General features: G+C 36.5%; 2 long non-coding RNA genes across 2 annotated transcripts; one reads left to right on the forward strand and one right to left on the reverse strand.

The window, feature by feature from the left end:
- Nucleotides 1–6,111: 6,111 nt before the first annotated feature.
- LOC113954560 lies at nucleotides 6,112–9,398 on the reverse strand. Its single transcript, XR_003530270.1, has 3 exons — nucleotides 8,650–9,398; nucleotides 7,537–7,648; nucleotides 6,112–6,163 (listed from the first exon to the last, which is right to left on the reverse strand). It is a non-coding gene; the product is annotated as an uncharacterized LOC113954560 (long non-coding RNA).
- Nucleotides 9,399–9,878: 480 nt separating this feature from the next.
- On the forward strand, nucleotides 9,879–60,584 carry LOC113954559. Its single transcript, XR_003530269.1, has 7 exons — nucleotides 9,879–10,289; nucleotides 10,971–11,012; nucleotides 20,895–20,999; nucleotides 34,441–34,471; nucleotides 36,955–37,006; nucleotides 37,169–37,251; nucleotides 60,464–60,584. It is a non-coding gene; the product is annotated as an uncharacterized LOC113954559 (long non-coding RNA).
- The last annotated feature ends 11,505 nt before the right edge of the window (nucleotides 60,585–72,089 follow it).

Consider the following 72,089-nt stretch of genomic DNA (forward strand, 5'->3'; position numbering starts at 1 on the left):
CAAAATTATCAGATGATTTCTACCACTAACTCATACCTAATGACTTCAAACAAGCTTTCTGTCTGTTTGTAAGGAAGGTTTTTTGGGAGCTCAGTTTCTGCAGTTTCACAAAGACTCTGGTTTCTAATGGAGCTCTTCATAGGCAGGTTCCTGCTTACGTACTTCCAGCAGCAGAGCACACAAATATTTTTGCCTTACCTCAACTCTGAAATGCAAGAAAAAAAAAATCCTCCTCCCTTTGATTTTGATTTGACAGATTATAATTGCCTTTACTGTGTCAGATGGTAACAATCACTGTGAGTCATCACCAAAGTCCACGTGACAACTCTTGATAAAGTTAAAATGTGAACATTTTCTTTCTCTGCGTGGCCTCCAGGTAGTGAAAAGGACTCCAGTGATTAGCTGTTAGAAAATAGTTATGTGGAAGGAGCTTTTGTGTTCTGATCTCATTCACTTCCTTGGCATTTGTCAAAGCTTTGCTTATTAATAGGGTCAGAATTTCATTCCAAAAATAACCAGGGAACTTGTGCCTCGGGCTTTGGCAGGGCAAGATTTCACACATTGAATTTTAAAGGAAAAGGCTCATATAATGTTAATCAGAAAAAATATGAATGAGAAAGAAGCTTGAAAATAAGCTTTGCAAAATGTGCAACTTCCCATGAGAGTTTCCTGAGAAAATGATTAATATTTCTCTACTCATATGGAAAAACACTGTTCAAAATCACTTTTCCCTTGCTCAAGCCAAAAACTGTGAACCAAAATCAAAGCATATTAGCAACAATAAAATATTAATGCTCCGGATTTCTTATGCAAACTTTTTCAGCGCTGCATTATTAATGACATCTAATTGTAGTGGAGATTGCTGCAGGACACACTACTTTTACTACAGACTTTATATTTTTACCTATAAAATACTTACTTGGAAAACCCACCAAGATCCTGATAGGATTTCATCATGTCTTCTAAGATTCAGATGTTCATCTTGACTGAAAATTCATCATCAGAAGCAGTAACTTATGAAAACACCAGCAAGCATTAAAATGTTTGTACAAATTTATTTTGTGATATAAGGAATACTTTATTTTAAATTATTCTAGCACAGACTGCACTCAAAGGGTACTACACCCAGTCCCAGTATTTTACAGTATCAAGAACTATCTCATCATTACTACTGCCAATATTTAGGCACACATCTTTAATTTAGGCTCAGGTCTAGGTGGGCAGCATTAAACTACTTCAAGTTGCTGAAGTAGATCCTGAAAGCCAAAGACCACCAGAATGCAGCAGTACTGTTTAAACATGTCACCTTCTTCCTACAAGAGCTCTGTATCAAAAGGGACTGCAAGATCACACAGGAGCTCATTTACCTGATCTGGGAACTGTCAGCTTCTTTCAGAGACACAGCAACACAAAGAACACCTAAAAAGCAATATGATATTTATATTGGGAAAAGGCTGTTTTGTTCAGGAATGGGATCAGCTAGCTACAATTGAGACAGTTTGCAAATCAGAAAAAATTTACTCTTAGATATGGTTTTCATGAGAGCCTCAGAACATACAGCCTCCATCTTCAGCCTAATTTTACTCATATGTGTTCCTTTTTCTGAAGGTCTGCACACTTGGAAACAATAACAGACTTTAAGAGAAGTTGTGGGCACCATCTTTCTCATCACACCATCATTCACTAGGATTACTTTTACTCATACATTGATTACAAGGTCCCTTAATTTTGCATTTAAAATTCTTGCTTTAAATAGTGCCAAACCTCGGATCTCTCAAGCATTTCCCATCCAAGTTATGGCATTGCACACTATTCTCTGGTTTTACCAAACTTGGCATTTTTGACATTATTTTGTCTTAGCACCCCTGTAGCTTCAGTATGTGCTATAATCCTAAATCAAACGAGGCAGTGATCTCTGCTGCCTATTTCCCTCCCTTATCTTTCCAACTTCAATTATGTTGTTTGTATTACTCTATTTACTGAAACTCTGAAATGACTCTTCCCAGTCTACTCTTTGGTAGTGGATAATACCAGACTGCAGTTCAATTTGATATGTTTAGATCCCTAAACATACCCTACTTTCTAATTTTACAAAGTATTTCAATACTTTGCCTATTTCTACAGTCCATTTTTACTGCATTTTTGATAGCCTCCCTTGAATGCATTTTGTTATATGATAGCATGTGCCATGATCCCCTCTTTACTTACAGATCTGGTTTTCTCTTATGATTAATGTTGTAAATGCATGTATTGACAGTGGACATTGAGCTAGACAGACTGAAAACTAGGCAATACAACCCAAAATAAACTAAGAACTTAAGAATACTGTAAAGTGTCATTATGACTGACAAAAAATTGTTTCCATCACTTAAATACACAGAAAAAAAACCTCAAAACTTCCACCTTATTAGTGGTTTTAGACACATATATAAGTATAGCACATCTTCTCTTACCTGGTTTGAAAAAAAATCAAGAGAAAAGGACAATCCTGGAAAAATTCACATCCATGTGTAAGCACTGATGTTGTATTAAGGTTCATTGTTTCCTACAACAGACAGTTATCACCTGTAGTTCATAATATACAACTGAAATGTGTGTTATATTTGATTGTATGTGTACAAGCCACAAGACAAACTAAGTAACATCAGACATGCATATAAAAAACAGATAAGGTGCCCATTTCCCCCCTTTTTTCTTTTATCACATTCAATTTATGGTACCACCAGCTGAAGTTCTAACAGTTGTTCCAGAAGACCATTAAAGAAAATCATATTTCTATTGCTCTTAATTAAAAGAGTGTGAAGTCATTTCTGGACAGATAAAACAAAACAGGAGTTCTGTTTTCAAACATGCTGGGAGATTCAAGGGACAAACATGACAACAAACATGACAAACATGGCACTGAGTTAATTCATGGCACCTGACATTTTATAATGTATACAGAAATGGATAACCTGATCCAAAACACTATAAAGTCAAAAGAAAAGTGCTCATTAATTTTAACCATTTCCAATAATTAGAAAGTATTGGAATTGGAAATATTGCAATATTCCAATATTGGATATTTTAACAATATCCAATAATTTTAACAATATCCAATGCTTCCAATTTAAAGCTTTTTCACCATGACTGGGCCTAAATCTATTGTTAATCAAACTACATGCTTTGAAAGTGTAATTCATGGGGCAAAAATTGGTCTTGCATATTACTTGAGCTCACTTAAATCCTCAGTCCTACATTTAATGCAAGGAGAGATGTGGCAAGGAGGTAATTTCACATTTAGTTAGAAGTGGTGTTCTTCGGATCAGACAGTAAAATGAAATACATCCATTTATTGGGTAAAAATTAAGTCTTCTGTGGTACTTCAACAAAGCTACAGGTCCCTCAGTAAATGTGTCTCTCCTTTCTACAACCTTGCCATGAAAGGTTTGGCTGACTCATCAACAAACAAGTTCAATAGCTTGAGATATCTATGACTGAGATGAACACTCGGGGGAAAAATAATGGCACAAACACCCCTGCAAAACCTGGGAAATGGAGAAAGTACCATATTCTAATGAGTCTTTTTCCTTACAGATCACTCAATTTTTCCTGGCACTTTACCACCTCAGACTCGAGGAATAACTAGAAACAGTTGGAGATGAATGTTCAATATCAGCAGGAATACAAAGTTGTTCAGCAGAATTTGACTCGTTTCATTACACAGATTAATAATGGCTCTTTTCTACAACGTGTACACAGGATTTTTATTAAGCAAGTGCCTATTTATTTCACATTGTTCTACCAAAACTAATAAATTCACTGAAGCTGCTCCTAACCTGGTGGCTTCGTGACACACAACTTCATCTACTGCTGGTTGCCCTTCTCTTTCCTGTGTTGCAGTTCTCATTGCAGTGCATTTAGTTATCAAACAGAAGACTTACTTCTCCTAAGTTCAAAATCTGAGTCATTTTAACAAAATTACATTCTTTGGCTGCTGTAAATGGGAAGAACCATATAATCTGTTGTTACATCAACCACTGTTTTCCTTATTCCTACAGTAGATTTGCTGTCCCCTATGGCAAATATGCAATAAAAAACCTACTTCTAAGTCAACTACTAGATTATATATTATAGCTCTTGTCATTCAAAGCATATAATACACTGAGCACTATAATAACTATCTCTACTAAATAACATGGAACTACAGCAGGCAAACAGAAGTGAAGCAAAAATTACTAGGTCCAAGCTAGAACTGTTTGTTGTACCTCCATTATTCAATGTATTATTCATTCTTAATAGGAAATTCCAAAAGAAAAAGCCTTCTACAAATTACACTTGTAATTAGTTCCTAAATATTCCCATTAAAAATAACAGCCAAATTAATTAGAAGAGAAATCATACATATTTGTCCCATTAAACTCTAGCACATCTGAGCCCAAGGTACAGATATATTCTAGGTTCAGTAATGAGTTGCCATATTAAAAGAGGACAAATAGTACAAAACTGAAAAAAAAGTGTCATTTTTAAAGGGAAAATTAGTGCCAGTCAGATTGAAGCAAAGAATTCATGAGCAATACAAATATTCCTATTTTGCCTATTATTCCTAAAAGAAACTATACATTTTAGACCCCTAGTTCAAAATAGGACTATGACCATGCCAAGTTTTATCCCAACCTTCTTTTAAACCACAAAAAAGTTTTATTATTTAGGCATTCTAGAATTATTAGCTTTGTGGAAGAAAAATACCCAACAGCAGTAAGCAATTATGCAGATGCACTTGTACTGTGGAAGTTAAAGGTTTATTATGCTTTCAGATTAATAAAAGAATGCCCCTGTACAGAGCCAGCCAATTCCTTTAAAAGTTTGCATTTCACATTTAATCTAGTCCTATAATTTAATCGTGATAGTCTTATGCATTATGCTGGGGTTGAAAAACTGGGTAATTATCTGAAAACAAGATTTTTATGCATGAGATAATTACAGTGTGACTGACTAGCCTAGCCCCACAGTATAGACAAGAAGAGATGAACAATATATTTTATTGTTTTTATTTTATGCAACTCTTTCATATTCCTGGGTAAACATAAAAGATGATACAGACTATCACATTTATAGGAATTTAGACCTTGAATACTTGCCATCTGTGAGGAGAGCACACTTTGAATTTGAGAAAAGTCTGTGAACGTTATTTTCATTCTTCAACAAGAAATGTATAAGTCTCTTAAGGAATAAACATTTGAGTCATAAAATTTTTTAAGAAATGAAAACTCAGCATAGTTAAGTTTACAGATCCCAAGATTATATGCATGCTATTGATGAACTATGTGATTTTTCTATCATTTGACCTTCAAAACCTTCCTCCCTGTGTTCTTCCAGTCATGAAACACTAGAACAAAACCGTGTACTAAGAGTAAAGGCAGGACATCAGTTCTGTGTGGAGGAGTGGAAGCAGACTCAAGGCAAGGACACCACTCAGTATTACTGCTGCTTAATCCTTGTAGGTAGGGTTACTGGAAAAACTTAGTAATAAAAAAGGGAATTTCCATCAATCAAAGCCAGTGTTTTTAACTCCTAGTGGAAACAAACACAAAGGCATTGTACCTTCACATTCTCAAGAGGAAGAAAATTGAAGTGATGTATATTCAGAAGAAAGCATGTCAGGAAATTAAATCTAGCTTTTATCTCACGGTTCCTTTCTTTCTCCTCTTGTTTTTCCCCAGACATGGCCTTTGTTCACACAACTTTACCCATCTCTGGCATCTACACAGACCAGCTTTTACTTTGAACTTGTGAGGACAAGAGGATTGAGGCCAAGTTACTCAGGCATGAACACTTCTGTGTGCACACAGCTGCAGGATCTGTACCCATTTTCTCTGTCCAACACAGTGACCTAAGTTGGATAGCAAAGACATTCCCCACTGGAGTTGCATGAGGGAAGTATTAAGAGTCCCTGCTTCCTTTTCCTCCCTGCCTTGCTCAGCCAAAGCAGCTAAACTGGACTGCAGAAAGATGGTTGCAGTAGGGAAAAGGTAATAAAAACAGCACAGCTCAGATAAGGTAATAAAATAACAAGAATAATCTTAATAAATATTTGCTGTGAAAGAAAAGAAATTATTTTTTTTTTTTTTTGCTTTTCAGTCGTGGGCAAGAGAGAATATAGGTCCTGTCAGGCATCCATCAGCTAGGAGAAGAAAAATACAATGAGCTGATTCAGTTTCTGCCATGTAATTTATTCTCTTGGCAAAGAGATTATTTTCTTTTGTATTTGCTCAATATAGATCATATCCACCAAAGCAAGTTTCTTTCCAATATCAATGTGAAAAAGCTTATCTACCTGTTGAAAAGTATGAAATAAACACTACCTTAATGTTCAACTTCTTCTGTCTTCTCTTCTGTCTCAAAAATGGCTAAACAGACAAAATATCTGCATTCTTTTCAATTTGGAGCTTTAATGAATATTTAGCTTTAAAGAATATCAATACAGAACAGAATTGTAAGCATGAAAGATTATATCCTCTTCCTGGCCTACTTCAGACTTAAAAACCAGTCATCACAAATCAGGATGATGTAATGTAGTTCTGCTGAAATGTATTAAACTTAGAAAATGAATTAATTTCCATTACTGACTTATTGGTCTCTATTTCTCTACTAGATCAACTAGAGAGGTCTGGATTTGCCTAAATGCACCTGAACAATTTTAAAATGATTTAGAGTGAGACATAAATGGGTAAATAAAGTATCCACTATTCATTAATAAGATTAGGATTTAGAAAGACTTGCAAGTCTTACAATAGCATATTTTCTTTCTAAGATGCACAATCATGAGGCAAATCTTACCAAGCACAATATGTTGGCTGCATTCAGTCACACAACCAGTACAGGGAAATCTCTCATTCTCCATAAAAGTTTCAGACCCATACTCTGTAGTTAAATACCCAGTTTGGGTACCAAAATCTGGCATATTTATGCAGAGAATACACAATCAAATAACTGCTGAATGAGCTGCAGAAGAGCCTTTAATATGGTGGCCTTGCTGTGATTATCCATGCTTATACTCTGCCATTTCCAGCAAGTTCCAAGTAGCCATAGGCAAGTAAAAACATGGTTATAGGAACTATTTAAGTGTTTACAAACTGTAAGCACATAAAATTTAGAGTATCTTGATTGTCTACCCATATCTCTAGATTTACACCTATATACAAGTTACATTTACCTGTTGGTCATAGAAACACTCCTTGACACATCAGTAACATTGTAACAGTAATGGCAGTAACAGTATCCAACAACAGCAATTTTTTAATTTATTACCAATAGAACTGAGCAATCAAAAAAAAAAAAAACAAATCCACAACAATTCTCTCCTTCCAAGAATTTACCTGAAAATGGTGAAGTTGGTATCCTCTGGAGAAGTTTTGCAGTAGCACTGTGAATTTATTGCTGTTATACACACAAAATCACAACATGAATAAAGCAAGGAAGCAAACACAGGACACACTCTTACTAAAGCACAGGGGTCAAGCCTCAGCTATTCTGAATTTTATGAGACAAACTTACTATTTTGGGTGCTTTTCTGAAAACTGCAGGCCAGCAAAGGTTGGAATAGGTGGTTTGAATATGCACACAGCAGGATTCTCCTCAAAAGCCAACTGAGCTGTTTGACAACACTCTGAAATGAAAAAGTATGTATCACTACTTTTCACATAGATTCATAGTTCCACTAAAACAAAACAAATATTTCTAGCAAGTAACTGAGCATTCTAATTTGCCTCACTTTCATTATCGCTAATTAAACCCATTTGTTAAAATGGCTGCATATGGAAAAGCTGAAAGATACTAGTCTATCATAGGAGCCAAATATCTTGGCAACATTTACTGAGTTTTGTGCTAAAACCTTGATCTAATCATAACAAAATACAAATATTGTCAAATATTGGCAGCTTCCCTATGTTCATAAGGAAACATAATCCTATAATACCAATGTAATACAAGTATTAACATTGAGGGTTTTCTAGTTGATGTCATAAGAACCATTCACAGATGCACATATGGTGTTAGAAGTCATTAATGCTAATAATACTATTTTATTAATTATTAGTTGTGTGAATGAGCATCAATTCACACTTCTAGACCCACTTCAAAACAAACAGGCAAAACCCCCAAACACAACAAGCACACCACGCTTTCCTCTGCCTAATTCTAATTGTCAGAAGGAATAGCGCTGTCCAAAACATTTCAATTTTATCATATTCTCTCAGAAATTTCAAAGAGCTTTCATTTTGTAGCACTTCAGGAGAACAGTCTTGCACACTTGACTGAAACTGAGGAGAAAAACCTGCAACACTGGTTCCTACCTGTAATTCAGGATGTATGTGTGAACATGACTGTATCAACACACACAGGAGACAAGTAAGAGAAAGTAAGAGCTGTGTGAATACCAGGAACTCAGGACAAAGATTTAGGCAGTTTCATCCCAAAACAACTGTTTCAACAGTTTATTAATTAATTTATTAGTTCATTAATTTATTAATGGTGGAAGACACATTAAAATGCATTAAGCCACACCTCCAAGGTCTTCACCTTTCTATGTTAATGGACAGCAAAGATGGTCTTTCTGAGAACACAGATGGCAGCTGGACAAAAAACCCCACAATTACTATATGTATTTACCTTGCTCCCTCACAAATTTCTGCACAAGTGAATCTTAAAACCAGGCATTAAACTCCAGAATTTTCTAAATTGGTGCCTAGTAACACTGAACATCATACATCATCAAGGAACTGGTTGCTGGATAGCCTTGAAGACAGGGGGAAAACCATGACTGTTCCTCAAGTTTCCAGGTAGCACAGAGTGGAGTTAAAAAAAAGAAAAAGTTATAAAAATAACATTGTATTAGTGTGCTACAGAAATAATAAGCATTTACCAATGGGGTAAGCAAATTTTTTATCTTGTAGAGGCCTGTATTTGTTGTTCAAATATCCAATAATAAAAGGTTCGACAGTTTTCCATTTCATATCTGTAATATTTTAAGTAGCTATCTTCAATAAAGCAGCACACAAAGCTCAAATAATGACCTGAAACAGCACTATTTTACTGAAATGCCTTTGTAAAGCAATGGGGCTGCTGCTTTTTAAATCAAATTTCATTTCCAAACCATAATTTTAATAGCTGCTTTAGACCCACCCCACTCCCTTAAGGGGGTGCTGGGTTCTGATAAAACCAAAATCAGAAACTTGTTTTCTTCTAAAAGAAAAACATGCTTTAGTAATAGCTATTTCTTTTATTAACACCCTGCTGGTCGGTTTATTAAGTAGAGTGGGGGGGGATATTTAAGATAAGGGAAATAATTACACCACACGCATGAGAGCAATGAATAGGGTTAACCCCCACTTGCCTGTAAGTGTTCAGCAGCATCTTTTCATCATCTCCAGGGGCTATTTCTGAATTTATATCTATCTATATCTATAAATTCAGATATAAATTCAGATATAAATTCAGATATAAATTCAGATATAAATTCAGATATAAATTCAGATATAAATTCAGATATAAATTCAGATATAAATTCAGATATAAATTCAGATGACATAGAACCACAAACAGAGGGAAAGGAGTGACCTTGCACCTCAGTCAGCGCCAGAGCCGAAAGCGAAGCAGCCTGCAGGGGAGGCGGCACGGACCGGCCGCAACCAGCCCCTCAAGAAGGCTTCCCCCCTTGAAAAACGAAGTTCTTCTTCCCTGAGGCAGAGGTAGGAGGAAACCCTTCCCAACCACGCAGCGTTACCAGGCAGTGTAGACCCACTAACCTGCCGGGAGAGCCCCAAGCAGCCCCGAGGAGCGGCAGCCCCACAGTACCCTCACAGCCAAGGGCAGCTCTGAGGGAGCGGGGTAACGAAGCCTCCAAAAAGGGTGGGAAACTGTGAGGGGCGGGGGCAAAGAAGACTTTAAAAGGGGAGGAAGCGGTGAGGGGCAAAGATGACTCCGAAAGGGAAGGAGACTGCGAGGGAACACGGGGCAAGAAGAGCCTCTAAAAATGGAGGGAAAGTGTGAGCGGCAGAGAAGGTACTGAAAGGGCAGGAAAGTGCGAGGGAGGGGGGCAAAAAAAAAAACCTCAAAAAAGGGCAGGGAGTCATGAGGGGCAAAGAAAGTCCCAAAAGGATGGGAAAGAAGGCTGTGAAAGGGCGAGAAGAGGTGAGGGGGAAAAGAAGGCTCTAAAAGGGTGAGAAAGAAGGCTTCAAAAGGGCAGGAAACTGTGGGGAGGCAGTGGGCAACATTTCTGCCCTCAGACCTGCCTCAGGAACAGCACCCAGGTGAGGAGACACTGGTAAAGCCTCCAGGTGATTGCTTGCTCAGTTGTGTTTGGCAAGTTCATTTTCATTGCTCATGTTCTTTTGTTGTTGTGTGTTGTTTGGTGGGTTTTTTTTTTATTTGGGGTTTCTTTTTAATTTGGGTCTAAAAGCCCCCTCAGAGCCTTGTGGGCAGCCCTGAGGGACCCCAGACCCCCTCTCCCATGAAGTGCCTCCCTCAGTGCCCCACACCTGAGAGAATAAAACACCCTCAGGAAGTCCTGTTTAAGAGAGACACAAAATGTGCACTGCTTGCAAACTATTTAAGGAGACTCTCTTCCCATGCTCTCTTCCCGTGTTCTTGTTAGAAGGTGGATATCAGCACGAGAAGTGGTTTAAAACCAGGTTGCTGGTGAAGGGCTGAGTTAGGAGGGCTGAGCAGCCCCACTGGGCCTGCTCACCCAAACACCACTCCCATCTGAAAGATGTTTGAGCTAAATCACAACTACTGTAAGCTAAACACAGAGCAGGTGAGTAATTAACAATGGTTCGGTGTTGATGACTAGCTGTTCATTAGGCCTGCATGACTAGGTTCTCTCTCCAAGTAAGTTTGGGGGATATTTACACACACCAACAACAGAACTTAGGCTCTGCAAAGTCCAATAGAGAAATTGTGATTGCATTTCTTCTTTTTACTTATTACAGGTGATTGTAGAAACAGAACAGAGAACTATTGCGGCAGCATGGGTATGAAATTTATAAAAGAAATTATTGATTTATGTTATGCGTGTGGCTGTTTGTTCTGAGGATTTTTCTATAAAGCAAGTAATGTTTATGAAATATGAAATGCTATTTTAAAAATGTGAAGAAACAGGGAACAGAGAAAACTGACAACTCACTTCAAATCTGACACAGCCTGTCCAACACTGATTACTAGTTTATGCAGTGTTGACTTTTCTAAGTAATTTAAGCAATACATTTTTAAATACATCATCTATTACCCATCTCCTGCATGTTTAATGGCTGCTGTGTAGTCAAAAGTCTGGAGGATTCTGTAAACTTTCTTTTAAATGGCTTACAAATCTTCTTACTTAAACCACAGTTGTTCCCATTTTCAGTCTGAACCAAGAACAGTCTGTGGAAGCCTAATGGCAGTGTTGCTTTGTTGCAGAATTTCACAATATCTCCACTTTAATAAAAGAAAAGGAATTCTTGTCGCATTTTCCTCTCACAGTGTGGCAAATGCATCATTTTTATTTCAATCTCACTGTTTTTCATGTATTTAAATACTGTTCTTACTTTTGATTACTTCTTAAATCTCTCTGTATTTCACCTATTAAATTCTGCATTTGTGATTTTTGTGGATTCAGGTACATTCAGTTTTACTTTTTGAAAGAATAGTTCCATTTGTGATTATCACTAGCTTGATGTCATATTCTGACTCAAGCAATGATCAGCACCTGTTAGATTTCCTGTTAGATTTATTAATAAAAGTAATATCTCAGTAAATGTAGTTCATACTCCTTTCCAGTAGCTAATGCAGTTATGATATATTGATTAGATCTTCTACCTTAAGATGTTTCTCTAATTCTAAATAAATTTAAGCTGTTCTTCTTTATACCCTCTCTTCACTCTCACACTGAGTTTTTGGTCCAGATTCAAAGGAACAAACTGCAGACTTAAGCTGACAAATCATTGTATATAACAGCAAATACAAGGAAGTATTTAGTAACTCTAAAACTTTCATGTTATCTAGGGTATCATTTTTCCTTATTTATGTCATGAACAGGGGAAGTACAGCTGGAAATCTCGTTGTACAAGCATGGGAAGCTTTTACCTAGTCATTTAAACAGTTTAATCTTACTATGTGCTGATGTAACTGTGAAATGTGTTCTCTTTGCATTCCTAATTACTATAGAACAGATGGCAAGGCTGCTACTTTAAAGCAGCAAGCCTGTTTTAAAACCTCTGTGGTGATTCTTCACTCTTAAAGAAGTTTACTGTGGTCTATGTGTGTGTGTGAGAGGGGGAAAAAGCTCTTTTTTTTTTTTTTTTGTTGGCTTCCATGTTCCTAACCTAACATTCTAAATAATTTCAGCATGTTTTCAAAGGTTCTTGCTAGATTTGAACAGTTCCCAGAGAAGAAGTTACCTGACCAAGAGTATGATTTTCATTTAGTTAAAGGGGAAAAATGTCATGACATTTGTAATACAGAATACCATGAGCATCTTATTGAACATGAACACAAGTTAAACAAATGTGTATTTCAGGTATCATAAGTTGATTGTAGCTATAGCAATAACTCATTTTTTATTTATTTTTTTTAAACAAAAATAAAGAGGAGCATTTATAGAATTCATCATTTGAATATTAGGTATAGAGCTGCTATGTTTGAATCCCAAAGATTGTCTCAAGTTCTGAATAACCATTAGAACAGCCCTATACTGAGAACTGGCTTTAATATTCTGCTTTTTATTCACGAGAACACAATAAAACAGAAAAGAAAAACTTGATCAAAATTAATGCATTGTGAAGTCAGTCTACCTCTGCTTACCTTATTACTTTGTAATATTCTTTCAAAATCCTGTCCATGAATTCCATGTTCTTAGTCATAGTCTGGAAAAGCTTTTTGGAAGTACTAGTGAGGTAAGTTTTCTATGAAGGCTTAACCTGCAACTGTTTTATTGCTACACTGCTACCTATGCAGATTAACAGTAGTACTGCAATGTAAGTGTGCTGAACACCTTTAATAGACACATAAACCATTACAGGCTCAATTCAGAATTCCCATTGGTCATTTCTGCTCAGTGGAAGTTTTTTTTTTTTTTGTCTCATGTTTCTCCTTAGTAGTGACCCACTGACTTGTCCCTTGTCTGCTCAGTACCTTTTCCAGCTTGTTTGGGTTTTATTTTAATTTGGAGGGCATGTTTTGGTTTTATATAGATCATTCAAAACGCACTGAGACACAGCAAAATGTAAATTACAGCACTGTTGGAATTTACTCTGCATTCACTCGGTTTTCTCTGTGCACCGTAGTTCTTGGCCCAAACTGTTCTTGTCTCATCACTTTGCAACTAAGCTGGGAACAGGGAATTTCACTGGGCAGAATTAGCATTCCAGAGTTCTTTTATCTCCAGAGCTGCTGAGATCCTTGGCACTGCAGACATGGAACTCCTTTGGTTTTGGGTTCTTGTGGTAACTCTTCTTTTCTAGAACCCTACTTGTTGCAGTGATTTACAGCTAAAACTGCTATCAGCACTTTCAAAACTTCATGTACATGATTTTGCCTTTCCCAGTGTCCAGTTTTCAGTCCCACTTTATTTTCCAGAGAAATATCACCCCTAAAATCAGCTCCCTGTTCACCCTCCAGCATTCTGTGTGTGGAGATGGTGGAACTTGGCCAGTTCTGTCCATCTGCAGCCAGACAGTTGTCTCTTCACTGTAACTAGATTGGCTTCAGCTCCTTAGCAGCTCCCTGGCTCCAGTTCCATGCTTGAAAGGTTCCTAGAAGATCAGGCAGGGATGATGGATGCAATGGCACTTAAAGGGAAAATAAAAAAAGGGGGGGGGGGGAATTACATGGCCATGACAGAAGGAAAACTTAAAAATAAAATAGGGGCAGCATGACCATGACTAAAGCTGTATCATTCAGCTTTCATTCTTATTTTAATCTAAAAGGTCCAGTTCTGTAGGTAATCAACTGGCTTAAAACAGTTCAGAGCAAAATCCAATGTACAAAACCTAGTTGTGATTTTAAGAAAAAAATAGAGTGAGTACACTGGAACAGATAATCTCAGTCAGTATTTTGGTTTTCTTTTTTTTTCATGAGGTAAGTGATAGGTAAGTCTCTGCATTTATTGTAGTACCTTCTTAACATATTTTGGCTTTTAAGTGAGCTCTGTGAGCCAATCATTATGATTGTACTTGAGAGGTTTCACAGTTTCAGGATATCAGTAAATTCATCACTTTACTGACAGCATTGAATAGTTTGTCTGTATCAACTATAAAAATGATTTTTTTCCCCATAATATATACCTTATATAGGTGATATTTTATACTGTTCACATAAAAATAGATTTTTTTTTAATTTATGTACTTTTAAAGTATAGATTCTGTTGGATATATATTTAGAGTCAGGCTGAGTTATTTAAATCAGTTCCTTGTCAGCACCTGACTTGGTGTCAGCAGCTACACATTGAACAATAGATTCTTAAGATGTGACTTCTGGCTGATAATTCATAAACATTCAAGTGGAAGTTAAACTTCTGCCGCCTCCTATGGAAACTGCACAATTGTCCTTTACCAGAATCCTTACTGAGAGGAGTGATCTGCTTCTCTAGAGTACATTTCACTTCTGTGATTTTCTTTATTTTGGAGAATCAAGAAATATTTAGGGATTACGTTCCAGCTGCTTTATTTTTTTCATTAAAGCATCCAGTGGGAGAGTATGAACTTTGATGTGAGACTGCTTTCACTGGAGATTACCACCATAGACAGATGATTTTTTTCATTACCTGCTGTAATGGACTGCACATTTCCAGGAGCAGCAATAACTATCTTCAATAAATATCTTCAAAATTAAGGGCCAATCCACCTGTAGGAACTTTTTTTCGGCCAGATATCGCAGACTGAGGCCAAGAGGAGGTAACTTTTAGATAGCTAAAGAATGTGTGATGTGTAAAATTTAATTGTATTCAGCTATAACAGTAATTCATAGATATGAGCTCAAAATATGTTTTAAGTTATTTTATCAGTCTGATTTATGCAGTTCATTGTTCTGACATAGGCAGTGTTCATCCCACCAGGGACCAGGAGAGCAATGATGACTAAGACCACCTCCTCCTCACTCATGTAGGCCAGAATTCCATGCTTGGCAACTCAGTATGTACCTCATAACTTGAGTTAAAGGATCAGTAAATCACGTTTGGACAAGGTAGAACAGGATTTGGGGTGCTCTAGCTTTGTATCAATGCAATGTCATCAATCCTCAGGAGCTGGAATTAGAAATTATCACTGCATGAGTAGCCAAGATGCTGGAAGCCAGCAGCAAGTGCCTCAAGAATGAGTTTGGCACTGTTAGGCTGGTACACAGCTCATCAACAAAGCCTAAAAGTACAAGAAAATTGATATTTATATTTTATATTTGCCTTCAAAAAGCAGACCTACTAAAAGTGAAAGAAGAAAGAAATTTAGATTAAACCGGTCAGTATAATGGGCTCATAGTCATTAGGGTTAATAACAGTAAAAAATTAATCACCTAATTCACTTTGGGATTTACTTAATAGTCAATCATATAACATTTTTTTACTGAATACATTTGAAATGGTTTCTTCAGTGAAAAATGCTCTGCTCTCACATGTTCAGTGTGTGCAACCGAAAAAGAACTCGCGTAAGATAAATGACATTTCGGGTCTGCTTCTGAATTTTTTTTACTGCCCAGTGGTTATCCTGGTTATTCCTATAGAGAAGAAGCTTTAAAGTTTGAGACACCTGTTGTTTCTTCAATTCTTCTCATGAACACAGTTAAAAGGCTGGAGTATAGACATGGAAAGTGTAGGAGATGGTGCAAAAAGGAGGTAAAGAAGTAAAACTAGACATGTAATATATACCATGTTGGTTTTAGTTGTGCTAAAGCAGTACAAGCCACTCATGAGCAAAAGGCTTTCACTGCCCCCAGAATACCAAGGCCATGATTCACACAGAAAATCTCTGAAGGACTCCTTAGTTTGATTATGTAGATGCAAAACTGCCTGATTGATTAATCAACTAGGAAGTGACAGCTCATGGAAATATTTGGCCACAGTCTAAAAGAGAAAAATGAGGGCATAAAACTAAGCAGTACAAGGATAATTCTCCATTCATTACAGACTGTGGGATAGAGAAAAGGTTGGAAAATTACTTTTGATTATGAAGCCTGGTTCAGCATCAGCCTCTTACTTTCTCATTAGCACTTTTGAAAACTAAGTCATGTCAGTATTTTTCTTGTGCTGCCACTCTGTTTCTGTGCTTGTCTTGCTTTTCTGCATTACTGTACTGGAAGGGATAATTTCCACTTGGATAATTGTCCTGCTGTCATTTAATTGTAAGCCTGAAAACATCAACTATTTTAAAGTATGATGTATTTTCTGCACTTTCTGTATATTTGCCTTTAAACAAACACAGAAATACTGTGTAACTGCAGGGCCTGGATCTTCAGGCTGTAGTAATGCTTGCTGAGCATTACTACAAGATTTTGTTCCACCTGAACTAGATTATATGGATCCACGTTATGTTGGATTATTTAAGTGAAGATAAAAATATAGAAAAAAGAGTAGGGTTTTTGAAAGGGCTTTTTGCACTCTGGGAATCACTTTGGATTTAATACTGCTCTGTTTCTTCCTTTCTCCTAATTTTTATTATGACATCTGTTGCAAATACAACATGCTTAGCTGAATGTGAAAAAAGCAAATGTAAAAGGCCTTAAAATGAAATCAGAGATTATTTTTTTAGGATAATAGCATAGTCCACACCAAGCTCTGCCATTCTATGCAGAACAAGGGCAACCAGAGAAAACTCCTGCTGTTTCTGAGATGACCATTCAGTCCATCCATGACTGTTAGTAATTATGAAGGATCTCTTTCCTCATTACACGTGTGTATCATGGCTTTTCAACCCCAGCTTAGAATTTACTGAGGGAGTAGTACTAATAATGGAAGTGTTCATTCAATAATAGCAAACAGAGATCTGCTTCATTAAGATAGCAAACAAAATGCTTATCATTATGCAACGTGATCCTTGGGACAGCAGCTCTGATTTGTTCCTGCCAACAGCCGTAGAGATGCATCTTCTGTTCCTGGGCATTCATTACATGAAAGATTCTTTTTAAATCTCCAGTTGAAATAATGTAGTAGGTTGACCCTGGCCAGCAACCAAGCCCCCACCCAGTCACTCTCACCCCCCCCTCAGCCAGACAGGGAGAGAATTGGATGAGCAAAAGTGAGAACTCGTGGGTCAAGGTAGAGACAATTTAGTAAGTGAGGCAAAGCTTCATGCATAAGCAGAGCAAAATAAGGGATTTATTCAATACTTCCCATCAGCTGGTGGATGCTCAGCTCCTGCATTGAAAGCAGGGCCTCAGTGCTCATAGGAATTACTTGGGGTGCCAGAAAACCATAACTGTGAACATCTCCACTTCCTCCTCTGTTCCCTAAGCTCTCCTTCTTGAGCCTGTCATAAGGTAAGGAATGTCTCTTAGGTCAGTTCAGGCCATCTGTATCCACTGTGTCCCCTCCCAGCTTCCTGTGCCATCCCAGCCTACTCACTGAGCAGGGAGGAGGTGAGAGAAACTGCTGCTGTGTAAGCACTGCAGCCACAGCCAAAGCACTGGTGTGTTAGCACTGTTTGAGTCCCAAATCCAAAACACAGCACCACAGAGGCTTCTGTGAAGAAAATTAACTTCACCCGAGCCAGACCCACTACAAAGAGTTGTAAGCAACCAACTACATTGAAAAGCAGCTTTGTAGAAATCTCTGAGATTTTTCTAGGCACTTTTGCCACTGTATTCCCACTGTAGTTCTCCCTTGCAGGTGGTGTCATCAACCCTTTTGGAAACATTCCCTAGATAAGAGTCTACTTACTGAGTGTCTTGTTGTTGCTGCTACCCATCACTTCATCACTAAATACTGTCAATATGATGGTTTTAAACATTTTCCAGTTCTTCTTACGTTTAAAGAGAACTTAGGTTTTAATTGCTTTTTTTAATTGTTCCAGTCTTCTGTTAAGGCTATTTCTTCATTTGTTTTGTGGAGAATAGTACTGAATAACATAGGGTAAGAAGTGAAGCATTAAAAAGAGATGAGAATTGTTTATGAATATCTGTGTTACCTGCTGGAAAGAGCTCTTGAAAGAGTTTTCCTTAGCTCAGACTACCTTTTTTTCCTACCTTTTTCCCCTTTCTTCTTTAGTTAATGGAATTTCTCTGTGGCCATCTTCTTATATATGTTCTCTGGTACTTTTTTGGTATAAATGAAATTATTCTCTAACATAGCATTCAGTTGCCCTGCAAATGTTAGTATTGCTTAGGTAATCAGAGTTTTGAGGATTTATTTCTGAACTAGAGCAGATCTGCCTAGTGTTGACATCTTTGAAAAGGTTGACTACTTGAAATTCAGTTTTGCCTGGGTGATCCTGCCATTTTCCTGAGAAAAGGAAAGTGTGACATTAACAATTGTTAACATTTGGTTACAGGGCACTTATTATGAAATGACACCTGAAGTATTCTATATTTCAACAAATTATTACTGAGGATGCATTTTGCTTTTGAATTCAGGGGATGATGTTGAATTTGATATTCATTCAGAAGTACTCAGTGCAATTTACAATGACAACCAAAAATAATGAATAATATATTTATATCATCCATTAATAACCATCCATCCATTTGGAAGTTTCATCCTAATGCATTCTGGAAATCTGCAAATTAATTATGCAAAACCCTGAATGAATATAAAATTGAAATGCTTAAGAATTTAAATGATGCAATTAAATGCTATTGCAGGTAACTTGAAGTTATTTTCTTCTAATACTTACTCATCAATCTTAATTTCAGTACCACCATTTAGAAACAGAATCAGCTCCTATGTCTTGTCAAAATATTGGAAGTTTGAGCAAAGACTGTATTCCTGTTCCTTTGATTACATTATTTTCAGACATGCATTTAAAGCCTTCATTTAAACAGAACTGACCTTTTTAAAGACAGATTACAATGCTTCAAAATCAAGAGGGTGAGATCAGTGGTCTCAATTCTCATTCTTTAAAAAAACCCAACAAATCCAGCAATGAAAAGCGATCTCAAATCATAGATACCTAAAAAATTCTATTTAAACTCTGTAGCACTGGCAGATCAAAACGTAGCTAGAGATGATTAAGATTTTCTAACCAGGCCGCCTCAGAAGTTCATATACAATATATATTTCTATTATTGTCATTTTTAGTTACATAGCAATATCTTGCTTAATACTTTCTATACCATGCTATACCTTGGGGTATAGATTTATGTCCCTGGCAACAGCTCTGTGGCACCCTGGCAGCATAAAACCAATTTCTGTGGAATTTCTGTGCTTCTGCTGTTACCTCAGAGACTAAAGAACTGGAAAAGGATCTTTCCTGTTGCACTGCAGAGCTCTGCTCCCATCCTTCCTTGTAGGTAAGGTACAGCTCTTCTCCCATGGGCTGTCTAAACTGCTTCTCTCAAAAAGTAGGAGTTTTTGTTTTGACAGCTGGCACCCATCCTTCTCTTATGGCTGGTTTGTCTGTACATACCTTGTCTTGACAATCAGAGAATATACAGGAAAAACCATAAAAGAGTTTTTGCAAATAATAATTTATACTGTAAAATAATAAGAGGCCATGCATACTCTATCCCAGTTAAAAAGCAGCACGAGGGTGCAGAAAATCCAAGCTGTTGAGTGTGTAATAAAGTGTGCAGTGAAATCTTCAAATCTGTGTTTTCCTTAAGGGTTTGCAGATTTAATGCTTCAGGGTCAAAGGCAGGCATCCACCTTCCCTCCTGTATATCTTGGCCCTTTGGGATTCCTCTCTACAAACATCAGCCTGAAAATCCAGGATGAGTGAGGGCTCTTGTCCATTGGAGAGGTTCTCACAGCAGTTGTTTAGCTGTGCCCCAGCTCACAGACACCTTTTTGCTTTAAGAGTAGTGACACACTTTTAAAATCTCTCACCCAGCTTCACAATGTGGACTGGAAGGCAGCTCATGATGCTAAAGACTGTTATCTTAATAAGTCACCCTTATTGAACAGGTCAACCTTCAAATCAAGTTTTCAAGACAAAACAAGAGAATAAAAAATAAAAATTCAAGTGAAGACAAATGATCTGTAGGGTAGGCAAGGCTGAAATACTTTCGGTAAAAAAGTTTGAAAATGCTTTGATTTAAAGAGCCTAGTTTAAACTCTGGGGAGAATGTTTGTTTTGTTGAGGGTGAAATTATTGAAACACTCATTTTGAAAAACAGCTTGAGAAGGATATCCATCTTATAAAAATAGTTAACTTTTTTCCTGCATTGTTTTCATTCTCTTTTCACATACAGCAGTAAAATACATAAATTACAGTAGTAAAATATCAGATTTGACAGTTTTCAAGCCAAATTTAAGCTAATGAAAAATGTGAAGAAAGTTATTTGGAAGTGAAGTAGGACTTTTTTAATTAAGTAGGTTTTGTCAAATCATATTTATTTTTAGGTTGCATTATCAAGTCATATGTTTTAAAGGCAAAAACTCATTAACTATTTCTCATATGTTCTTTAATAAAAACAGTTGAAAATCCCTCAATACAAACACTTTGACTTTAAATTCTGATTATTAAATACGATTTTACATTAATATGAGGATTTTATATGTGTATGTGCATCCACACATTATATTTATTAAATAAAATCTAGCATTTGATTAAAAGTTTGACCACAAGATTTTTGACAGCTGCTACTGAAGTTTCTGTATGACATCATTCAGCCCGGTATTTTATTATCATTTTTCTTGCATTTTGAAAGCAAAGTAGTGAGTTCAGCAGCATATAACATTCAAAGAGCTGTGTCATTGCAGAACAAAAATGGGATGTTTTATCTTTCCTTTCCAGAGAACAACTTAGGGGAGCACAGAAACATGAGGGAAGAGGAGGCCCTTTGCTGATATACGGGTGTTGACTGAACGGGGTAAAGCAGCCTCGGACTCCACTGGAAAGGTAATCGATGTCCTCCTTTCAATCTTACACAAGTTCTGCAATCTCATCAGAAACACAGGAATAAATATTTAGCTTCCTTCCTCTCCTCCCCTGACACCCTGACTTTCTGGATGCAGGGCGTTAGCCGTTGCATTAGTTTATTGATCTTTTAATGTAGGATCTAACTTGCTTCAGGGGCGCTATAAATACAATATCGCCAAAGTCCTGCCATATCAATATTCATTTCTTTTTATTGATTGCTTGCCACTTCTAAATTCTGGGTACTGAATTAATGTATGCTGAATAACTGCTTCGATTAATGAAGCAAAAATTGGCTCTGACAACCTACACAAGCTGCAGAAATGTTTTCTATTACAAAGCTAATTATTTCTTTTTTTACAATCTGCAATCACTTTCATAATTTGGCTTATCCTTGGAACGTCACTGGAAGACACAGAATAATGAAACAAAAGATATTTATAAACTTTCATTATTTACAATATCATACAAGAACATCCTTACTATAAGTCCTTATTTAAACACTGGAATTAATAGGTGAATGTGACCAACTCAAAATCTTTCAGAAGGTGAAATTTTAGAAGATTGATTTGAGGTGTTTCTTTTTTGTGTGACTGTTTTGGCACACAGAAAAAATACATCCATGTCTGTGTCTGTTACTCACACACACAGATATACTGTTGGATGAGCTATAACACCAGGTAGGTGAATATATTCATGAGTACTTATTCTGAAACGTGGTCAAGGTGTCATAGTTGTGCTTTCTATTTCCTCCTTTGCACAGCAGGTTTCTCTTCACAGCACTTGTTTTTCAGTTACCAGTCAATCTTCATATATTTGACATTTGACTTTTATTGAACTGCATCTTTTGCAAAAGATGGGGTTTTTTTCCTTTCCTCCTTGTTAAATGTAATGTAGGCCTCTTTTTTTTTTCTTTTTTTGCCTGAGAATTCTTCTCTAAACCTTAAAGTCTGCTAGTAAAATTTTCAAGACTGTGATGGTATAAAAGCCCAGGGTTTCCTTTGTTGGGGTTCTCTCCCCTGAGGCACCTAGCTCTAGCTGTTATTTTTTTATTGCCCTATGATTAAATTATTTTAAGGATCAGGATGTCAAGACTCTGCTATGGGAAAACTGAGTCCAAGCCACTAAAGAAACCTGGTCTGACTGTGTGAGTGCAGGGGTTTAAGTACCTAGAACTAATTTATTTTCATTTCAGAAGTGGCATATTTTTCCTTTGCAGTATTTGTAAATGTCCTGGGCTCTTTTGAATAACCTGAAGCCATTTGTCTTTTGAATATATTACAAAAATGCAGAGAATAATTTTGAATGAAAATCCAGAAGTTTGGGTGTGTGTTGACTTACCTGATCTGTTGGGCTGAAGTCCTGTAGGGTTCATGATAAGGCATTATCATGAGAGATTTTATTATGCAAAGAAATAAAACCATCACACCTAAACTTTGATTTTATGTAGGTAGAAATCTCATGGGAGACATCAAAGAGTATGAATTGAGTTTTGTATACATGTATTTATAATATTACAGCCCATTTTAATGGACATTTTTCCAACAGAAGATAAACTTGGTTTTAAAGTTTAAACAGAGAAAAAATTAGGTGGTTTCTATTTGTTTATTTACATTCTGTACTTATAATATTTAACTAATTTTTGCTACATTTTTTATAGTCTTATATTCTTAATTTTTTATTGTCATTTATATGACAGCATAAATGACATACATTTCCCTCCCTGTGAAGAGGTGAAATTAGGTCCAGTTCATTCCTTTTTAGACTTCCCTGTTAAATGGGAATACTGAATGCAGTTGTTAGATTGTATTGTCAAGCTGTGTGGAATGCCTTTAACTTATCTATATATATAGCACAGGCATATATATGCCTTTAACTTATCTTTATATATAGCACAGGCACAGGCTTGCTATTACTAGGGAAGTTATGCTGTGTCTTCTTCATCTGAACACAAAGGTACAATGACAAATACAGAGACTGCTACAGGAATCTGTCCTTGGGCAGGGTTGAACTAATACAGTGGAAGGACAAATGCTCATTTTGGATTGATTGATTGTGAATGCCCAAGTTTAGGAGGGATCCAACAAGACCCAGACATGTGCACTAGATTAACAAATAGAATCTGAAAGCTTTGGGACAACTTCTGAAACATTTTCTTTTCCAAACATCAACATTTCAGTTTTTCTCAGATCGGTATCCATCAGCTGCTCTTACAGGAGGTGATTTTCCGTGGCTGGTCAAATATCTATAGAGGAATACATGTTGAATCTGCTCATGTCACACCTGTACACATAATGACACAGCAAATGACACATAATCAAATGTAATGATGTAATGCTGGTAGAGAAAGCACATCCTATCTTGTGGTTTCTCCCCAAAGAGAAAATCCTCCAGACCTCCCCAAACAAGTCACTTCATATGATATAAGAACGTGGTCTTTTGGCTTCTCAGGTATCTTAGTAATATGTGTGCTTATGACATCTAATCTTAGCTTACATCATTCATACCTTAGTACATGGTATGATGCATTGTAGTGTAATGTGATTGATACAACCTGATTTGCAGAGCTCTCAATGACAAATGGGTTGGGAAAATGGGTGAAGAAAAGGTCATTTCTTTGATATAATTGTCGAACTCTTTTCTACAAGAACAATTGGTTTAAAGGATTATCAAGAACTGAAGAGGATTTGCTGTCACATTAGATACAGGTCAAGAGTTTGTGAGTTTTAAAAGGTAATTCACAGAAGTATTTTAGTGGTATTCTGTGTATAAGACTGGGTTCTGCTTCTGTGTGCATATGAACTCAGGTCTGGCTTGCAGGTGTAATTCAATCACAGGGGGGAGAAAGATGGAGCTGTTCTTGCAACAGCTTTGCAAAGCACAAATTCTCAACAGCCTCTGCTTCAAAGAGAGAATACCTGGATCCCATTCCCCCAAATACAAACCCAGTGCTCCTGTTCTGGCAACCTGCCTGTTCAGCTGATGGCCACAGAGAACAGGAAGCTCTAATTCTTTCCCAGACACACACTCCCCTTTCAACTGTCTTTTGTTCCTAAATCTTGGCCTGTTTTCAGAGAGAAAACTCCTGATTCCCTTCTAAATCTATACTTGAATATGTACCCCAGGAAAACAAAACAAAAACCAACCAAACAAAACAACAACCAACCATAGATAGGTTAATTAAACTTCTCTACATTATGTCACATTAATCTCTTTAAAGGAGGAAGTCCATTAATTCACCAGTGATACAGGATGTACAGAGTTTAACTTTTATTTTGAAGTCTTTCATTGGCCTGCTGAATAACGTAAGGATTTGATTATCTCATGCCAGAGTTACCTTATTTATGAAGTACTGATAAAGATGCTACTTATTCTGTAAAACGCTTTCAGAGCTATGGTTTCTGAGAGGATTAGTTTGTAATTCTGTCAGCAAACCTACTTATATTAATCAAACCCCCAGTCATACCATCAGTCTTCTTAAATTTTGGGGTTAATTCTTTAAATAATGCCAGTTTGTTGCTCTGCAGACAACACTATGAGCTAGGCACTGATGTGTCTCAGAAGCCACTCCATCTCTTCCCTGCATGTTGTGCTGTTCCTCCTCTCTCCTGTTCCTGAGTAATCCTCCTTTCAATTTTAGTGAGTCAGACAAATGTTCCCAAAACAATCTTTGAATGATGGCTTTGTAAGCAGCTAAGTGAAAAGGGAAATCTGCTGTGCAAAGCTTCTTTGTTTATTGTTTTTGCTGACTGCCTGAAAGTGAGGTCACAGTAAGCTCAGAGGGCTTGATAGAAATGAAATAATTTAACAAGAAAATACATCTTCAGAAAGATGACACTGCAAAATACCACACTTACCAATCTCACATACATACCTATCATAGTTGTTATTAAAATGTGATTATGTATAAATGAAAATATACGTGGCTTCCAGATTTATGCAACTCAAACATATAACTACTGTAGTTTCACATGAAAATAAATCAATCCAGCATCAAAATGAATGCATGAAAGCAAACAATTTCAGTTCCTGGGGTCATCACAACCTCACTGAGACTGGGAGGTCTCCCAATGATATAGAAGCAGAAAATGGTGGCAGCATTCTCTTAATACTGCTGGCAGAAACAGGGATGAATTTTCAGAGTAAAGAGTTCTGCCATGTGCCCTTTACATATGTTCACTGATTCCTTTGGCTATAAATGCATTTACATCTGAGCAAGAACAATAATCACTTTTAAAAAGTTCAAGAACAATGTTATCAAATATTTTTTATATTGACCATCAATATGATCATAAAAAAATTGGATAATATCTGCCATTCCTACACCAGAATTCAGTAAAAGTTCTAAAATAGCAATCATCATATATTTATGCAACTAGATTAGCCTCGGGCTCTGGAATTTATGGCATTAATACCATTAATTTCTAATGAGCAATGTAAAAAAATACATAAGATGACAAGAAAACAGGTTTTGTTATTTTTTAGTTATGTGTCATAACAATGCAGAGATTTCTTTGGCTTATTTTTCCTGGATTTTAGCAGACGGTGTTATTCAGCTAGCGAAGTGTATGTAGGGAAGTTGATGCATGTTCCCACACTTTTTTTGAGAACAAAAATTACTAAGTTACAGAGTGGAGATCAGAAGTCAAAAGTTGCTTCTGTATGGAGTGTGAAGAGTAACAATATTTTTGTGCTGGTCTATAGAAACCTGTGCAGAAGAACTAAAATTGCTATTTAAAGGTGAAAAAAAGCAGCTCTATGTTCCTGCTCCTTTCTGAACAGGCATTTAGCTGCTTTGCTGCTCTTTTATCCAAGAGAAATAACTTCCACAGTGATGCTGATTTTTTTTCTTTGACATTTACCACTAGCAAGAGAGAGCATCATTCTCTTTCATTGCTTGGAGTACTTACATACGTTCCTCCAGTGATCTGTTTTCATGACTTGTGCTTTTCCTCTGAAGCTTGACCCTTTTAACAAGACCTGTATGGACTAATTTGCAATAAAAAAGTGTCCCTGTCATTTTTCTGAGTCCCCACAAGTTTCTAACTTTTGCCTGTGCTGAGCCTTGTTGCTAAACATGAAGCTGAAATACTATTTAGCAAATAATCCAATAGTGTAAATTTTTACTTATTCAAAATTACTAAGTTCTGGTTTGTGGGTGACTAAGCAAAAAAATTGAAACACGACTGGGAAAAAAAAAAAATCATGCAAGAAGCAGCAAAGTCTTGCTGACCTGTGCATTAAAATAGGAAGGTTCTGAGTGGTGGCCTCAGGCAGATAATCATATGTGGAGTGATGGGAGTAGACTACTGGAAATACAATTATAAAAAATTGATGAGTTGCTAACATAATGCTATAAAACATCAGCTGCTTCAGTAGCTTCGAGAATACAGGAAACTTTGAAATATTGACACAAATATGCTTAGAGTGACTGTAAGGCATCAAAATCAAAAAAGTGGGGATAAAAAGCTTAAAATAAGAGGCAGATTAAACTGCTGGTAAGGTTCTTCTTTTAACTGAACTGACTCTTATTAGACTGAATTCCTGTAAAGAGTCTAGTGCATAAAAATAAAGCATAAGCGTAACTGAAACTGCTTTTTGTAGCATAACATCTTTTATTTCAATGTAAGTTAAGGATGGTTTGAACAGCTGAAGTGGAATTTTTAAGAGGAGGAGTTTTACCTGAATATAAGTTTCAATGCTAGAATGTCAGTACTAAACAGCCGGAGACAAGCAAACATTTTTGCAGACATTTCTTGTGAGTTTTGTTGTTTCTTCTTGTAGAGGGGGCCACAGAAAAAATGTCACTAAGGTTGCTCTGAATTGCTATAGCAAGATTAAATTCCTTTGTAACATAAATGAGATGTGTAAAAATTATAGGCCCTTGCTCATGTTTTCAGCATATGCAGAAAACAGTTTCCTCATATTGTTTACAAGCTTAAGAAACGAAGTACCTTGACAATATTATAATTGTTACAAAAATGTTACCATATTTAAGCTTCATCTGCTTGGGGATTTTATGGTGTAGTTCAGCTAGGAGGGTAGGACACCTGCTACCTTTCCATGTGCAGGAACAGATCAAAGTAATTTAAAAAGCACTATTTGTATATGATTTTGTTAACTGTTATATATATTTATATACATATAAGGTATTCAGGCTTGGTTTGTACTCATACTTACGGACACACCATCACCAAACAGTCCACCACACCTCTCCCCAGCCTTGTGAGCTCCAAGGAAACACTGCAGGAATTCATCACTGAAATGAGCAGCAGTGTGAAGGCTGCACCACAGCTGCACAAGGAACTGGATTTTAGCCCTTATCCCACCATTCTTGCTCTCTCTGGGCTTGCCACAGGTTTTTGCCTCTATCCTGACTGTCAAAGCTGCTGAAAGAAAACTGGTTCTAGAGAGGAATTTGTGCCTTCTGGGTACTTGGCAAGAGGCAGAGAATTCTGTCATTCCTGGAGAGCTTAGACATCAGTTCAGCAGAGGGATTGATCTGCTGGGGCTGGGTGTGAGCTGTTCTGGTGATAAGGATATCAGCATCCAAAATATAACCACGACTGTAACGTTTTGATAATGTGGGAACCCAAATAATGACCATTTGAAAGGCTCTTTTCAGACAAGGATTCCCTTTTACCAGGATCTCCATGCAGAGGTTTATAAGGTGTGATGCTTGCTTAGGAAATTGTTCCCTTTTCTCTGCCAATTTAAAGTGTACACAGTTAGTGACTGAAATAGAGCAATGAATGTTATCTAAAGAACTGACCTACTCCTATTTCTCTTGGAGCAAGAGAGAAGAGGGGGGGAAATTAGGTTAAAAAGGCAGTATTTTTGTTAGTTACAGGGTACATAAAAATTCTCATTCATTTAAAGAAATAAACTGCAACTGTAACTTTGGATATTGGTGGATGAAACTGGGGCATTTTTTCATGCTGCACTTGTGGCATTAGGAGTAGCTGTACTTGTTGGCACTGTATCACAGTACATTAAGTAAGTTCAGGTTACCTGTAATCTTTGTATCACAAATGATCCAGCACAGGTCATAAATTCTGTAAATGTGAGGTTGCCTAAAATAGAGAGGAAAACAATCAGTCATTCTCGTAACCTGATCTAGCCTGGGTAATCACAAAAAAGGAGTTGTGACAGGAAGTAAAGGAAAACATGGTTCATTTAATCTTTTATAAATTGATAAAGTCTTGCAGCTTTAAAGGAATGACCCCTTTCAAAGCCAAATAATCAAATCCATCTCCTGTCAGTTTGGGGAGATTTATAATTGCAAGCGGATGATTTTTTAGCAATACTGTCAGTCTGCTTTTCAGATCAATGCCAATGAAATATTTTGTTTACGATTTAACCTCCATTTCCCCTAGAATTTGTGACTTTTAATACGGAAAGTAGTTATGTCCAACTCTATCGATCCACTGGTAAATTAAATGGCAAACAAAAGCAATCGTATTATTTCATCAAAACGCTCTCAATGGGGAGCAAAATTCTTTATTAAAACAGGCTATGTTGCACTGAAATGAAAAGAAAGTTTCATTTCAAGAGTGATCTTTTTAAAAAGCAGAGAAAGACCTTCGCATAGCTGGATTTATTTGATGGGAATAGTGCAAAGGTAATAAAATTGAAATTGTATATTGAATTTCTTTTCCTTCGTATAAAGACAAAAGACCCAAAAAGAAGGTGTAAAACTTACCTGAAATTCACATGTGATAAATTTATTCCAACAACATATTTTCTGGTTTTTTTCTTCAAGTAGTTAATGAATAACTTTTCTGTTTGGAATTATTGGGTTTATGTATTTTTATTTCCTGCCAAATCCTCTGAAATACTGTGCATAAAGACAAATTCTATGTAAGTTATATATTCACAGTGAGAGTGCTGTGATGCAAGGACATTGTGAACACTTGGATAAAGAGTTTCAGAAGAAAGGGAAGGGCAATCTATTTACTAAGTAAACATTTTTAAGAGCGTATTTCCAGCGTGGAGTAAGTTAATATTTCAGCCACGTAGCAGATCAAAGAACCATAGAATCCTTCAGGCTGGAAAAGAGCTTTAAGATTATCAAATCCAACCGTTATCCCAGAACTGCCAATCCCACCACTAAACTATGTCCCCAAGTGCCACATCTACACATCTTTTAAATAACTCAGGGGATGGTAACTCAATAGAAGAGTAGACTCTCAGCAAAACAAGGACACTCATATAAAGATTTATTCTTATGTGCCATGATAATTCTATAAAAGACTAAATAGCTAGCAAAAAGTAAGTGGATTTAATAGTAAACCGTGATTTTAAAGTGTTTTCTTGATCACACTGACTTGAAGCACTTGAATCAGTACCACCCTCTTAACAAATTTCCAGAGAGTCAGATCTGTGCAGCTTGCAAAAGCTAGAGTTTATCCATCTGTAAATATCTTCTTTAAGATGGTGTTGGCTATTTAAGCTTGAGGCAACATGAGAAAATTGATATTTTTATGATGAAATTCAACCTGCTACAAATAGGGCACCAGGAATCCTTTTAAAGGTAATCATCTACCTGTGTCTCTGCAAGCAAAATTATTGATGCAATGAATAAAAGCACTGTGGCATAAATAACACATTTGTATATCCCACATTTTAGATTCTTTTCACTTTTAGGGGTATGTTTTTCAACGGAAGCATTTATGCAGAGAGCTCACCTTTCAGGAGCAGGTATAGCCTACTGGTTTATTTTCTTTTGCTTCTCATTGTGACTTGTTCATACTGATAAAAGCCTATTTTGTATAGCACGAGGACAAGAACATGACTTGAAAACTTGCAACTCTGCCCAGCACTATGGCAGGATGAAATGGAAATTTGTTCTTGCTGTTTCCACAGATCTTTTTGATGTGAATAATAAAGCCAATAGAAGGAACAGGATTGCTGTTCCACAAAAAGTTTCGAGTTTTACTGATTTTTGTTTTGATCTAGATCTGCCTAAAGTTGCAATTTCAAATTTTCCTACTAATTGAGAACTTGTAGAATTCTGATTCAAATCCACCAAAACATGTAATGAAGCAGCTCTCCTGCTTCATTGGCATTCTCTTCAGCTTTCCTGCTGCTGTTGGCACAGAAGCTGACAGGAATACCAATGTCACTGAGCAGGCAGGTTGTTCCCAAAATCTATAATTCTGGGCAGTTTATCCCAGAAGGGAACTGTACTTTGAGAAACACCAGCATTCAGATGGATTGACTGTTCCATGATCACAGAGCTCAAATTTTCTACCATTAACGAGGGTTAATGCCCTTCAGGGATTCAGCAAGGTTTTTTAGAACTCTTCCTGGCATCCACAGATTTCATCAGTGTCACTGATGGAGTGAATTGCCTCTGCTTAAGGCTCCCATGGTTTCTGAGCTCCAAGGCTCCAAGTCATTATAATGCAAAATATACAGGCACTGCTCAGGATTTGGAGATTTTTGTATCAGAACATGCAAATTTTCATTTATTTTTATCCTCTGCAGTGAACCTTTTGTCTCTAGTGAGAGCAAGAGCAAAGGTGGTGGCAGAGTGCCACCTGAAAATAGCCAACAGCCTGTTAATGTCATTTGCTCATATCCATGCCCCAGCTCTGACTAAGTCTACAGAGGCCACCTCATCTGGCCATATTTTAAATATTCTTCTTCTCTAGTGTCCTCTAGGTCGTGGTTGCTCTGTGTTCCTTACTGGTATGTACCTGTTTGCTGAATTAGATTTCAGAGAAAAAACTGTAAGACCTGTAGCAAAAAATAGCTTAGTCATTTTTGCAATCAGTCTCCCCACCTCTTAACAGAAACAAATTTAGGGCTGCTTCAGTGTAGGGAGAATCTTTTTTAAGAAGAAGCCTGATACCAAAATAAGATTAAAGTTGACATTTTGACTGTAGGTCCTTCTAGCTGAGGAATAGATTATTAAAATACTTTTAATTATAAAAATCACTTAGGTCTCTTATACTACAAAAAGTAATATTTTAGAGGGTTGGGCAGTATACACTCAACAGAAGAGCTGACATGGATTAATCTGCCCACTGGGATGCCAGTCAGCCAATTTGGTTCTCTCAATGACTTACCAAGTTCTGATATACTGAGGACTGAATTTGACTTATCATCAAAGTTCTATAAGTCAGGTGGGATTGATACTCTTATAACAGCTCCACTTGTTTTTCTTTTTCCTTTCTTTAATTAAATAAGAGAGTTAGTGAAATTGCATTTTCTATCTTTGCTGTGCAGACCCACAGAGCAGGTATAAAGCTGTCTTTGATGTGCTACGAGTTCATGATTTTAATCTAGCCAGATGAATTGCACACCTATATATTTTCTGACAGTCACAGTAGCCAGCCTACAGGAGCTGCTTGAGGAGCATAAATTAGCCATATGCCAGGGGGTTTCATTAACAAACATCTTAATATGAGCATTGATCTCTCGGAATGCGGCGCCTCGGCTGTAATAACAATGTTCAAGTTGCTCTATTATGCTTAGATGTGCATTTTCCTCTTCAGCAGATAGTAGAGTTATTGAGCCTTCCACAAATAAACCATGTAAGAAGCAGCTAAGTATGTTAAGAGCCAACTCCTGGTCTGCTGTAAATTAGTGTGGATTTGCTGACTTCAGAGGGGGGGTTCTTGCCATCCCTGTCCATATGAAAATATGGGCGCAGTGGCAAGCAAACAACCCGATCGGCTCAGATCACACCGAGAGGGCCCGTGTTCTGCTCAGTGTGGCAGCTGCAGCTGAAAAGGAAGTATCTGTGTGTAGACAGGACTTGAAAGAGCTGCAGAGCACTCTGATAGTGCTCAGATAATGCTCTGTGAGCTGGGAGCACTATCAGAGACCATTCAGAGCAGCAGCATATTTGTAATTTGTGTGCATCACACTTGACCACTGTGGGACCCGAGACAAAATGTCTCTTAGCTGAATGCTAACCTGCTCTGATCCTATGCCATTGATACTGGTAGAGACATAGACACACACACTTTATCCTTAAATATAAGACTGATATTTTAATAATTAAAACTATAACACTTAAAAATAAGTAGGATACTCGAAAGCTCAGAGTCCATCTGTTTAAATCGAAGATGCAGAAGTTTAGAGTACGAAATTCTTATGGGCAATTTTCAAAAGGGTAATTTTGTGACCAATAATTAACACTACAAGTTAGATAAACTAAAATAAGGAACATGCTATAATTTTAAGAAGTAAAAGCTAATTGCCTATTAAGGGTCAGGGAGCAAGAAGAAATTCCTTCACTACTAACATCTCACAGGTTGCTTGGAGGTAGATGATGAGATTCCATCAAGGAAATCATCATCCTTCTTTCTTTATGCCCTGTATGGACCCTGACAGTGGATCATAGGACTTAGCAGGGACATTTATAGCTCTTCAAGACAGATGGAAGCAAAGCTGTGGACTTGGTAGCAGGTATTGTGGCCAACACAGGAGAATCCATCACTTGGATATGTGAGCGACCTATTGTTGCTTCCCACTCTCTTCAATAAGGGCTTGACAGACAAGAATTCATGCTGTGTGGTACCTAAACTATAAAAAGTTTACTGGAACTATTGGTGAGTAATCGAGCTTTGGTTTGCACTATTTCCTGCAGCATCCAGTGCTCTGCACGTTACAGTTCTGTTCCCCTGACATCAGACTTTACCAAGAGGACAAGCACCTAAAAATGGACCAGGACATTAGCAAATCCACCCTTTCCTCTATAACTAAAAAGACAATTATATCTTAAAAATCATACAGTATGTTAACCACAATGCTGAAATATTACCACTCGGCTTTAAGGAAAGAACATTAAAATATTTCCTTATATGAGCATGCACGCACTCACCTGAACTTATTTTCAATGTTCCTCATGAAGATAAATCTCTTGCCACACTCAGTGCTTGTTAACAGTTCCAGTTTTCTCAGAAATCAATATTTATTCCAGAGAAAGTGACTGGATTTGGAATGGGATCATTTCATTTCTTGAAATCAGAACATGAAATCAGTTAGTCGCAAAACAATATTTACCACTTAATGCAATCTCTTATTTCGGATTTCTACTGTGCTAAATTTTTAGATCTGAATTTCAGTGGATAACTTTTGTTTGATTCCTTACTGGGGTCTATTCTCCAGTTAATGTGTTGTGTCATGAACTTAAGGACATACACCATCAATTTATATTCATTATTTTTCAAATAGTGGAAAAAAGCCTAAGCAATATTCAGCCTGAAAACTTCTTTCTAATTTTATCTTGCTTATTCTGATATACTTCCAAAAATCACAACTCAGTTGCATATCAAGATATTCTCAAAACTACAAAATAAGCTACTAATAGTTTGGAGACATTTTCAAATCCTTATAATTCCACCATTTAGGGAGAATAATTTTACAGGGATATCAATGTTTCCATGATTTCTGAACCTGATACAATGGAATATATCCTAGAGTTGTTAATCCAGTTTTGCGGATGAATAGAAATTATAAAAATATTTTTAAATGTCTTTTACACCCAATGATGACTCATGTTCATTATGTTATCTGGGTAGTTGGTTGGAAGCAAATTTTGTATTAATTTGTGAACAAGCAACATTAGCAACTGCAAAGGATGCTAATGATGCAAATGTAAAAAATGCTTGTTATGAAATTAAAATCTCTGACAGTGTACCAATATTGGATTTTGAAATATTCCTAATGCAGCTTTATTGGTGTCTGGAAAATGATCTAGCAAAGATTATTGCACTTTCAACTGTAATAACAGACTAATCATTCAGAATATTTGCTGGTTCCCTCTGTAATTTCTTCTATGCTACAGGAGACCTATTGGTGAATTTAAAAGGAAAAAACCAATCTTGTTAGGTTTTCTGTCACTCACATATAATTACCATGAGCAACTGTTTTTATTTTTCTCTAGATGTCATTATATTGCTTTACAAAAGTCTATGCATTTTATAAATACAAAAACATTTGAAGAATTCTGTTCTTTCATGTTATGCTGGAATTGTTTTTATGTTTTTATGTTTTATAAACATCCCCAAAAGGGCAGGATGAGCAGCTGAGAAGATTCAAATACTGGATTTGTGTTTCATTAGCGGTTTATCCTTATAAACTAAGTTTCTTCAGGCTGAGTTTTATATGGAAAACAAGGTGTAAGTCAACAATACATTGGTTAACATTGCTTTGAAAAGAGTTTGGTTGGTTCATTCATCCCTTTACTCATTCAATGACTGAAAAAATTATTTCCCTTAAAATGATGGGGGTGTGATAATCTAATGAGAAAAGTAATGTACTCCCATTTTGGTTTCTCATTAAAATAGTAGAAATAGAAGGGATGGAGGAAAAAAATAAATTTAAGCCTATGCTTCATTTTGGTTTGTGAGCATTGGGAAAAAATCCATTTAAAATTTAATTTTCCCTTTTTTCTCCTTCCTTTTAGGCCTTGAAGGAAATACCTTTCCAGCCAGCAGGTAAGAAATAAATATTCATACAGAATTGAGGAGGCAATATAATGGGTCTGTAACAGCAGTTGTCTCCATCTGTTGCATTTTGCTCATTTTACTCTATAATTTTCCTTTGGTATGGAGTTGCTGTACTTTTGCTTTCTGATCACACACCTTTACTCTGGATAGCATCTTGGATAGGAAGACAGATACAGCTTGTGATGGACATAAAATCTTGTCTATGCTTCCTTTTTGAGCCCTGATAGCAATTCCTGGGCATGTATTAGTTTCTTTAATACCAGTTTTTAATCAGCCAAACTTGCAAACAGACTAAAGAGAAAAAAAAAAGAGATACAGTGTAGTAATATTAAATGTAATTAAGGTAACAAAATCAAGAGAATATTGAGACTTACCAAACTAATAAAGTGATTTTTATTGACCTCTGTAGTTCATTTTCTATACAGATTCTAAGCAGAAATAAGAAGTTCCTATGGCCTACCAGCAATACCCTGTGTTGTTTTAATAGTTTCCTAAGGTTCACTGAAAACAGGAAAGCCAGAGAAGATCATGGGGTTAAAATGCAAGTTTTCCTTTTATTCTTAAAGTTACCGAGTGAATGCTTCTCATAAATTTCTGCGTTACTCTGTTAAAAATATTGGATGAATAACCATTTTTTTACCTGCAAATCTTTGAAGTATGAAAAGCAGAGATAATTTTAAAACTATTTTCTCATACCAGTGAATGGTATGAGGTATGTCATGTGAGGAGTGCTGGCAGACTTCATGTATTAAATCTGACCTATCAGTGAGTTATTTGTTGGGAATTTACTGTAAGGAAAAATGAATACAAGGGAAACCAACCAGTAATATTTTCTAGGAGAAACATGATTTCTAGGATTCACAGGAGAATTGTGATTTAAAATTCTTACCTGTGGGAAGTTGCCACTTCTTTGTGTGTGTGATTTACCTTGACATTTTCTCAGATCTGTGCTTGTTACTTGTCCTAAAATCCCAAAATGGCAAATAATATTTTTAAGCAATTTTTCTGTTAGAAAGATGAAAGAGGAAACCTTTCTGCATCACACAGATTAGGGATAGGAATGCTAAATAACTCTTACAGCCCTTCAAAGTTCAGTCTTTGAGCTTTCTTTGCCAATAAAAGGCATTTTGCTGGTATTCTCAGCAAAGCTGCCTGAAAATTATATTGATGCAGATATAAGTAAATACTACTAATGCTTTAATCCTCTATCAGAACTCAACTTTCATAATCTGCAGGTGGAATAGCACCACAGGAAAAAAATTGCAGATTAGAGTTATGGCTGGAAATTTAAGCTTTGAAATGAGAGGTCGTTGGCAGATACACTGAGCTTCAAAGGTACTGTACTCAGTGCTGGGAAGCTGGCAGCTGAGATTTCAATGAAATATATGGAGAAGATAATATCAAATAATATTATCTCTATATACTTTTACAACACGAGCACAAATAAAAGATTATTCTCTGATATTACAGTGTGAAATATAGAAGGTAAAGCTGAATACAATATTCTGGCAAGTAAACAGGCAGAGGAGACAATCTTACCTGAAACCAATGTATCAGAAGGCTCATGTGGTGTTTCAAACCTGTAGCATTTGGACAGATCAAGGTTCTCCAGGTACATTCCTGTGCTTTCCTACAGTACCAAAATCTAACAGAAAAAAGAGCTACAGCAAGTAACACCTAAAAGTATTTAAATATATTATTGCCTTGTAGGTACATCTGTGTTAATGATTGAGAATGACAAAAACACTTGAAGGAGAAATATTCAGAAAGATACTTTCTGTTCAAATCTTAAAATTAGTAATATTGTTTTACACTAGAATTTGGGAACTCCGCGTTTCACTCTAAGTGGCGCTGTGGCTGTGCTCTGTAGTTCTCTGGGAACTCAAGGAATGGTAAACAAAACTCTTATTCACCAGTCTGCAGATAGGGTTGGAAAGTGACTGGTGAGGTCTGCTTGCTGACACCTCATCAGCCTAATTACAGGAGGTCAGAGCAGGGACAGCATAAACTGATAATTATTTACATACAACGTTGCAGGATAATTGCTTGGGTTACACTGTCTGTCAAGGTAAGTGTTGGAAGTGCTTGAATGGCAGTGAATATTCTCAAGCATACATTTTTTTTCCTCTTAAGGATCTGATTCAAAACACATTAAGGTCAGGGACCGACGAATTTCAGTAGATTTGGTATCAGGATCTGAAAAGTGCAGGGTGCCTGAATTTATCTTTCTTTTTTTGGAGGAAGTGCACAGCACACTATAAGCAGGTTATCTCTGATATGGCCCTCACGACAGGGGGCAGTGTGTTTGCTCTGCAATTCCCTTGTTTGTTTAAGCTGCTCTACGCATTTCCACATGCACTGCATCCATTAATTTGTTTATTATTTCACAAATGAAGCATTGTCTTCTCTACAAGGATTGCCATTTGCAGAGAATCTTTCTTCTCAGTGTATTTCTCTTCTATTTCCTTAAGCACCACTCTTACCTGCTGTGTTGGACCCACACCAGTGCCTCACATCACAAAGGTAAATTAATGCATTGAAAATGCATAATGTCTCGTCCCTACATTCTTAAAATCATGGAGAATTTTTATGATCATTGCTTTAAAGCTGAAGAATGTGCATTGGTTTGGGTTTTTTTTCTCACTAAACCACTTATAAAGATGGAGTTTAATGTTTGCTTGACAGTGCTTCTGGAGACAGACAGGATGTGGGCTTGTACAGATTCAGAATATTTTGAGCAATTGAATCCACTTTGGCTCTAGATAAAGGTATGTAATGTAATGAATTTGGTAATGCTCATTCTTATTTTTAATTTAAATTAATATTTGTGACTTAAATGTAAGTTACATAAAAAATGTCCAGCTGTAACCTCTACCATTTAGAAGCTAGGAATGAAAAACATGACCTATAACAGAGATTCCTTCTGCAAGCAAACTGCAAAGAAAAATCATGTCAGTTAGATGTAGCCTTCACAATTGTCATCTGAACATTCCTAAGCAATCACACTTTTAACTGTTCCTGAATTGTAGCACTGAAATCCAAAAAACTGGGATGCAGGTAGGTGTAGGTATTTCACAGGATATTTGGAAATACCTTAGTCTCATGCTCTTAAATGAATAATGTATTTAATGACAGAATGAGTTTTACTCTGGAAAAAAAATTAAAATATTTACTGAAATAGAGTTTACTACTGAAAAAGCATTCTTTTCTTGATAAATACATAGCTGTCTTCTTACCAGCATACAAGAAAGCACTCAGGGCATTCCTCTAAGCTGTTAGTGACTTCATTGAAATGGACACTGAAAAGACTCCTGGTTTAGCTCCTGTAAATAATGTTTTTAGTAAGAGTAGGGAGACAGGTGAAACTGGAAGAATTACAAGAAAAGCTATTTATTAGCATTCATGTTACAAATTGTTGTCTCTGTGCATGACGTATTTGAGAACAGTTTTCTTTCCTTGGAACAGCAAAATCCAAATGCATATGTAAAAGAGGAAAGCATTCTAATTCTCTTTATTTGCCTCTACTGACAAAGCTTAGTTCTTGATGATCTGAGCAGTTTTACAGTTAAGAATTGGTCTCCAGTATTAGTAAATTCAAGGAGATTCAGATTTGCCAGCTGGCACGTTCTGAAAAATTGGGTCATATAATAGCATGGTGCAAATCCTCAAACCACCTCAGTATAAAGTTGTGACAGATGCTACCTCTTCCCTCACTCTAACACCAAACATCTCATGACAAGCACTGTGTGAAACAGAGAACTTTCCCTGGCTTAGTCTGATCTGTGTTTATCTCTAATGGCAGCTGCTAAAGTGCCTTGGCTAAATAAACCCTCGGTGTAAGTCAAAATGGATCCAGATCTGATCTTCTGTTCTTTTGGATGTACTTTTCATGTGTTTGCTGTTTTAATGTTTCAGTCCTTGTAGAGAATTTTTTAAGGAACAGAATTTTTACAAAGCAGTTCATTTTTCTTCTTCTTCTTCTTCTTCTTCTTCTTCTTCTTCTTCTTCTTCCTGGTATGAAATATTCTTAAATTAGACCCATTAAAAATCTACTGTGTTGCTGAGAGTGCACATGCTGGAATTCTTTTCCCCCACTAATGTGAAGTGGGAAAAGCAGGAGTATCATTATATTAATGGATTGTGGGAAATATCCTCAACTACCCCCCAGTTTACAAAGCAAAATGTAACCGTGTACAGAACCATAATAAAAGCAATCTGGCTGCAGAAGGCTGTAATAAAAGGATGATAAGTAAAATCCAGCTTCATATCACCATGACAAGTAATTCCTACCTGAATTCACTGATCCAAACCCTGCTCTCCTTTGTAAGACAAACAAGACATTGAAGCTGTCCTGAAGGCTCAGGGATGACAATGTGCTGGAGGTAGAATTTTGCTCAGGAGTAGGGACCTTCTAAAGTGTGAGACTTACATGAATCAAAACCATATTTGTGCTGGAAATTCTAGGATCTACAAGAATTTCCCTCCTAAATCCACATATTAAATCCTGCTGTTAAAAAGAAAAAAATGTTTATTGGCAAGCCAGTACTGTCTTCCCTCCAATTGTTCTTTAAAACATTTTTATTATACCTAAAAGGTCAGAGAACTTTGACATACTTACCTGTTTCACAGTGTACAGTGAGCTGTATGCATTGAAAGATGCAATAGTGAGAAGGGTTACAGAAAGCAGTTACCTAGAAATTTTTAAAATCTGAACTTAAACCAAGGGAGATTATTAGCTGGATGTAGGGAATAAGTTCCAGGATGACTCCCCTTATGCAAGACATCCTGATGAAGTATTGTTTCATAATCAAGTGACGACAGAAAGGATTGGTTTCACCCAATGTAAATCAAATGTATTTTAAAGCATACAGTTATTTTACAAAAGTGTAGGTATTACCTGCTTCATTTTCTCTTTGCAAAGACAAAGGGAAAATTGCCATGCTGCATCACAGTAATTCTTGTCATTGAACTAATTATTACAATGGTAGTGTAGCAGTAGTCACTGTTTGAGCAATTTCTGGCCAATTTATCAATATCAGAGTCTTAATAGTTTGATTAAAACCAGAGGCATATGTCAAGTGGGACCTTAATTTTCTTCCTTGATGATAATAGACATTTGCCAAAATGGCTCAATATCAGATTTTTTTATTGGCAAGTTGGAAACGTGTCATAACGAGGCACAAAGCCAGAGACTCCAAATTAGCTGGCAGACTGACAAAAACCAGAATTATATTTAAAGCAAAGAGAATAAAGCTTCTTTTGGATGAAAGATCAAAGTTGTTTCTGGCATGAAAAATACCTGTTGCCAAGGAGGTGTAAATCCTGATCTCTGCTCTTACTGTCTCCAAGGGCAGTCATATCTAAGACTGAAACAAATTGGTTTATGGATGTAGGTAATACAATAATGCAGATACACATACAACAGGCCCCACCAAAGCATCTTTGGGTTCTCCATTCTCCTATTCCCAACTTCCAAGGCATGATGGTTTTATCTGGCACTTGACTTTACACCTTGGAGAATAATGAAGATGCAATGTTCTGGCTTGCCAGTCATTCCTTGGTCTTGGTTCAAACCTGAGAGAACAGGGAGGGTGGCAGGAAGACAATGATCATCCACTTTCTTGTAACTGTTGCCTTGTAACTTGAAAGCAGACACAATCTTTGCCTATCAAAGAATCCTTTTATCAGGCACAGCACAGGCAAGCTGAATATGGATTGCCCTCTAAAAACAGATACGTGCCTTTTCATTATTTTATGCAGGCAACAATAATGTCAACATAACATAAAGCAAACTAATACCGCTGAAAATAACACACTCATTTCTAAAGACAAGGTATCTCCGGGGGCCAAATATTGAAATTCAAGGAGAAAAAGATGAGAGTTTGCATACTGGTGAAGATTTTGATTTTGATTTTGATTTCAACAGCAAGTGCAATGAACACATCCGAGAAAAAGGTTTTGTCTTGAAATATGCAGTTAATCCGGTTCCTCACCTCTGTTTCCCAGTCCCAGCGTTTCCCAATTAGATTTCTATTTCAGTACTGTTTCTATAGCAAGGAACTTGCATAAAAGAGAAGGAGTGGGAGATTTTCAAAGTACCCATGCTAATTAGGTGTCCAGCTCTCATTGATTTTGAATAGGAGCTGGGTCCTTCAGAACTCTTTATGCCTTTGAAAATGTCTCCTGTAATCTCTCCCCACTCTCTTTGTGCAGCCTCTGGCGTTCAAAGGCTTCCAGCCCAAAGAAGAGACAGCACATGATGCCTGGGTTCCATTACCCTTCCTGTCAGAACTAATATTTACAACTGGAAGGTTTCAAAAGGATAGCCTATGTGTTGTTGACAGAAAGGAACTTTAGGGCTGTTAATATTTTACACATTAACTCCTTACCTGCTACAGTGCCTGCTTCTGTGTGACTTTGAAGGTTTCAGCAGATCTGTGTGGATTCAATAGATTTGTCCGTGAAGGACTGTAACATCACTGCTTAACTCTGTGATAAATCATCTTCAGAAACATAACACCAAGACAGAATTACAGATCTGAATGATTTCACTATTTTCTAAAACCATGACTCAATTTTAAGGCCAGATAAGCTGGGAATTAGTTATTCCATGTACCATGCTCAAATGTTCGAGATTAAATGTCATATATTTAAATGCACAGGTATGTATTACATCCCTTTTGATAATCTATTTTACTGACCAGTAGTTAACAATTATTTCCCCAAGATTTTAAGTATTCTCCTAGTGGTTCTGAAAATCTGCTCAAATAACCTAAAAAGAAGTACTGAGTCCTTTCAGAAAGCTTTTTCTAGGAAAGGATTTTGTTTATTTTAATAGCTGAAGTGAAGTACAGCACAGTGAGTGTTCACTGGATGCAGCAAAGCAAAGCTTGTTCACCTCTGACTCTTAACTGTGAGGGATATCTTGCCTTATGGGATAAGGAGAGGGAGAGAGACAAGAGGGGGAGTAGAGAGAAGAGAGAGGATTCTGTTCTGCAGATACCTGTAATAAGAGGTACACACCCTTAATCCTGTGTGTCCTAATAAGGGCACATCTTGCAATAAAATACAAGTTATAAGTCTAAATGTAATTCCACACCACTGGAAATGTCACAGGAGTGCTTCTCATTTTGTGCAGGTGAAGCTCCTGCAAAATTTAGAAGGCAAGAAACACTCCTAGTTAGGCTCTAAAAACAAGTAGAAGTTCTGATTAAAGCCTGGTTGAATGCCTTGCTGAACAAAATGTAATCACAGAGTACATCATGTGCAATCAAATTAGAAAGGACCTTTTCTCCTATCTGTTCACCCATCTATGGTGAAGTAATTGCTTCTTCAGAATGAAATGTTAATAATGGCCCTTTAGACTTTGAATGCAACTAAAATGTTACATACAAAATAAAACCCTTTGGTTGCAGCATTCTATGATTTCAGCTGCTTGGAGTAACCCAAATTGAAGTCTCTGGTTTTATGTCACAAGGATGGCCTAAACCATATGTGACAATGGGATAATCTCAGAAAGCTGGCTGCAGTTGGAGTGCTTCTCATTTTAGTCATACCAAGTTAAAATAAAGCTGATAAAATTAATTAAATCTAATAAAAATATTAAGAGGTAGGTAAAACTCAAAAAACCCCTGTGAACAGCACAGTGACAAACATTAATCAAGATGCTGATTACTTTAACAAGTGTTCAGTGCACACATTTAACCTGTGCTGAAACTGCAAATAAGTATTACAGTACTACTCTATTGAAACTCTTGAGAAACAACCTCAAAGTGGTGGTTTAACATTCAGAAAAATTAAGAGAAAGAACTACTCTTATTCATCCAAATCATAAAAACAAAGCTAAATTTGGGATATTAAAGAATACTTCTGCTGTGCTTCAGTTCTTTCAGTATTTAAACAAGTTTCCAACGTTTACTCAGAGATAAAATTATATATTTAAAAAAACCTGGTTTATGGAAAACTACATGTTTCATTAGGTGGATTATGGAAAAATATAGCCTTTTATTAGAACATAATCATTAGTGGTGCAGAGGTTTTATGAAAATAAGCTGTTTCTAGGATTGTTAGGTGTTAACTTACCTTTTTATTAAATCAGTGGTCAGAATGAAAATCTATCTTAAATCATTCATCTCATGGTTCATTGGCAGTCACAATGTCTTTTATTTGATCTTTAAGCAAGCAGTGAGGACTTAAAGAAATTTCTGTTAATATGAATGAAAAAAGACTCTCTGATTTTTAATTGATAGTAGTTCTTGAAATTTTAAGGACACATTTCTCTTTTTCACCATGGTGATTGCCTAGCTACAGCTGTATTTTCTGAGCTTCCAAAGACACAAAAAGAATGAAAGCCTCACCTATGTCCATAGGTTTTTTTAAATAAATAATTTTAATTTTTTTTTAATATTTTTAATTCACCTAAGCTCCATCAGAAAGCATGAAAAGATGTGACACTGCCACCTTTGTGACTGTGAGACAATCATTGTTCCTGCAATGTTTCAGCTAACCTGCAATGCCTGCCCTGAAATAAAGTACACACAATTGCCTGAGGCCTATGCAAGAGGCCTGCATTTGTCTTTTGTCCTAAATTTTCCAAAATAAATTGAATGAAAGCTCATTGTTCACTGACATTACAGCCATCAGCAGTACACGGTGTCCCGGGCCAGAGTTCAGGGAAGGGCAGGAAAGCAAGGAGTCTTTTTCAAGGACTTTTTTGGGACATTTTTGTGTTTACTTGCATCAAAGGTTGCCCTCAAGCCTACAGGAAACTATTTCATTACTGCCTTGTAACATTTTATGGTTTTTAGAAAATATTGCCTCTGTGTTGGACCCAACATTAGGAAAAGTATAATTTCCATTTTTGGTTCTGCATCATTTCATCTTCCTGAGGTAAGGAAATTGGGAGCTTCCTTGCAGCCATTGTGGGTATATTACACAGATTTCTTCCAGGAAAGCAACTACTGAATTAATTTGTTTTAAAGCAAGCTGAGATTTAATCTCACCCAACTATGACTAATACAAAGATCAAAATACAGATAATTTTCTAGATCTGCACTTAGGCTTTCTTTCCCTTTTGACAACAGAGGGGACCTTGGACAACTCTGCCTGTAATTTCTGCTCTTCAGGCAGGTCCAAGCAAGGAATCCAAATTCAAGAGGAGAGTTCAGGGTAGCATAAAGGCCTGTTTCTACTTGGACTTTCAGGAGATGGAATGTTTCAGTCGTGGGATACCTAGAACAATCTTAATAGCTTTAAGATTTAAAATTAAAATGGGTGCTTTCAGGCATATTATTTTTGAAGCTGTAAGCAATAGCATATTATTGTTCACAGGATTTTATTCATTCAAATGCATTCTAGTAGTAGACTTTAAAAGGATGTGCTGATCAAAATCATGAGGGTTTTAGTTTTGAAATTTAATTCAAAGTCATTGAATAGTAATGAAAAAAATACACAAAATCCCACATTTAAATAATAAGACTTTCATCTAAAAGTGCTAATTCGTATGAATTCTTACACTATATTTCATGACAGAAGTTTTGAGCAAAGTTAATCCTCACTAGTCCTGTGTCTTCTTAGTGACTTTTGATAATAAATAAATACCTTTTTTTCTAAAATGGTTTTGTCCAAGAAAAAAAATGAATGGGTGAAAAATCACCTCTAGGTTTGTGGGTAGAATTTTAAGTTGTTTGTTTGCAGATTTTTATTTTTTGTTTAATTGAAGGGATTCTTGTTTAATCTGAAAATTATCGATTACTAATTTCACTGCAAGAAAATAATTTGCATGTTTTACACTCACCTAAGCCACTGGCACAGAGGACAACAAAGGTCCCACAAGTGTACACATTTCACTGACATGCACATGTGCCATTCTTCAAGGGGAAAAATTCATATAGGAACATTTTTCAAATGCAGAGAACTTTTGATTCTTTAAACTATTAAATCAAAAATAATCTTAACATTAAGAAAAAAAAAGAACTACCAAGAAAACCTCAAACTTCTATTATTCTGATGTTTTGAGGATGCTGATTTGTCTCATTTATTTAGAACAAGAAACAGTTTAGAACGTGATAGTTTTGAGTTTGCTCTACTTCTTAAGAATTCTTCAGAACCCAGAGTGGGCAGTGGGGATAAGAAAGGTAGGAGGTGAAGATGACAGGGCAGTATCACCAATTCAATTTAATCTTAAATTCCAAAAAGCTTTTCAAAATCAAATCAAATATAAAGGAACAAAATTAGCATAAGAATCACCAGCAATAAAAGTAAAGAGAAAGAATAAAGTAATTGCTTTTCACCAAAGTTTAAAGCAAAGCAATAACAGAGAAAATACTGCAGCTTAGAAAATGATTTGCCATTGGGATGATTCATTTCTAGCCTATAATAGGTTTTATTTCCCTGCTTTGCAGTAATGCATTCATTACATACCCAATTTTGAGCAAAGTTAGCCACAGAATCCTTTATAAATATACAACAGTCACTCTTCAGCTCATCTTCAATGCTCCAATGCATGACAACCCAGATGGTAGCAGTGTAGCTCGACAATAAAAGGTGCACAATAGTTGTCTAGTACTTTATTATTAGCTGGAAGAACAGGCTAAAATGACAGAAGGTCGTTGTATAAATCATTAGTCCAGATTCTGGTCCTTTTGGAGTCAGCATTCAAATGCTGTTGAGTGTCAAAAGCAGGTGTTTTTCAAATGCATGTCCTGTGTAAGGATTCACGTTGTACTAGAGCCACGAATCTGGTGGAGGCCTCTGTGTTTTGGTGCATGTCCCTTGCTGGCAGCCCAAGCGTGTCCCGTCGACACACCCAGGGGGATAATTAGAAAGACCATTCCAATGTGGTAGTGCTTTTACAACATTCCTGGTGTCACATACATGGTGGGGGAAATCTGTATCCAGTTCAGGCAATGAAATAACGTTGTAGGAAGCTGGGCTTGGCTCTAGTTAAACCCAGCAGCAATTCACCACATTAAATTCTTACCCATTTAGTGGTACATTAATTTTCAGAAGAGCAAGGATTTTCAAAACCATTTTTCCAAGGGGTACAGTCCTGAAGAAAGATCCTATTTAACTAATGTAGATACCTACTTTATTCTTAAACTCAAGGATTTTTGTGAGTTTTCAATAGTAAACACATGTGGTATCCTTAAAGTCCATGGATATGGTTTTGATATCCTATAGAAAGGAAGGCCGTGCCTTTTAAGTTCAGGTTCCCAAGACAGACAGTCAGCAATCACTCCAAGAAGTTTTCAAAGGCCTCTCTGTCTCACTCTACTGACTATGAAACTTGCACATTTATTTTAATTGCATCATTCTTTAGAGACCTTAAAATGTGGGTGAAATCTGTGTGCATTTGTAACCACATCCAAAACACCACATTTTGGCAGGTGAGTGCGTCACGATAACTTAGTTACAAGAAGCTTTCAGGGAAACATTTGAAATGAAAATTTTGTTTTAGGAAGCTTTTAAAGCACCTGCTTTTTTACAGGTTATCAGTTGTATGTTTTATGGGTACCCACCCGTAAATACGAGGAAAGCAATAACGTGAGGAAATGTGTAACAATCTACTTGTCTTGAAATGCCATTGGCAAAATAAAACAGACGTATTTTCAACTCTGGGATACAGCAGTGACAAAAACATAACACTGCTGAAGTCAATGGCAGAAATGTCCCTGAGTTCAGCAGCACTGAGTTTCATCTCAGAGCTTCTAATTTTAATGATTTTACATATTCATTTGCTACCCTAAAATGCTACATTAAGAAAGACAAGCATTTAGTTATTCTGACGTGCAGACCAGGAGAGCAGGCCATCTGGCATCCAACAAAATGTTATGATTACTGGAGACTTGTTTCTAAAATATGACTCGCTGAATTGGTATTTTCATTTCAGCAAAAACAAACAGGTTAAGAGCTTTCTCTTTGAAGTTTATTTTATTTCCGTACAATACAACAGATGGAAGTGGCATTCACCCCACTAAGCAGGGGGATTGAGCCTTCCTGTGAGAAGTCTACCAGCTGAAGTTCACAGCTTCATCAAGAACATATTCTAACTTCTGGTATCATTTCTTGAGCAACTTAGAGCTTTGTGCATTGTGTTTTGTCTGGGAAACACTCCAAGTTTCGGAGACCTGCTCTCCACTAATTTAGAGTGGATGGCGTTTGAAAAGTAAAATGTCTTTCTAATAAGAGGCTGAGAAGTCATAGCAAATAAATGCAGTCAACAGTGCACAAAATGACACATCTGTGGCCAAGAACACCTTTGTGGAAAGGCACTGACTCTTAATTAGTTGCCTGGGAATCTCTGCTGCTATTTGACAAAGTCTTCTTGCTGCAGTTTGGCTACAAAATGGAATTGGTTTTAACCTCATTTATTGAAATAAAGAAAAACAGATGCTATTAACCCCATCAGTTGCAAAAAAGCCACTGACTCATCTGCAGCCATGTTAGGTTCCTGACTCCAGGCATCAAGCCTAAAATGAAATCAGATAACAGAACATAAAGGGCAGTGGCATTAGGGCCAGCTTTGATTCCTTCTTTTAATTCCACTTCACTTGCAAGTCATACGTATTAAAGGCAATAATTCATTTTTTCTCAGCAGTCAACAAATTCACATAAATAAAATCTCTATCTCCCGTAGTTCTAAGCTGTTAAAAATGACTGGACAAGTTATTCACTGTTAATGTTCTTCCCAGCAGCGGACAGCACTTCACATTCTAATGAGCATGCCATGAAAAGAGCAAACATGGTACATTTTTGGACTGTGTGCCTAGATTCAAGACATTATGAGAGATGGTTACAATAATATTTTGCTCTATATTTATAGAATAAGTAAATGTACAGAGAAAGAGCAATAAAAAAGGAACAAAACTGAATAATTGTGCTGCATTCTAATAGATGACAGTATCGGGTATACAGTCACAGGAGCCATTTTTCTGAGGCATGAAATGCTGAAGATACTAATTTAAGAGGTTAAGCTATAAAAGTTTAAAAGCAGAGTGATATTAAGAAATGGAAAAAATAGGCTAACTACTGAAAATACCATTATAGCTGTATATATTTGGCTGTAGAATGCTATTGCCAGGAAAGGTATAACCTCTGCACTCAAGCCCAAGAAAACACTTTAAATAAAAAGTACCACAGCAATAGAACCAAAAGTCATGCAGCTCTGGGTGAGCTGATAAATACCACTGATTTTTATGCTTATGAGAACTGTAGAATGGGAGTATATGTGGGGCATGTAATTTCAGTTTACTGTCATTTCATTTCTCCATCCCTAAACTGGGGATAAAAGTAATGTTTAAACACATTCACGAAGGGTTGTAAATGCAATTTAGGCAACTAAAGGCAGCTCTGCAGTACAGGTGGAAAACCCCACACCTTAGATCAAAGGTGCCATAAATACTTTCAGTCTTGTCTAACCCATTGGGACTTTCAGATTTGTGTTACCTGAAGACAAAATCTGAGAAACTGAAGTATTTTCACCACCTGAAGTTTAAAGAAGAAAGTGGGCTTTGCACTCAGCTTCTCCAACAGTCTATGTGTTGTGGTTGTATCAAGTCAAATTAAATCAACAGATTGAAAGGACTAATATAATGCAGATTAATGTTTGTCAGTCAAATCGATAAAGATAACATGACTACACTTCACATGAACTTATTTCTCCAATAAGTATTTAATTTGCATGTAGACAATGATTATTGTTAGTTAATTAAATGCCACATGATTGTTTAAAGTGCACTTATACTGATATTTGTGAAGTAGGTAAGTCATAAACAACACAGTCATGGAAGCATAATTTGAGACACATTTGTTTGGACTTGCTGGTACCGAAATATTCCTGGAAATGGGACATATGTGGGCAGTTATTTTCTGGCTGTAGTACTAATGTAGTAGCAGGATTGCTTTCCTTTACAACTAAGAAAGGAATCTGCAGTGTGTGTTTTAATTATTATTGTATTTCCTGATCTAGAATCTAGATCTAGTGACACAGAGTGGGCATCTTCTTACTTCATATTTTGGTAAAACAGAAACAACTGCTGACAAAAGGCATTTCTCTGTATGCTCTTGGTAGTACAGGTGATTTCTTCTTTTCCTTAGGCTCCATTTGTGGCTAGAGAATTTTACATTGACAGCTGATCTTATTTTGGTTTGGTTTGGTTTCTGATGTTGATCTTTACTGATTCTTCCCTACAGTGTATCCTTGAATTTGAATGAACAGACAGTTTATTGTGGAGGAAGAGGAAGGATGTTTGCAGAGGATAAACAGGAGCAGAATTGGAAGGCTTTATGGCCTTTAAATTCTGTCATAGCAGTTTAATTTCTTATCATAGACTTTATTATCCTGGCATCACCTGTCATCCTGATGAGGGTAATGACTAAAGTGTGGTGTGGAGCATAATACATATGGACTTCCTTAAACTAAAAATAGGCTCCCTTTAGCTCAGTGGCTTTTTCAGTAGGTTTTTCATTTTTCTTTGATGACTTAACACTGGTTTCCATTTTAACTTAAGAAATAGTTCAACAACCGGGAGTACACAAATTCTGTCAAGGATTTGTAAAGGCATTTAGTGACGTGACTTTTGTAGAAAGAATGCACATCTTCTAAATGTTCTGTGTGTAAAACAGCTATTAATCCAAAGCTTCCATGAGTAACTACAGAAACAAAATTGGAGTCACCTGTTTTATTCAGAAGGAGCTACTTGTAATGGGGGAAACTAGAAATATTTTAGTAGAATTGAATACTCTCACAGAGCTGAAAGACTGACTGATGCACTAAATGCTGCGAAACTCAGCTGGAAAGTCTTATTTTCACATTCTGTTACAAACCTGACTGATAAGGAAGTCTTGGTTGACTCTTTAAAAAAAGAAAATCATTGTGGGTTTGTTTTTTTTTCAGGGGCTTATATTATGTCCCCACTGAAATCTTTATTTATCTGGTATGAAGAAAGCATATACGTGATTTCTCTTGAAGAACATACATATATGTGTATCCTTCTGGTGGAGTTGGGGTTTTTTTCTTTACCAGCACCATTGTGGCAATCCCTGAAAGGAAATTGTAATTAAGTTTTTAATTAATTATTATTACTTCTATGCTATTTCCTATCTGAACACTAGCTTATGGTAGGCAAAGGCTTTCCATTAGTCATCCCACCCTGCATAATGAGCTGCATTGCTAATAGGACACAACAGACTTCAAAGTTATTCAGTCAGCAGTCTGAATAATGACATTTTACACAAAAATCTAAATAATGAGCATGCAACAAAAGTAATAAGGTGGATTATGGCTTTTTGCTTTTAAGCCACCATGAATGGATAAACAGAAAGGAATTTAATTACGTTTTATAAGTAATACAGAGTGTTCTGCAGATTCCTTAAAAATCAGAATAGTTCAAGGCACTTGGTGTTTAGAAGAATATGAATTTAAATAATAGATATAACTGCTAAGAATCAGCTTCATTGGAATATGTAACTTTGCATTTGCATTGTTGTGGAAAACATCTGCAAAATATTGCTTATCATAAATTAGAAGGATGTTAAGACTGTATTTGACAAACACCCCAGACTCAGCTTCTAGTACACATTGCTGCAACTTACACTAAAAATATCAAATAATATAATCAAATATAATATAGTATAATAGGCATCCAGCCTGTCAGAATTAATTCAAGGAGCCTCTGGACACTGTTCTTATACTGTTTAAATTTAGGTAGTCCTTTGAGGAGCACAAAGTTGAACTTGATCCTTATGTGTCCCTTATTATTTGAGCTATTCTATGATAATATAAAATAAAATAACAAAAAAGCAACTTGGGAAAGAATGATGTGTGACTGAATGGAATTTTTTTACCTGTAGAATTATACTGTTTTTTACTCTTAACTACTTGAGAGAAGCAACATTGAAGGACAGTGTTTCAGTTTTATTTAAAATACTATGAAAATGCGTCTCAGAAGTGTTGGCAGTTTTGTGGTAGGTGCTACTGCAAAATAAGAATTTGCAGTAATTGAAAATAGGAACATTTGGAATTTGACTTTGGATGTTTTGGAAGGTGCACGTTGCAGGATCATGCATTTTTAGAATATCTCTCACATGTATATGGGAAATAAAAATTATCTCTGATGCAAAATTCTGAAAATATTCAGATGGAGCTTTATAGATCAATCAGTAGTTTATGAGAGAGCAATTTTATAATCATGTCAGCAATGAAAAGCTTTGCTGCTGCCATCTGCTCTTCAGGCAGCTGTGCTAACCTTTTACCTGTCTGAAAGAACAAAGGTGCTCTCTAGAAAAAGACATCAGAATTGTATTGAAAAATATTACTTGGAACTGCAAGAAAAATGCAATTGTCAAAAAAGCTGAAGCAATAATGGCTACAGGACAACTTAGAATGACTTAGTTATGCTACATTTAAGAGAAATCCATTACATGAGACCAAGAAAAATATGTGAAGTAAAAATTAATAACCTATCTACCACATACTCTAGGAATGATATTTTGCTAACTTACTCAGTAGTAAAGCAGAACGTTGGAAATTATCTGCACTCTTAGTAGGAACATTCTTTTATTTCCCATTCTAAATTTCTTATAAAATTCTATTATGCTTTATGGGACCCAAAAAAATGGAATTTTATATGAAAAATAGCTTGTGGCAGAAACAGAAAAATACAGGCTTTCAGATTTGTGCATTGATCTTGGCACCAACACCAGCACCTTGCAGACAGATTTCTAGTAAATGTTTTACACGTCACTGATTTCACTAAGTCTAATTAAAAAATGTGTCATAAATTATATCTAGTTATCACAACTAGATGCATAATTTTCTCCCAGATTTTTGAAGTTAATTCTTTAAAGAGAAAAAATTCTTTTAAAACATCAAAACTCTGACATATTTCAACTTTAAATGCAAACCACGAAGTTTGTTCTATCCCCAGTTAGGTGAGAAGCAACTCAACCAAAATCAATAAATACATTTCAGTTGTAAGAAACTTGTGCAAGAAGAGACTGGGATTAGGATTTCCAAGTTTATCTGTTAAAAAGGGATTACTACAAAGAGCAGAAAACCTATTGAGCTTCAGAAACTTTTTGCTGCTTATAAATATCTGAGGGTTTAAGTACCACTTCTCACAAAACTCATTGCTTCTGCTGATGAAATGTATTTTTAGCTCAGAAACACATCTGCTAATACTATGAGGTAACTCTAAACTGAACCAAGTCTTAAAAGAATGATCCTATCAGGTTTAATTGTTCAGTGACAACATTAATCATGATTAACTCATTTAATATTAATTTGATTGATATAAAATGCTCTAAATTAATTAGCTTGACCTTAATTTTGAAGGGTATCCCATAAGTGCCCAGTGTAAAAACATGGCTTAGAGCAGAAGGCAGGCTGGGAACATGATTCCTGAGTACAAAGTTCAGCCTTTCAAAATTTCCTTCCTATTCTTAGACAGTAACTCTGTTGGGCAAATGGAACATTGACCTGGTTTGCTGGTTGTGTATGAATGATGGAGACTGTTATGTTCAAAAGAAACAGGTTTGGGGGATCTTCTTTCTTTCTGTAATGTTTGATATAGTTGAAACTTCTCTACTCTTCTGGCAATAATAATGCTTGTGCATTAGCACAGAAATGTTTAATTAAGAATTTCTGATATGCAAGCATATGCCTTAACAACAAGTTCAAACATCAAAAAAGTAGAGGGTATTTAAGCTACATTTCTTCGAAAGGGGCCGCACCACACATAGAAGAAGAGAAAGAGAATTTCCTGCAAAGGCAGTGATTTCATTTGTCCTGCAACCAGGACCTCACACCTTCAGAATGATCATAAAATTGCTGTGCAAGCTCTAAGCAGGTAAGAAAAAAGATTGGGCACATCACTTCCTTTGCTGTGCCTTCCTTCTGTTAGTCTAAGATATCTGTCTCTTACTGAGAGAGTGAGCTTGAAAATGCTCTTACTGAACTCTGAAAGTGGTCTGCAAGGCATGAAGCCCCTAATACACCTTTGTGTTGAGGGAACCCTGTCACCAGGGCATGCACAGCCCTCCTATACACATAAACCCCCTCAATGCAGGGATTGAATCCCAGGGGCTCCTTAGGGAAGCCTCGAGCTCCACCACACCTGATCTTTTATTAAATCCAGCATAAAAAATCAGGGAGAAGGCAGGGCAGGGGTGCTGCTGTGTGTTGAGGACACCAATTTGAGGTGCCCCCATTCTGTAGTCAGCTACTAAGACCGCTGACATTTTAATTTAAAGTAAATATTTCTGGTGGGTTTATCATTTTCTGCTGTTAAACACAGTTCCAAAACACCTTTTATACCTGCAGATTGTTTTGCAGTACAGGATCAAAACACTATTTACATTCTGTAATTGCAAGATATACAGTTTGTTTTCTTCCTGGCAATGCACCTCTGTACCCTCTGTATACTCTCATGGTGGATCTCACGCATTTTGTAAAGCTCATTTTCCAGGGCCATTTTATGGCACAGAATTCAGTAATAATATGCATTTACATTTAAACCTCTGGGATCCTGAGCTATCTCTTAATTTGTTTCAGTGCTTTCTTTCACTTTTTAATTCAGAATCAACAACTTATTGATTGACGCCTTTGTACTCAAAAGACTTTGGAGTATTAAAATGTTTCTCCTTCTGTTTAATCTCAGACAGGAACATCTGTATTTATGGTCAGAGTTCAAGAGAAAGTAAAAGATTCCATCTCAGCTGAGAGAGATCTACCCAGATGTTTCTCACAACTTGTAGTCATCACTGAACTCTCTAAAGCAGATAATCTGATCATTTTAGCATCCCAATTCCATTAATTTTACCATTTCAGATATGGAAAAACTGAGGTGTGGAAATAAATGATAGACAAGCCCTTTAAAGTAAATATTTTAGAACATTTTTACTCACCTTCTCATCCCACATCAACAGCTACATTAAACAAGTAAAGCTTTTTTACAGCACTCAGAATTCCAGCAGGATTATCATTATAGCAGGTTTTTAATTTCTTTTGTTCTGTATTTTTTAAATTGAACTTTTCAATAAATATCGATGATCTTGCTAAACAAGGCTTTTAATGCAGAGGTCACTGACTCATTTTAAACTGAGAGATACAGATGAATACTTTAAAAACAATAGTTTTAATGCCAATATTTGATACAAAGTAGCTGATGTATTTTATTCTTTTCATACACTAGATTATGCATTCTCCTTACACTGGCATTTCTGATATATTTTCTGAGAATCAATTTTTGTCTTATGTAAATGGTTCTCTGGAGGATTTCACAACTAGAGGCAGCAGAAATCAAACACAAAACCTACCCCTAGGACAAAAATATTGTCTATTGTTTGCACAAAAAACAAGCAAAATAAACTGCTGTTTGAGTCTGTCCAGAAAAATGTCCTGCTGTTTTGTTAAAAGTGGGACTTACACCTCATAGAATTAGAAAAGACAAGCAGCTCAGGTGATAGAGAGTCGATAAATCACTCCTGTTCTTTACCAAAGGAGTCTGCATGTACACTACATACATTTTAAAATTAAGAAGCAGTACCAGTGGGGGAAAAAAACCCTTATGCTGTGAGGATCATTTGGTAACAAGTACAGATGCATCTCAAAACCACTTGAAAACAAGACATTTCCCTGCTGCTGAGAGGCAGAATTTTGAGCACAGTTGAAACTGTTAAAGCACAACAGCAATTATTCCTGTTCATTCATTACCAAGTTATGCCTGGAAATAATAATTGCACTGAACCCAATGACCACATGAGATGAGCAGAGAACATTCAGGAGCTAATAATTCTGTTGAGGTGTGTTCCTGATTACTTTTGGTCTGCAGAGGATACAACTGAATTAAGTAATTCCTAGCTTTTTTCCTATTACCCAGGTAAGTCAATTTGTATAAATTTACCCCAGAGGTTCCCACAGCATATCACTGTAGTACAAACTCAAGTTACACTGTTGTAACTAATAAAATTTACTCACCACTTTCCAAGAAACAGGGATTTGAGAGATTCATGGTAGAAGGTACCTTTGTTCTACGTAAGGCTTCAAAGAATGCAGCAAAGAAAATTAAATTACTTGACATTATATAGGGCTCATTGCATTACAAGGCTCATTATATTTTGTCAAAATCCAGGTTTTATTTCTTGGCATCTCTTAAACCTTTATCAGTACAGAGATTCTACTTCAGTTCTGTTCATCATCATTGCAACCCAGATTTTTTACTGTCACCACATGTGCCATCGTGTTCCTGCTTTACACCTTCCCTTCTGTGGAGCCTTCTCATTTCCATTCAGCACTTCAGCTCTCTGCCTTCAGAAAACCTCCCTCTTTCATCTTACCAATGCAAATTGTTGCAATTCTTTAATTTAGCTGCTTCCAGGTGTTTTTGACCACCATCTCCAGGCCCAAGACCAGATCTGTTCTTGTGCCTCAATGTAGAGACGTGTCCTGAAACCAGCTCCTGGGAGGTTTGGCTTCAGCACTGGCACTGGTACTGTAATTTAAAACTCTGTGTTATCAGATCCTTCCAACATTTCCTCACATTTGGGTGTTCTCAATATTTCTCTCTCTTTTTTTTTTTTTTAAGGCAATGTATTTTCCAAGTTAAAAACCAGTTGAGATTTCCCTGATTTTCCCTGCAATCATTTTTGTTAAAATACCAGAAAAAGGGGGCAAGACTGTTATGTGCTTCCAAGAAACTTTAGATTCATGTGCAAGAAAGAGACAAAAAACCTGTTTCTTTTTTTTGATTACTTAATACTTAAAATGTTTTTCTGTTTCTGCTGCTGTGCTTACTCCCCTAATACGCAAAAATGTGCAAAATTCATGAGTTGCTGCTGTTATAGAAAGAAGATGTAGCAGCAGTTTATTTTATTCTTCCAAATTAAATATTCTGACCCTTTTTTCCTGGTGATCTTTTCCCCTTTTCTGTACACCTTTGTTGCCTGTTATTAACCTGCATCGAAATTTTAATTTTTAATTAAAAAAATTCCATAAATCAAAATTAAGAGACATCGTGATTACTAATGGACATTTTTTAATTCTTTACCATGGTGCTATCCCTTTTGGAATAGTGTCATTATTTATTTTTTTCTCTTTCTTAATTAAAGGCCCTTTTTTATAAGAAGTCTCTTTTTGGAATAAACATTGATTATTCAATCTCCAAAGATCTGGCTGAAAAACCTGAAAATGTGTATTCTATGCTTACAGTAAAGGTTGGAATTATTCCTTGCCATGGCACTGATATGAAGTTTGCTTTAAAACATGAAAGATCCTCTTAGACTCATGAGAAATGATATTAAAATTTATTGTTAGATATTGCTGATTGTGATTGAAAATCACTTCATTAAATTACAGTACAGAGAGATGAAGGACATCTTGCAGCAATGAAAATGGTTGCAAATTTAATTAAAACATTAAATTATTGTTGGAATAAAGGTCATAATCATAAAATGTAATTGAAGGAAGTACATTAGCATGTACCCTAAGGTATCCTTTCTATTTCAAAATACATATTACATATTTGACATTTAAGGAGGAAATAGGTACCATTTTATCTGGATGGATGAACGACGATGGTGAGAATTGTTATCCATAATACAGTTTAAGAGCCCAATTTTTCAAAAAATCATTTGCTCCTTGCATAGGTGTAACATACTATTTGTGTGCCTCTGACTGAGGGAATTCACATTATTTATGGAACAACCTGGACCTGCACAGAGCAGAGGACATTGGATCATATACTAAGGCTTTATGGAAGAGGTGTAACTTATGCCACAGCCTTCCAGGGGTATCCTTGTCACACTCTGGTTATGTTTATGCCACTGTGTGCCATTTATCACTGCACTTCTCTCCCTTGCAACAGATTAGGGAGGAAAAAAAATGCATGGGGATAGAAAATAGAAGCTGCAAGAACATCTATCCATGAAACTGGTGCTGAAAGCACATTGGTAATGCTGCCACAGCAGGGCTGTCACCTCATGTCCTGAGAATTTCTTGTTCCAAACAGCAAATACCCCAGAAATTAATAAACCTTAATGATTCCTCCTAAATACTCAGCAGGAGCCTTTGAATTCAGATCAAGTCTTGTCAAACATTCTGCATCTCTTTCACTTTCTGCATTTACTGGTATCTTTTTGAAAAGGGAGAGGGTTTTTTTTGAAATGGCTCAGATGGGAAAATTAGAGCGAGTACATGTAGAAAATTTATATATTTCTATATAAATAATTTCGTAATATATATATTTGGAAAGAAAGCTAGGATTGCCAAGCTGGAGTTCAGCAGTGGTTATGCTGATAAATCCATGCTGCAGATTGAAATGCTCTATTGCATTTTACACTGTGGAAACAAAATAAGGACCATGCACAGGTTTCCAATAACAAATTAATTCTTAAGATTCTTAAATAACAGTAGAAATCTCCTAAATCTGCCTCAGTGATCATCATCTTTCATTGCTGTTTCTCAACAGCAATTATTTCAGTTGCAATATTCCTTCCCATACTGACCTGTTGCATCAAAGCATCAAAGCCAAAAACCTGTGAATTTTCAAAGTTCAAATCTACTTCTGTTATATTTTCCCATTTTTTTTCTCTTTTTTTGCCCTCTCCTGCTTTACCTTTTCCTTGTTTTCCAATGTTTTCTTCTATTCAAATGTATTCCTTTATTAGCAGAAACATTTAATTAAAAAAAAAATCAAAGAAGATCAGCCAGGATTTGGTGAAGATATCAGATATTGCTTCTTAGAATCATGACATAACTTTTATTTCCCAAACACAGGATCTCAAGATCCATACTGCTATTTTTCTGTCCCATTGTAGTGAGGCTTTCTCTGAATCCTTCATTATTTCCTTTACAGAGAATTATATGCGACACAATGAGATACAGATTTCAACACTGGCTCTGCACTGGGATCTCCAGGAAATCTGGTATGTAAGTGAATTCTAGAATTTGGCTGTTTGGCAAATGTCACTTTTAAGCAAACCCTTCAATGAGTCAGTAGTAACCCTCCATAATAATGTCCCAGCCATTATCTAGGCAGGGAGTTCTGATCTGTTGTCTTAATTACTGGCCTAAATTAATCCACATAATTTGTAAAAAGAAGTGCTGAGGATGGAGACCATCATATGATATTTGTGCAGTTATATCCTCCAGTGCTGTGTTTTCTACAGCTCATGTTTTTACTTTATCTCTGCTCCCTTAAATGGACCATTAAAAAAAGAAGGAAAAGGAATTTCAAAGGAAGTCATCATGAATTATTTATTACTGGTTTTTCTGCTTTAAAAGCTGAAAGAACTAGATTAATTGATTTATATTTTTTACTATTTGAAACATCAGAAAGGAATATAATAGGAAAATCAATATTTGACACTCGTGCCCATTAATGAAATTGGGAGGGCTACACAGTTTTCTGATGAGGCATTTCTGAAGACTTCTGCAGTCCCAGCCCAAGCCGTGACACTGCAGCAACGAAAGAAATAATGGAAAAAATATACACAGATCATATAAAAAAGGGGTACAAAGCAGGAACATTCAGACCACGGGAGACTGTGGGTGACTACAACAATTTCAGGGAACAAGAAGAAAATGAGAAGTGCATGAGAGGAAGTTATAGATACTGAAAAAGAAAGAATTAAACTTGAAATCAGGACTGAGGCATTGTCTACATTTCTCTTGCTCAAATAAGCAGAAGAATTTCTATATGATATAGAAATTCTGCTTCCCAACACCCTAAATCTGTTCATTATCACTGCATCAGATAAGACAGAGAGGTTTTCTAGAGCAGATGAGACCTGAAACTTGAAGTGCAAAATGTATAATATTGTTTGCTCATTCGTTTGCCAATTACTGACAAAATCTAAATGTAGTGTATTGCTAAGTGAGAGAAGGTTGTCTTTAATTACAGCAGCCAAAGTTACTTTTATATTATAAGCTGTTTGGTTTTATACCTTTTCAGTCTATTGTCTCTGAATCAATCAGTATAAAAACAGGCTTGTGGAAATTGGAATTGTCTCAAGGGAAGTGCAGAAACAAATTAACAAAACTGAGGGACATTTAACATCTAGAGATTAGCAAAAAAGGATTCAAAATTCCTATCACTTGCTTTAGCATGGAAACAAAAGTCTTATCCTAGAAACAGTTTAGGAAAAAAAATGAAGCATGATGAGTCTCCTAATAAGTTTATTTTTGATCCCTGTTGCAGGGTTCTTATCTATGGTAGTTTGTTATTCTACTAGAAAAAATGTGCAGTTTAAGAGTTTTCTATTTTGAATTATTGGCATCATTCTCTTCTATTTGAGTCAGATAAATGGATCACAGTACACAACCAGTTATCAAACCCAGCTGGTTCTTATGACATTAGGCCAACTTCTCAAATTCGAAATGCACATCACCCTTAATTATGGAACACGTAACTTCCACTTCACTCGTGTGAGTTGGAGGCATAAAACTGGTGCCAGCTCCTTTTTTGGAATCAGGCAAGCTGAAAGGCATGAAGAAAAATGACAAGAAGTAAGAGGTGCAAAGACTGGCAAAACAGAAAGGCAGCTGAACTTCTCCTTGTTGTCTGTAAGTACTTCTAAAGCTGCTCAGAACTGGCAGCAAATGAGCTGGTAGGGAAGGAAAACATATATAGGGAAAAGGAGAAATGTGGGAGCAGCCAGGGAAAGGGAGCCAGTGCTGCTGTTTCAGTGTGGGTTGAGTGAATTGCCAGGTTACATTTGAGAACCCTTGCAAGGCTGCAGTGAAGCGTTTAATGGAACACAGAGAGTTCTGAGTGCTGGCAAAGAAAAAATCAGAATACCTTGAAGAGAAATGTCATTATCACAAAATTTACAGTGATTAAAATTTTGCCAAGCTTTTTATTTTCCCTTTTTCATCAGTGTTTTTTTCCCTTCTAACTGATCATTCATTTTCAATCTGCTGTTAAACAGCTTTATCAAGTGAAGGCTGTGTGCTGTGTAATGAGAATGTATCCAATAAAAATGCTTTCAATTACATTTTAAAACTGCAAAATACCAAATTACTGCTGTATGAGGATACTCCATTGAAAACTGTAAGATTACCAGAGAGGTCATTATGTCTCTCTACTACATGACTTTGTAGTATAATAGCACAGTGTCACCTTAAATATGATTCATTGAAAATGTTACGATGAACAAACCAATTTTTCATTTCTAGAGCCTCGAAATCAATGAAACAGTTCATACAAAGCAAGAAACAGTGTAAACTTTTATTTCTTTATTTCGATCACTACTAGAACTTTTCGGTGATAAAATAGAAAATAATTCAAAAAAATGTGATCTAGTTTTCACTGTATCCGTGATTTATTTAATTCTTATATTCTTCTCGTTGCAGTTATATCCAGAAGTGCTAGTTTCATTCATCTTTTGATTCTTATTCACTAGCAAACATTGGGTTGGTAGAGAACTGCTGGGGTTGCAGGAGATCCAAGTTTAGCTCCTTATTTTATCATTCCCATGCTGCCTTTGAGAAATCAGTATTGTAATGTACTTAAGTTCCATTTGCAAAAGACATTCAGATACCCAGAAAGCAGTGAAACCTTAGTGCTGAATTACTTGGTTTTAGACATCCTGCCCAAATCTCTCTGTAGTCAAGTCCTCAACTGATGGATTCAGTTAATGTGACAGGTACATCTAAATAAACAATTCCACACTTTGCAACGGTTCTGTTTAGGGGTTAAATCACTTCCTTTTATAGTTTGGAGTCATGTTGTGTGCACTAGAATGTGCCATGGGTTTGGAGTAGGTACCACAGAGCCTGATTACTCCGGCATCACACACAGATGGAGGGAATCTCACCTTTCAAGCATCAGTTTAATGCAATTTTCAAGAGCATATTTTAATTTTTACACGGTTTTTGTGGTATCACAGAACACTGTATTCCTGCTGACAGATGGAATGGGTGGTTTACCAGAACTGAATTAGCTTTTAAGAGAAAATCTGTTTCCCCTCTGTCCCTTACAGATTCTGCATAGGAGCAATATGCCTCTTTCAGGATGTGTATGGCCAAACATCAGATAGCAGGACCTCTGATATCTGGACTGCTTACACACCTTAAAAATGGTGTTTCTGTAGCATTTACTCTTCTAGACTGCAGTAAAAACATAACATGATATTAAATGCCAAACAATTTTTACTTCTCTAGTGCTTGATTTGTGTTATAAATTAAGGATTGTAACATCATGATTTGCTTTTTGTTGTTCATCGAGCAGCTCAGCTTTCAGCTGTGATAACACAAACATCTGTTCTTTTTCTGGCAGCATGGGTACAGAGGAATTTTCAAGATGAGAATTGCATATTAATTGTTACCAGCATTCCTTCTAACACAAGGGGTTTCTTGATGATATGAGGTGTGATAGAACAGAACCACAAAGTAACAGGAGAAATGGGGTTGGCTCTCTGGAGGTCAAGTTGTCAAAGCAGATCAGATTGTTCACAGCCTCGTGTGGTCCAAGTGATTATCAAATGTGCAGGAGCTGTGCTAAAACTGAAGAGGAATAACTGTCAGTCCCCCTCAGACCATGGATCCCTGTCCAATCAACCCATTAATATACTTACAGGAGAATAAGGCAGGACTTAAATGTTCCATGCTCCTTAACAAACAAACAGACAAACCAATAAACAAGTTTTTCTGTTGCTCCAACTATTGATTGCAAACACTGGGAGAATCTTCATAAATACATGAAGGGAGGCTATAAACTGAAAACAGGGAATAATGAAAATGTTGTGAGCCAGTGTACCAGAGCAGCAGGAAATACTGCATGTGCAAAGATATTTATGATTAGAACTGTGAACTAAGTAAAAATGTGTGTGATTGCTCTGACCTTCAACTCATTACGCTCCCAATTATCTTTTTATTCCTCAGTGCAAAACAAATATGTTTTAATTATATTTATGCACAAGTGCATCTGAAGTTTGGATAAACAGTCATGAATAAATTAAAAAACCAGCGAAAACCAGACTTCATAAGAAAAGCACTGACAGAAGAGCTTATTGTAGCTCAGAGAGTGGTTCTGAATGCAACATCATCCCACCTAGCATAAGTTTTAAATTGTATTTGATTATAATAATTATAACTTTTTACAGAAAGCAATCATTTGACTGACAATTGCATGGAAGAGTGAATGGAAACCTAGCAACCTGGCAATTCCTGTTATTATATAGGAGCCCTTGCAAAAAGTATATTCTGTTTGAAAACCTTGCATTTAGTATTTGATACAATTCAATTCAGTGCAAGAGTCTTTTAAGTCCTCTTCATCTGCTGTCAAGAGAGGAGTTGGGGGGTGTGCATCCACCTCATGGATCCAAACCATCACTTCTGAAAGGATTTAATGAGGGTTTTGGGAGGCTATTTCTTAAGTGATCCTGAATTTGACACTTTTATGCCATCCCCTCCCTTTGTAAGGTCTGTTGCATACCAGGGCAATCCTAGCAAAGAAACATGGACAGGGAAAGATAAACAGCAGAGCTGGTTTGCTGCCAACAGGGAATTTTACAGCACGTGAAAGGATGGATCTATGATACATAATTCCAGACATGATAAATGCAGTTTTCTAAGGGTTCCTAATTTAGATTTCAGCTGCTTACCTTGTCTCTAATATCCCAGAGAGGTAAATACTAGTGCTACCACTACAAATACTACAACAGCTCCTGCTGCTACTACTTATATAATAGTTTAAATCCAGATTTTCTGTTTAATTTTCATACTGTTTGGACTATTAAGCACAAAGGTAACAGGCTGCTTACAAGTCACAGCAGATACTCTGTAACTGCACTGGGTTTTCAACACTTTTATCTTAGAAGACTGAATAGTCCAGTGCAGGGCATCTGGGACAACACTACAGCTAAATCCCAGCATATCTGTTTTTTCAAGGCCGACATTCCCTATCTACCCTTTTTTCTTTAATGGTTAGAAACATGAAAATGTAAAAATATCCTATTTACAACTATGTACTGAGAATCCCACATTATATCACTCTTCTGCTGTGATCTGATTAGGGGGTAGAATGTAAATTAAGAGTATTTATTTGACTTTAAAGTCCTGTGGATTTTTTTATGAGGCACCACGAGATCTGCAGGTCAAGGCAGTAAATGAAGATGTGTCTAAAATTTTTCAGGATTCACTTAAACTGGGCCTAAAGATATCAAACACTACCATCTCAGCCTGTAAAATAAAGGTCAAATTGTCTTATATAAAAAAAATCTCCAGAATATAGAATTTCAGCACAGAAATATCAGTAAATAAGTATGTCATATTTATAGTTACATTTATATTTATTTGTTGATCAGATTTTCAGTGGAGTCCAGAAAAACTAGACACTTGCTATGATTAGAAGCAATTATAACATCACTTTTAGGTTAAATGTTTCTGTACAACTGTCAGTAAGAAATTTACTCAGTTATTTTTATGCCAAGTTATTTTTATATACATGGCCATGGATTATTCAACACACACAGAGAAACAGAGAAATTGAGCACTTACTTATCAGATTGTACAGCACTGCAGAAAATCAGGTGGAGCAGCAGTAGCTTAATTCAAATTCTTTAAAAATATGTTATTTCTAAACAAAATCATTCACCTCTTCCCATTAATATAATATTCCTTTTTCTCCTCCTGAGCTTTGCGGAGTCCACCATGATAAAAGAGGTTTTTCTAGTATAGAGACCTATTTTTAGTGCAATTAACAGGCCCAAGAATTATCTAACCAAGCTACAAAAATCAATAAGTAATAAAGAAAATGTTTTGTCCCACTAACACTTTCTTTTCAAATGCAGTTCATGTTTAAGAACTTTTTTACAACTGGTGTGTGCCATTAAACAGTTATTCAGGTTGGCAAAACCAAGAAGCTTCCTCATAGTCATAGGGCTAAAGTTGTGCAGCCAGGGTGTCATATAAGAAAGTAAAACTAGGTCTGCATAACATTATATGACTATAAAATAGAACTAGTAAAATATGTTTTCTAATATCCAGTTTCTGCTATTCTTGTCCTGAGGATGATGTTAGCATCAAAAAAGTATGTACTTTTTTTTAGCAAAATTAAAATTAAAAACATAAAAAGAGGTCGGTACTACCCAACTGGGATAAACAAGAACAGGAGGTAGAGGAAGATAAACTCAGTGTGACCTTGTCCCTCCTGCCTTTTGAGAGTGAATCCCTGCATTTTATGGGAGCTGAGGGCTGCTGCAAATCACCCACCTGTGCTGAGGGTCGTAGGGACACACACATCACCTTCCATGATGCTTTCCATCAGCTGTGCTTCCTGACTCCTCCTCTGGAAACTGTCCTGTTGGTTTATTTGGGGGTCTTAAGTGAAATTTTCCCAGAATCAAACAGAGGTTTTGCTTTTGAGGAAATTGGGTTACTGCAGAGAAAATATGCACAAAAAGGGGAGCAAGGATACAGATGTTGTGTGACAGCAAAGGCACCCTCTGATACAAAGCGCTTGCAACTTGTCTGTTATATTCAGTGTCTGAGTTCCCACTGCCTCTGAACTACCAATTAAAAGTCACTTTCATTAAGTCTTCTCAAAAACACTGTGTGGTTCCACACTTACATTTAGCTTAATAAGCAAAATGTTAATCAGTGTAAAATAAATACTCTTGGTAACTTGCACCCTTCTTTTGTACTTGAGAACAAACCAGAGGTCCTAAGTCTAAACCCATATTTCATCATGAACTGCTTCTAAAACAGTGGCCTACAGGCAGACATTACTGTGCTTGTCTAGTGACAATAAGGTTTGATGGCCATCTGTTTAACTGTACTTTCTTTTTCTATTTCAAAGGAATTGGGATAAGAGTTTAGGGCAAACACTTACACATGTCCATTGATTGCAAACAAATCTCTGTGTTAGGCATTTGGTTTTGCTGTGTCAGCCATGTGGATTATCTTTGTGAACTGGGCCTTCATTTTTGGCCTATGCAGCAGGCCTTGACGGCTTCCTCGCTATCCCTGGCCACCTGAGCCCTTGGTATAAATTATCTCTGTCTCTCCTCTTCAAATTTTTCCATTCTCAAATGCCTTTTTCCTACCATTATAATGTTTTCAAGCCGTTTTATGAATCATTGTCATTTAAGCACTGTTCTCCCTTCCCTCCAGAGGAAGTGGGAGCTTCCTATTGATTAACTGTATAGGCTGGAAAATTGCTCTTCTGTCCTCTCTGTGCTAATAACCTAAATTGCTTTCTGCAGGATATCATCCTGGAAGCACAGCTTCAGCAGCCACTGTCTATCTTTTGGATGAGACCAGTCAAGAATTTTAAATTAGAGTGCTTTTCTCACTCTGACCTCGCCCTGGCACGGTGCTGCCAAATGCCTTTGGGGAGGTTTGCCTGGAAGCCTTAAATCTCTTTCGGATTTCTATTCATTTTGCAAATCATGTTTGTAATTGGGTAACAAAACCAAAGCAACAAAAACAACGTTGAAGCTTGAAGGGGAGTTTGTGAGGCACCACTTGGCAATGGCAGCAGATGAAACCCTTGTAAGGACAGATATTGGACTTTGTACATCAAACCAAGTCCTGATCCTCACTCTGAGAGTATTAATATTCATTGGACATGAGAGTCACGGTATTTAAGCCGTTGTTCTCCACTTCTGATTGTGTCATTGTGAGCTGATCAGTTCCTGAAGGTGCCTTCTCCTTACAATCAGGGTATTTAAAATCTATATGTGACTCTATTCTTTCAGTCTTTTAAAATTAACATCTTCAAAGGACGTTTCTGCCAAGGTTTGACAAAAGAAAAAAGAAAGGAACATACGTCTCACAAATTTACCATCCACAGAATCTTTCCACCCATTAACCAGAGAAGTGGGCATTCTAGTCATGGCCTTAAACATCAGTAAAATCACCCTTAAAGTTACAACTTTGAGTCTTTTAAAGCTCCTAAGAAATTAAGTCATATCTTTTTATTTTTATTCTCAGATCAAAATGTGCCTCACAGCCATTGATACTCTCTGTGCAATATTCCAGGTCAGGCAGGATTCTAGGCTAAACTAAAAAAAAAAAAAGATAAGTTAGAGGAATAAACTTAAAGTAGAAACCATTCATATTAAAAGGAAAAACGTCTAGAAGCTTTGTCTTTCCTGCGTCCTTTAGACCAGTACAACTACTGTCAAGCAACTTTTGAGGAACTGCTAAACCTGTAATTTATATAATTTAGGATATGAGCTCTCTTTTCTTTCTCTATTCCCATTATAATAACAGCCTTTTTCATTTTACTTGTGAGATACTAAAATGAATCACACACCTGCATAACTCTACAAAATGTGGATTCTGGCTTGCTCAACAGTGCTTGGTATATCTAATACATAAGTATGTTATAAGCTGGTTTTAACAAGTAAAAAGTAACAAGTAATTCTTTACATAAGTATTTAAGTGGAAAGATAGGAGTTCAGAATTCTAACATTCTGTATCTTTATTCACATGCGAATTCAGTGACAGTATTCAAATGCATAAGGATTTGCCGCTTGAATAAGAGTTGTAAAATTAAGCTTAACCTTTCTCTTCCTTGTGCATTTTATTAACTAACAATTTATCTTTCACAAATTTCCCTTCCAAAAAGTGTTATGCAAAAGCTACTGGAGTCCCCTTTTTAATACATTTATGTCCACAGCAAAGTCCAGTACTTTAGGATGGTGTAACTAATGTTATCTGGAAACCTAATAATCAGGTGGATTATTGAATTGTTTATAATCCTGTCTTGTGTTTTTATAACTATGGAGATGTGTCTATCTGTGTCATACAAGATTTATTACCAAGAGTATTCCAAAGTTTCAGCTGGTGAATAATTTACTCTCCTGAGCACACAAAAACTAGAGGAAATAACAAAAGAGTGTGTCAGCTCACTTAATATATTTTTTCCTGGTTGTGTCTTGCTGATGGAAAATTTTAAAGGAAAATTCTACCTTCTGAATTAATCCTGTAAGGACTGGTCATAGATGTGGTTTAGATCATGTTAAGGTAATGTAAGTTAGGTTTGTATAAAAAGTGAAAAATGCATAAATATTTTATCTTTGACTAGAAGTAACTACTATCATAACATTAGGCTTAACCAGCAACAAAAGTAAGAGCAATATCTTCAAATAACCAGCTCAGAGAAGTGCTACTTTGCATGACACCAAGATGAATTTCTCCCTCAGATGGGGTAGACAGTCAGCTACCTTTGGATGAGTACACTACAGAGATTGTGCTACTGATGGAACTGGGCATCTACTCCAGCTTCTGCCTCTCCTCAGGCATCAACCAAGTCAAAACACTGGGGTAAGTCTTGCTTAGATATCAAATACTCTTGTACACCATAGAGCAGGCAGCTCCCCTGGTATGATTCCCCCTCTTATTCCCTTCCTGCCCACACAGAAAGGAACAGTGTCAGTTTTTAATAATTTATTTTATTTGATATATGCAAGAGGTTCTTGATTTTCTATACAACTCCATGCAATTTAAATCTCAGTGTCCTACTTTAGCCTGCAAACATCTGGAGTGCTCAGGAGTGCTGGGCGACCATGGGCTCCAGAGCCTTCTGTTGTACCCTGTGAAATCTCTCACAACACTGCCCAGGACATACCTTTGCTCACTTTGTGAGCCAAAGATCAGGAGTAATGAACCAACCATAAGGTAGTTCTTTCCCTACGGTAGCGCCATGACAAGCGTGAGCCCTCACGTGCCATTTCTTTCCATGTGCAAACTATCCCAGGCTTAACCTGACAAAATATGACCAGTTTACTGACTGATCGTGGTTACCATATGCTAAGTCTAAAAGCGGTCAGGCTTTCATAAGGGATTCAATGAGAATATTGTGTTTGGAGGATGCAAGATGAACATAAAACCTGAGCTCTCTGGTCTAAGATCAGATGTTGGCAAACACAGCTCCCGAAGGTGCTGCCTGTCTCCTGAGGTGGCACTTCAAATAGGAATGCATTGAAAATGAAATGCACACAGGCTTCCTGAAAAATAAATCAAGCTTAAATTTTAGATCCTCTTGCACAAGGTGCTTTTTTTTGAGAAATGAAGCCTGCAGTGATGTACTTCTACCTGCAGATGAAAATACATCCAATTTGTCATAAAATCATTAATGAATACCAAGCATCATGTGCTCTGCCTGGATAAAACGGAGCTGCTGTCACGTGAATCCATAATCCAGATGGATTTTCACTGGTCTGGCTTCAGAAACATTTGGGAATGCTTTTTCCCCTTTCAAACTCCCTTCTCTTGCAGCTTTATGTTTGTTGCTGATGAGCTGCACAGACCCGAAAGCCGATTAAACACCATGAGTCAGAACGTTCCTTTCAGGATTCCTTAGCCAAGAATCAACAATGGAGAAAATCATTTGCATGGGTTTCTAGCCTGTGAAACATCAGTTTGTCCCTTGGAATTCTGAAACACAAAGAGAGGATTTTAATCCACCTGCAAGGTCCTGTCCTTTGAGCTTGTTTAGATAAATTGACTTTATGTGATGAAATTTCCATTGCTTCTGGAAATAAACACAATAATACCTTCCAAAAAGTATTTCCTACATAAGAAGTGTTCCATTTCTAGTTACAGACTGTACTTAGGAAATAGTAGTATGAGCTAAGTAAACATATGACAAACACTATAGCGTATTTAAAAGGTATATCTTAAAAACTTATTGATAAATAATTCAGAAATATTTTCATTTTAGAGATATCTTTCATCCAAGTTCCCTAGGATCTAAAGTGGAAAAAAAAAAAAAGATTATTTGGTTTTTTTTATTTTCACATTTAATTTTTTAATTGTATTTTTTGCTATATATTTCACATTTAATATACTATACTATACCCAGATATGAGTAGAAAATATAAATAGATCTCACATTTCTAAGTAGTCTTTTGAAGACAGTGTTAATTTTCACCTACCAGAGTTTATATAAAATTCTTTGACACCGTATAGAAGTAGGCCCAGAAAAGAAAGACACAGGTGTCTCTCAGTGGAATAAATCTGCCCCATATAAGCTTATTCATCCTCTTTTTTCCAAAAAGTCTGAGAAAGTGCTGCACAAAGCTCTGCCTCCATTTGCACTTCTACGTATTAAAAAGAAATGGAAAAAAAAAAGGCCTCCATGAATGCCAGGCTCCAGCACCAAGTCTGAATCTTTAATGAGCAGCAGCAGATTCAATTTCTCTTTAAGTGCAGAATTTATTGCAGCCTGAACTGTTGTACCTTGGGCTAATGCATTCACAGTGTTCTCTTTATTTCTGTCTAGGTCACAGAACTCATTTTCCATGGAAAACTGAGGGACATTTGATTGGTGAATTTTGAATTCTGGGTATGATTTGGCTGCAGAAGCAGAACACAACTGCCATTATTTCTCAGTCCCTTCTTCCTCTGATGGCACAATGTGCAGTTCCATGCTTGGATTCAGGGGGAACACCTTCACTCCAGAGTCTTGCTTGTGGGAGAGAACACAGAGGAGAACATTAAAGAACACAGTCTTTACCATCCTTTACCTAAAGAGTATGAGAGCTGCATATGGTCTTGTGAGACTTACTCCTCAGTCCATATGGACAACCCGACACCAGACTTCTGAGCATGTGTTTACTAACAAAAACCACGCTTCCCTCAGGGCTGAGAGGGAGGCTCCACAAGAGAACTGCCTGTTCAGACCACACGGGTTTGCCAAACCAGATGTTGTAATGTGTATTTCCTACAACAGCTTTTTCTCCCCACAGCATTTCTCTCCCTCTCCCATTGAATGTCTCTAGGTTCCTCAAATAGTAAATAATTTGAAAGCAAGCTAACAAAAAAGCTTCACTCGTTTCCTCGTGGCAGTCTTTGATTCAGAGTGCCCCACAGACTCTGAGAACACTTCCACAGTTCATTGTGCATCTCACTGATGGAAGGATGCAGCTCTCATGCTCTCAATACTACAGGTGGGGTCGTTTGGATTACAATAGATTCCAGAAAAGATGAAAATCAAATGAAATATCTCACATGGACAGACAAAACTCATCCACTTGGCAAGACCTCATTCTGCTTCTTGGCACTGCATAATATTTAGCTTACTTTTTACAGGTGAATGCTATTTAATACACACTGTTTAAATGAAAATACTGCCAATTATTCAATATAATAACTGTATTACAACAGTCCTTATTAGCAATTTAGTCTTGTTTTCCACAAGCACAATGTTTGACACTATGACTACTTCTTCTGCAGGAAAACCTTAAGCTCATCTATATTTGTGTTATGATGACTGGAAAACTGAAAATAAAGTAAAGTAAGTAAATGCTCGTTTCCTACAACTCATTGCACAGACAAGCTGCACATTGCAGTACTTTATCTCCCTTACAGAATCTTGTCTTTAATTGTGTCTCATTAAATAACAATACAGCACTGAATTGAGATTGTGCATGAGTGCCTCACTGTCACCTGTTTGGGCTGAGTTGTTGTGAGCTGAACTGTCTAAACTCTGTCAGTGTTCTCCAAGAAACACAGCAAACAGGAAAGCTCCAAACCTGAGCAAGTGAGATTTTCAGAAGTGCAGGTCTTGTGTAGCTTATGCATCCACTACAAAACTGGTGCCAAATCATACTTTGTTTTCTTTAGAAATTACATTATAGTCAGTAAAATGATTTGAATATTCAAATAAAGAGTCTTCTAAAAATTAACAGCAGTTGTAATCCTGTTGCTTTTCTTTCATACACTAAATAGTAAATTGCTTCTGAAAAAAAAAATTGCTTTTGACTTTTATTGCCTAATGAATTACTCACTTCAAGGAAAGGCAATTTTATAGTATCTCATAAAAAGTATTTTAAACACGATGGTTATTATACATTTCCAGTCTCTTCCACAGATTGTTTTGAATGTTTTATCTGTGATATGAGATCTCAAATATTGAACATATTGGGTGCCAGTGAATATTTCAGAAAACACAGACAAGCTCTTCCGGATTCACAGTTTGTATTATTAAGCTGTCAAAAAGTGGGAAAAGCCTCTCCTGTCATATGATTCTGTCAAAGAGGGAACACAGAAGTGACTTTGATTAGAACCTGCAATAGTGAGGTCTGAAAGAAGGCACTGGAAAAAGAGAACAAGAAGCATGGACGTAATAAAACTAAAAAGCACGAAGTTGGCTGGCACAGTGAAAAAGGGGTTTGTGTCTCATCTAGTCACAGTTCTAAACAGTAAGGCTGCCTTGGCAGCTGAATGACATAGGTTAGAGAGCTCTCTGTGCAACTGTCAAGCTGCAGGATTAAAGCAAGTGTTTCCAACAGATAGGGAAATTCTGCTTTCAAGGAGGGATATTGACTGCAGGGCCTCACTCTGAGTCAGGTAGATGCAGATCTTATGGCAGAGCACAGTATCCAGTGCCTTCCAGACCTAGAGTTGGATTTGTTTTGTTCTAAATAATATAAAACATAATAATAATAATAACTACTAAAATTTTATTTTCAGATGACCATGAGTTAGTCATGGCTGCTTGGAAGTCCTCCACTCACCTATTTTGGAGCTTCACAAAGTCCTCCTACCTTAGCAGCAAAAACTGTCCCAGGAAGATTGTTTCTCACTGACTGACACAAAGGTAGGCATTTTAGGGGGAAACGTTTTAGCAGCAAGCTGACATTATGGAGCTGGAAGTATTCACAGATCAGATAAATTGATTTTAAAAAAGGGTCAACTCTGGATCTAGGAATGGAGAAAAAGAAACCACTTTCAATGCTGATATTTCCTGATCAGTCAAAATTTATTTTGTCTGTACGGATATTAAAAATCAGGTATGTAAAGAGAAATGAGTCTTAGGAATTAGCAGCTACACACAAATATTTAAAGCTTGTCTACACTGTACAACTGCATTGCAATAACCTTTCTGAAGTTTAGCTCTCCCTCACACAGCCACTGCTTCATAATGTACGAGGTAAAGTCTTCTCTTCACGCTAATTAGGTTGAACCCCCTTCATCTTCAATAGATAAAAGACATTGCAGGGCCTATCTTTTACTTTCATCTTCTCTATCTATTATCCAAGTCTTTATCTTTTAAGTTACCTTTGTCTTACCTGCTCCTTACCCCACAGCTGCCCTCTTGAATGAGCACATTAACACGTTAAGAAGATACACGAAGAGCCTTTTCTTGCCAAAAAATTATGACAGGCAATTGAGATCGAAAAGAATGATTGTCATTTATCTGTTGTTTAGGCATTCTTAAGTGAGCATACTTCTTACTGTCCTGGAGATTCATTTCAAGGTCAATATTGTGTGTACCTAATAATGCTCAGCTGAAGTTTAACTGACCAAAAAAAGATGGAGGTTTCCCCATTACGGTTCAGGATGAAATATTAATTTCCTACATACACTAATCATCCAATGCGTCTCTGTTCCCTTGAGATCTAATAATTTTTTAAAACTCCATGAGATAAGATTGCCTTTGCTTTTATGATCCAGAGGTTTTCCATCCAGAAAATAACATCCCATGTATGTTGCATAAACAAAGGAAGGGGAAATCACAAATTGTTTTTCCCTGTAAAAAATTTCCATACTTATTTCTCTCTGTCTACTATCTGCCAGTTAATGGGCTCCTGATACATTTAGTTCCTTTCTGTGCAATTTTTCCTCTTCCTTTGAAGAGCAGAGATAACACAG

Source organism: Corapipo altera, unplaced genomic scaffold, assembly GCF_003945725.1.
Source record: "Corapipo altera isolate COAL_440 unplaced genomic scaffold, ASM394572v1 255, whole genome shotgun sequence".
NCBI classification, from domain to species: domain Eukaryota; kingdom Metazoa; phylum Chordata; class Aves; order Passeriformes; family Pipridae; genus Corapipo; species Corapipo altera.